This window comes from Microcebus murinus, chromosome 20 (genome assembly GCF_040939455.1).
Source record: "Microcebus murinus isolate Inina chromosome 20, M.murinus_Inina_mat1.0, whole genome shotgun sequence".
Taxonomy (NCBI): domain Eukaryota; kingdom Metazoa; phylum Chordata; class Mammalia; order Primates; family Cheirogaleidae; genus Microcebus; species Microcebus murinus.
The window spans coordinates 32,633,454-32,688,705 of NC_134123.1; the positions used below are offsets into that span (position 1 = coordinate 32,633,454).

Sequence of the window (55,252 nt, forward strand, 5' to 3'; positions counted from 1 at the left end):
TCCGACGACTCGCCCGCCCGTCTCCTTTGGAGGCGCGAACCCCACGGACCACAGACGGGCGGCCTGGAGCCCGGGCTGCGGGCGCGTTCGGGACCGTCGTCTCTGCCTAGAAAGTGTTGATTTAGGTCATTTTCGTTCGTTGACTTGGAGGCCACGTGTTTGCTGTTTGCCGGGCGCTGTTCTGTGCGTTTGGAGCGACCCACGGTGACACGAGGCAGACGTCCCTTGCGCGGTTGCGTTTCAGGGCCGGGCACCAGACCCCAACCGCACAGACACGGCGACCCACGGTGACACAAGGCAGACGTCCCTTGCGCGGTTGCGTTTCAGGGCCGGGCACCAGACCCCAACTGCACAGACACGGAGGACAGGTGGCCGGTGCGACCTCCGCTCAGGAAGAAACAGCACAGGTGGAAGGTCGCTCCCTGGGCTGCTGGTTTCCAGGAAGGCCCCACGGGTGCAAGGACGTGGAACATTCCGGAAGGAGGTGGGGGTGTGAGTCCTGTGGGTGTCCGGGGAAGAGATGTCCAGCAAAGGGAACAGCCAGCGCGGAGGCCCTGAGGTCAGAGCGTGGCGGGGTTTGCCGATCGTCACGGCTGGAGCAGGGGGAGGCGGCAGGAAGACGGCGGGCGCGGTGCAGGCTCATGGGGTAGCAGACGCCCTGGACGCCCTGGACGTGTGGCTGCCGCCGGCCCCTGCGCCCGCAGGCCGTCCGGGGGCTTCCTCCGGCCGGGGCAGGGGAGCGAGCTGTGCATGCACAGGTGCCGGCCAGAGGCTGGGGGCAGGGGTCTGCCGCCCCGTGTGCCGAGGACATTCCTGGTTTTAGCACCGAGAGTCCCGAGTCTCAGATGACCCCTGGCCCCCAGGCATACCTGAGCAGGTGGTCACCTAGGAGGGGTTGACCTGCCCCAGCAGTGAAGACGGGAAGGTTCCCAGGCCTGCGCCGGGTCCCAGCTTCCATTCAGAGCACAGGGCAGCTGGGAGCAGGAGGCACAGGGCTCCCCACATGCTCGGGGTCACCCCGCTGCTCTGCTGTCACCCCCTCCCTCTGACCCCTCCACCTGGCCCTCCCCAGCGGGAGGTGGCCAGGCCGCAGCCCGGGCTGGCGGGCGGGCGGGCTGTGTCCTCGGGCGTACTGCTGGGAAACCTCCCTGCCCTGCCAGCCTCTTCCCTGCCCGGCCGCGTCCCCCCGGCTTGCTGTGGCTTCCTGCGGCTTCCTGCTGGCCCGGGTTTGCTGGGTTTGGAGCCCGGGCTGGCGGTGGCCCGCTGGCCTGGCCTGGCCTGCACTCGCCCTGCCCACCCACACCTGGCCCTGCCCGTGCTGGCCTCAAATTGCTTTTTGGCCTCCTGCCCTGGCCTCCCTCTCCCCGTGGCCAGGAGGTGGCAGATGAGCGGATGAACTGACCCGGGCGGCGTGGGGCCTTCCCTGGGCTCTGACCTGGCAGGGGCTTCGGCCCAGCGTGGCCTCCTCCGGCCAGCCAGGGGCACTGACGGCTCTGTGTCCAGGCCAGGGGGTGCCAGGTGCATCGCGCCTGCAGGAACGGAGGCCGCTGGAGCATAACGCCCAGGACACCATGTGAGCTGGCGCTTGAGGTGGCAGCAGGTGACGCTTCCGTCTGCAGCCCCCTCCCCGGATTCGTGGCAAAATCCAGGCCCCCTTCCAGACCGCCCGGGCCCGGGCACCACTGCTGGGAGCCGGGCGAAGACCTGCCCTTGGTTCTAACACCAACGAGCTTTCCGGAAACGCTTTTCCCAGCACCTGAATTTCATCCTGCCTCGGTGTCCCCTCATGGAAAGTTCTTTGTTTTCCTCCAACTGACTTCATAGAATTGACTACAGATTTTTTTTTTGTCGTGGCCATAAAAGAATGACTGGACTGTGGCTTTTGCGAACCACTTTTTTGTAAAGGAGGACCCCGCTTTCTTTCAGATGAAAACTTTTTTTTTTTCAGAGTCGAAAGACAAGTTTGCCTTCAGTGGCCGCGAGCCCTTGAACAAACGAGTCCCTTGTTCTTTCGTGTCTTTCGTGAGCTGCAGTTGTCTGTGAGAAGCCTCTTTCACGCCCCAGGCTCCAATCTGGGGGTTATCAACTTTCTCCGGAGCCTTGGCAGTGGGATCTAATTTATTAAACATGGCGAAGAAAAACCTTTTACCCTTTAAAAAGTTTCCATTTTATAAGAATGATAATTGCTACCATTTTAAAGTGTTTACGATATGCTATGTCCACTCTCAGCTAATGCCCGTAACATCCCAGTGAGGGGATCTGACCGCTGTCTTCATTTTGTAGAGGAAGAAGCAGGGCTCAGAGAGGTTGAGTCATCTGCCCAAGGGCACACAGCGGGGCTCAAGCCTACATCTGGTAGAGGGCCAGAGGTAGAGCCCCGAGTGACTCATTTCGGAACATCTCAGATTTCTTACGGAATCAGCATTTGTTTTACTCTTCTGTCTTCTTGTGGGTTTTGTTTTTCCAAATCAAAACCAGTTGTTGTTGTTTTGATTTAGCGGGGCCCGTGGCGGGACCTCCCCAGCACGGAGACGGTGCCAGTCCGGGATGAATGGGAACTGTTTACACGGCAGCCGCCAGCTGCCTCCGCGGGGAATAAATCGTTATAGAATAACGCTCGAGAAGCCCAAACGAGTCTGTGCGGGCAACCCCAGCGCTGGTTCCAGGCCTGTTGCAAACACGTAACCCCTCTTTTTGCATGTTTGTTCGTTTCAATATCTTTTTTCTTGTGCAGATTTTTCCTGGCTTTCTGAGAGGCCGGGAATGCGTCGGCACAATTCTGCTCACCCGAGAGCCGAACGAGGGCCACCTCGACTCACGGCGGCCTTTATCCAGGCAGAGTCTCCAGGGTGGGGGTGGGAAGCAGCGCCCCAACGTCCTACAGTTCCAGATTTGGGGTCCTCCCACACAGAGCCCCGAGGCTGAGCTCCTGCCCCCGCTGGGCTCGGAGTTCTGGACACCGATACACCCTCCTGCTGTGTTAAACCCAGGTGACAGGGTCGCGACCCGCGTTCCCTAGCGCACAGGTGGGAGACCGAGGCCTCCCTGTGGGTGAGCCCCAGAGGAAAGAGTCCTTCCCAGGATGTAGGACTCTGGCCAGCCCAGCCCAGCCCCCAGGGTGGGGACGCCTGCCTGGGAGGGCGGAAGCGTGGAGGGCATTCTGGCTGCACGGAGGCCGGGGAGGGGACTCCAGACAAAGGCGCCAGCACGGGGTAGGCCCCAGAGTGGGCCATGGGGTAAGCCGAGGTCTGGTCTCACCCACGCCCGAGGTGGGGGAAGCCTCGGGCACCACATGGAAGGTTCCAGAACACCCTGCAGCGGGGACAGTCTCCACCAGCCTCTCTAGGTCCAGCCTCACGACCGACAGGGCTCAAAGTGGGAGCTGCCTGTCAGATGTCCCTCGGCCACCAAACGTGACATTTGCACTGAGCCCGAGCCCCGTTCCTGATTCGCAGTGGCCGGTGCTGGCCTTGGGGGGCTGCCCCTCTCCCCTCCTCCCCTTCCTCTCCCCTCCTGCTCCTCCTCCCCCTCCCCACCCTCTGGACGGGAGATTGGGAAACAGGGTAACGCTTTCCAGATGTCTGCGGCAAATCCAGGCCCGGCTTCTCAAAGGGACGGTGTGTTCGGCTTCCTGAAGTTTACAAACAGCGGGCGAGGGGCCTCTCCGGGCAGGCCGGCGTGGGGCTGCGTGCACCCCTGTGGGCAGGGGCGGGGTTGGGGGTGCAGCGGGAGGTGGGGAGGTGAGAGGGCACTTATCGCCCCAGTACCCCCAGGGCCCCACGGCCTGTGGACCGAGAGCAGCCACACCCCCATGCCCGCGAGAGTCCCGCAGCTGAGGCCACGGCTGTCTCTTTAAATTCCCCAGCCCCGTGGCCATATTTGGGAGGGAACTTTCTAGAATGACTTTCTGAACCGTACCTACATTGCGAGAGCGTGACATAAAGACAAGGACGCGAGTTTGGAAGTCAGGAGAGTGACCCCCCCCACCCCAGTCCAGTGAACGGGACCTCTCTGAGCCTGCTCCCCCTCCTGGGACGGGACACCCCTGGCGCCCCCAGACCCTGCCAGGGAGGAGCAGGTGTGGCCCGGCTGGCATCCAGGCATGTCCCACAACTGGGCAGGTGATCACTGGCCGGCATGTCACGTGCTATTACTAGGGCAGGTACTGAAATCACCCCATTTTACAGAAGGGGAAACTGAGGCACAGAGTGGCCAGGTGACTTGACCTCAAGCTGCAGCGCTAGTGAGTGAGTGGGCACAGCCAGCCTGGGCCCCAAGTCCGTCTGACCCGGAGTCCCAGCTCACAAGCCCTGGGGCACGCCCAGAAAGCCGCCCGGTCCCGGCGGGAAGCGAACGCGGTTTAATCTCCCGCGGAGACTCAGGTGTGCGGTGGGTGTTGCTTTTGTGAGTGGTGTCCCGGGGGCTCCGTGTTGATTAAGATGCTGCACCCCCAGATCCCAGCGGCTTCCCTGACTCTCGGGCACCTCCCGTACCCTTTCTGCCTCCGGCCGGGCGGCTAGGAATCCCCTTGTCCAGCGCCTGGGCAGCCGGGTTCCGGCCACCAAGAGGGAGGGACAGGCAGGTCCCACAGGCCTGAGGGAGGGCGGCTGCCCTGCCCTTTGCCCTGAGCACATGGGTTCCCAGCTGGGCCAGGGCCACCGCCCCCCAGCCCACCCCCAGCTGGGCCAGGGCCACCTCCCCCCAGCCCACCCCCAGCTGGGCCAGGGCCACCGCCCCCGGCTGGGCCGCACCGGCCACTCCGACTCCCGGCTCCCCCTGAGCGTGCGGCGGGACTGGCTGGCGCGGCCGGGCGCCGTGGCGGCTTTTCCAGATAGATGCTGAACATGCCCGCGGTCTGACTCACTCAGCGGGACACACTCACAGGAACAGACCCCGGCGGGCCCGCAGGCGCCACAAACCCAACACACGAAACAGCTCATCTCTCTTTCCAGAAGCTTCCGGAGGCGTCTGTGCTCCTGCCCACTGGCGAGAGCTCTGCCACCCAGAACGCCAAGGGCGCCCGCGGCTGCTGAGACACACCGCAGTGTCCCCAGGACTCGGGGCGACCCGGACCAGGCCCAGGTGCACTCGTCAGATGCCTTCGGGGGGTCAGGGAGGACCTGAAAGGGACAACCCAGGCCAGGTGACAATAGGGAGCATTGGGGTCTGTGGAGGAACAGGGGGTGCCCTCCCCACTGCAGACCGACTAGTTTAAACCGATAACAATTCAGTGCTCAGGCCAGGCGCGGTGGCTCACGCCTGTAATCCCAGCACTCTGGGAGGCCGAGGCTGGAGGATCGTTTGAGCTCAGGAGTTCGAGACCAGCCTGAGCAAGAGCGAGACCCCGTCTCTATTATAAATAGAAAGAAATTAATTGGCCAACTAAAAATGTATAGAAAAAATCAGCCGGGCATGGTGGCGCATGCCTGTAGTCCCAGCTACTTGGGAGGCTGAGGCAGGAGGATCGCTTGAGCCCAGGAGTCTGAGGTTGCTGTGAGCTAGGCTGGCGCCACGGCACTCACTCTAGCCCAGGCAACAGAGCGAGACTCTGTCTCAAAAAAAAAAAAAATAATAATTCAGTGCTTGTCCACTGCAGGGGACCAGGGAGCCTTGGAGGAGAGGTGGCTCCAGGTGGAGCAGGGAAAGGCGACACCTTACTGCCCCAGAGAGAGAACCTGCTCAGAGGGCGATGGGGCCGTCAGAGGAGCCAGCCCGCCCACAGCCGGAACGGTGAGAGCATCTAAGCAGGTAAAGACAGCAAAGAAGGACAGCACGGTGAGTGAGAGCCTGTGAGCCCGCACGTACAGAAACGAGCGAAGGGATCAGCGAGCACGGCAGGGAGAGCAGAAAGCTCTCTGGAAGAAAGCCGGTTTCCAGCCGTGCGTCGGCCAGCTCACAGGTAGGAAGGACGGCGGCCACCTGGCGAGGGGCAGGAGGTTCACGGTCCCAAAGCATGTCCCCACAGACTGCTTATTGTTTACAGAGGGGAGGCCGCCACTTCGCAGGGGAGAGGCCTGCAGACACACGCTCCGTCCAGGGACCGAAGCCGGAGCAAGCCGACGTCGGGGTCTCCCGCTACGAGGCCCCAGGAGGACACACGAAGTCGCTTCCGTGCCACTAACGTCATATTAGTGTCCCCTATTCCTGAGGGACGAGGGAACCGGCTCACACACTTGGAAGCGTCAGCATCACGGACGACAAGGAGGGCGGGAGGGGCGGAGGACCGCCCGAGTAAAGGGGACCGCAGAGTCCCGAGAGCCGAACGCGGCGCGGGACCCGGACCCGACTGCGGGCAGGACACGCACGCGAAGGGACACGTGGGGACGGGCTGGAGTGGGCGAGGTAGCAGGACGGCGGCGAGTCGCATCTGGAGTCCGGCCGTCACTCTGGCCGTGCAGGAGGAAGTCCTCGTTCTCGGGGGTCACTCGCCGACGTTTCCACGGGGACAGCGACTGCCGGCCGCGGTTACTCTGGGACGGCCAGGAGGAGACACACACACAGGGCACAGCCTAAGCCACGGTGCATCTACGTAAAGAATACACATACGCAGTCCGTGTGCGTCTCTGCGACCTTTCAGTGAGTTTGAAATTATCCCAAAATTACACGCTGCTGAAAAAACAAAAGTTCAGTGTTGGCCAAACCGGACACGGCTTTGGCCAAGGTGAGCCGGCGGCCGGGGTCCGGGCTCCAGCGTCTGCTCCGTGCCGGACGCCGTGTCCTTTCCTCCCACCCAGGTGGCCGCGCCTGGAACGGCATCGGCGGGAGGTGGGCGCTGGCGGCGGGTCCCGCCCGGGAGCGGAGCGGAGGGAGAGGAACTGGAAGCAGGTGGGACAGAGAGAGACGGCCACGCGCCCGCCCAGGAGGGGTGCGGGGTGGGTGTGAGCCCTCCCCCTCCCCTCCCCCAGCACTGGCACCTTCGCACCTGCTGGCCCTCCGCGAGGGACGCCCTCCCCGGCGGGACTTCCTCCCGGCTGTCCTCGCTAAGGCTCCCTCGGCAGCCCCCTCGACCCCCAACATCCCCCTTGCTTATACATTTCTCCCCACGGCACTTTTTTAAAAACTCAGTTTTACTTACTTTATTGTCCGTCCCTGCCCCCACCCCCCACTGAAACGTAAGCTCCACAAAGGCGGGACGTAAAGATTTTTCTGAAATTCTCTGTTGGATGCCCTGTGCCTAGCAGAGTGCCCGGGACATCGTGGGCGTTTGTGACTATCTGGAGAAAGAGAAAAGAGGAGGAGCGCAGCCCGAGGCTGTTGGCCCTGGGCCGTCGAGGAAGCCCTTGCAGGCTTTTTGTCCTACGAGTTTGTCCCTTGGCAGCCGGGCAGGCCCTGCTCCGTGGCCTCGCCTCCTGTCCCCAGGAGCCTGCAGGGGGCTGGCCGCACACCTGGTCTTGATCACACCTTACTCCCACCTGGGCCCACCACGGTCAGAAAGGGATGTGGGTGTTTCGCGCCGTGTTCAGGCCCTAAAGCCAACCGGAAACTAGCTGCACACCAAGGGCGCCTTGTGGCTCCGGAGCTGACATTCGAGCCAGGCCCCCGAATCGCCACGGCTTCACAGAGGGGGAAACTGAGGCTCCCGGGGATTCCTGCACCCGATGCTGTCCCTTCTCCCTCCACGTTCAGGACAAAGTCGTTAGGCTCGGTGAGCTTCTTCCGGGGTCCCCTTGGCCAGCACGCATTCTGCTTAGCAGCAAAATGATGTTTTTTGAGTTTTTTTTTTTTTTTTGAGACACAGTCTCGCTTTGTTGCCCAGGCTAGAGTGAGTGCCGTGGCGTCAGCCTCGCTCACAGCAACCTCAAACTCCTGGGCTCAAGCGATCCTCCTGCCTCAGCCTCCCGAGTAGCTGGGACTACAGGCATGCGCCACCATGCCCGGCTAGTTTTTTCTATATATATTAGTTGGCCAATTAATTTCTTTGTATTTATAATAGAGACGGGGTCTCGCTCTTGCTCAGGCTGGTTTCGAACTCCTGACCTCGAGCAATCCGCCCGCCTCGGCCTCCCAGAGAGCTAGGATTACAGGCGTGAGCCACTGCGCCCGGCTAGTTTGTATTTTTTTATGTTTTTTTTTGTTGTTGTTGTTAGTTTTGAGACAAGAGTCTCACTCTGTTGCCCGGGCTAGAGTGCCGTGGTGTCAGCCTAGTTCACAGAAACCTCCAACTCCTGGGCTCAAGCGATCCTCCTACCTCAGCCTCCCGAGTAGCTGGGACCACAGGCATGCGCCACCATGCCCGGCTAACTTTTTTTTTCTATATAGTGGTCAGCTAATTTCTTTCTATTTTTAGTAGAGACGGGGTCTCCTTGCTCAGGCTGGTGTTGAACTCCTGACCTTGAACGATCCTCCCGCCTCGGCCTCCCAGAGTGCTGGGATTGAAGGCGTGAGCCACCGCGCCCGGCCGAGGGTTTTTTTCTTAAGTCCTTGGTGAGACAGTGGTCTGGAAAGCCAGGCGCTCCCAGCATTCCCAGAGCTGGTCTCCTGAGAGCCAGACCCAGACAGCTGACCTGGCAGGGGGCAGAGGGGGCCGGGGCACGGCAGACAGAGGACAGCCTCCCGCTGCAGAGACGGAGGTGAGGGAAAGGAAACGGGCACCCAGACGCCGGCAGGGAACCTGCCGCGGGATGCCTCTGTCCAAGGAGCCCTGCTAGGTTTTGGATTCCAGGCAGGTTTGTCGGGAAGAGAAGCGCCTGGTCCCATGGAAATTTCCTAGTGGGTTGTTTTTTTGTTTTTTTTTTGAAGCGAAGGTTTGGCAGACGTGCCCCAGTCTCCCTGGCGAGACAGGGCCTCTTTGAAGAGAGTCAAAAACAGCAGAGAGATGGGAAATGGTCCTCGAATGAACTGGCTTTCAGTGGAACCCTCTTCCAGAAAGATCCGCCAGGGCCCAGCCCAGGCGTGCCTTGCGTTGTGGGATCCAACTCAACCCTCTTCCTCCCACTACCCCCCCACCACGAGGGATGCGCCGGGCCACGCTCAGGTGTCCTCACTCCAATTGCCCCGCACCTGTGCGCAGGTTGCCTAACACGGCAGGACGGCTCGGCAGGTGGGACGGAGGTGAGCGGCTTCCGGTGGCCTGGGTCATCCAGGTGGGGCTGATCCAACCGCACGCGGCTTTAAAGCCGGAGAACCTGGCCCGGCTGTCGCCGGAAGGGGCTGTGGTTTGGAAGCGGGGTGAGAGGTGCAGCGTTGCTGGCTTTGAGGTGGAGGGGGGAAGCTTCCAGAAGCTGGACAGGCCCAGGGACCTTCCAGAGGGACCCAGCCCGGCTGGCACCTGACTTCAGCCCCGAGAGCCCTGGGTTGGACTTCGGGCCCCGGAACCGCGAGAGGCGAAGGAGGTCCAGCGAGCCGTGGAGCTCGGGGACTGTTGTCACCGCAGCCCAGGGAGCCTGTGTCACCCAGCACCTCCGACATGCCCGCTCCCCGATGTCACCCCTATGAGGCGGGGCCTGTGGCCCCCACTTTACAGATGAGGAAACAGGCTCTGGGAGACGAACTGACACCCCTCGAGGGCCTGAGCGGGGTGGGGAACACCCCCGGCCGGCTCCAAACCGCCTGCGCTTCCGGCCACCCACAGGTGAGCTGGGCGTGTTGCCGCGTGTCGGGGCCGGCTGCGATGGGATGGGAGCCTGTGCGGGAGGTGGCCGGCGCGTGGCGGGTGTTTGTCACCTCTCCCTCCGCTTCTCCCAAACGCTGGCTGTCCCCGCTCCAGTCTGGCTGCTGAGCGGGCGATGGTATTTTCTTCCCGGCCAGCAGTGTCAAGGCACTGTGAAGTCAACCCTGGGGTCCCGGGGGCAAAAAAAGCCGCCCAGGGGTGCCGCCTTGGTGGGTGGAAAGACTGTCACTGGCGGAGCTGGGTGTCAGGGCCCTGGCCAGCCACATCGGCCCTGGCCGATTGCTGTGTGACCTCAGGCCAGTCGCCGCACCTCTCTGGAAAGTGTGTCGTTTGGCCTGGCGGGGCTCTCAAGGCCCCTGCAGCACCATCGCCTGGGGGTAGACTGTGGTCCCTGCCAGGAGGACTGAGCACGAGGTGGGGCTGGGGGCCGCTGTGCCGCCGTCCACACCTGCAGCCTGGGCAGTCACCCAGGGGCTGTCGCCTCCCAAAGGCAAAGGTTCAGCTCGCTCCCAGCTGTGAGCCCTGCTCCCTCCTCTTGGCTGGGCCCATTTCCTGCACTGGGGCTGGACTCGCTCTGCCTGCCAGCCTGGCTTTGCCCCCGGGCGGGCAGCCGGCCAGCCGCTCCTTGGAAGGGAAACATGCAGAGCCTACAGCTGCCAGGGAAGGTGCAATGGCTTGAGGGTCCCCAGCGGTCCCCCCTACCCCAGGCAAGAGGGACTTGTCCCGGGCTCAGTCTTTCTCGGACGTGGCAGCAAGCTGGGGGCTGCACGAAGTGCCGGCCCACTCGGCCAGGTTGAGCCGCACCCCCTGAGAAGGCACGCTCAAGTCCTTGTCCCTGGAACCTGTGAGTGTGACCTTATTTCTGAAAGCGGGCCCCTTGCAGACGTCATGGGTTAAGACGAGGTCATGCTGCGTGCGGGCGGGCGGGCCTTAATCCAGTGACTGGTGTCCTTAGAAGGGAAAGTCAGACACAGGCGTGCACAGGCGGCGTGGGAGGAGGGGCGGAGATGGACGTGTGCACAAGCCGAGGGGCACGGGGACTGGCAGTGCCATATGCGGGAGAGGAGGTGGCGTCCTCCTCGGAGACCTGGGGGTGAGTGTGGCCCTGTCCACGCCTTGGTTTTGGACGTCTGGTCCCCCGGGTGGCAGAGGACACGTTTCTGCCGTCACACGCCCCAGCCTGGGGTGCTCTGTCACGGAGGCCCCAGGACACTCACACCCGTCCCTGGTTGCCAAAGCCAACACGCCGAGGAAAACACGGGAAAAGTCAGTGGGTGTCCCCAATGCGACATGTCCGAATTCGAGGTCTGGCCCTTGTTCGCAGGTTATGCCCGTCCATCCTTGTTGGGGACTAAGCTGTCCGTCTCTGAAGGGACGGTGGTCAGAGGTCTCCGCCTGCTCATCTTTGGCTGTTTTCAAAAGCTGCTTCTGCTGAGTCTTTATGAAATTCAGAAGCCTGGGGGCATGGGCTCTGGAGTTCGGAGAGCCGGGTCCTGGGTCGGCTTCTGCCTGGGGTCGCTGTATGTGACTTTGGGCCAGGGGTGAAGCCCTCGGGGCCCTCCAGTCACCCCGAGGTTTGGCGTGAGGCCCTTGGCCGGCTGTTGAGTCCCGGTGAACTGGCTCTATTGCGTCAGGCTCCCTCCTCCTGCCTCCCCCTCCCCACCCTTCCAGGCCCTTGTGCACAGGCTGGGCGCCCCAAGCTGCGTCTGGCCCCTCAGGCCAGGGGTGTTGCAGAATAAGTAAACAGAAGGCAGAGTTCTGACACGTGCCCTGCAGAACCCTAAAACTCCCCAGGGGACCTGGCTGCTGAGTAAGCCTCCCCGCCTTCCCCAGTGGTCCCGTCAGGCAGGGCTCCCTTCCTATGGCTGTCAGCGACAGAAACTCAAACCAGCCCCACGGCCACACTGGGGCCCTCTGGGGCTGGCACCAGGGACCTCAGTGCTCTGAGATCTCACACTCACCATCTCTCCCTGTCTCGGCTGCTCGGGGGACCTCAGTTTCTCCTTGAGTGGACAGGGTTTTCTCCCAGGGAGTGGGAAACATGCAGACAGCCTTGGGTTCCTGGCTTAGGTTCTCCCAGTTTGGTTTAAAAAAAGATAAAAATAAGAGCATCTCTCTACTTGTTTCAGCATATAAAAACCCTAGGGAAGGACTTTGATTGGCTAGGTTTGCTCACATGGTGATCCCCTGGACCTATCAGCATCCAGTGGGTGGGAGCCCTGTGATTGGCCAGGCCTGGTCACATGTTCACTCAGGGCGTGGGATCCTGTGATTGGCAGCTCTGCCAGCACCCATGGCCGAGATCGAGGAGAGCAGCTCCCCAAAGGCCGGAGCGGACGCTGGGCAGGCCCAGCCCGCCTCTGCCCTCTGCCCACAGCCCACTGGGGCCCGACTGGACGTCAGCGTCGGAGATCCCGGACGGCTGGGCGGCGTGTGCCTCGCACGTCCGGTAGCCCCAGGACGTGTTTCCACGTGAACGTTTACCTGGAAGATGGACGTGAGCGCATGGCCGAGGCAGGAAGGGACGGGGGTGGGGGCCCAGTGTCCCTCCCTCCAGTCTCCACGGACTGTCCTCGGGGCACGGTCTGAGAGGTGCCGAGCTGTCCCAGCTCCACGTGCGGAAGGGACAGCCCATTTCACAGATGAGAAAACCGACGGCTACGTGCCCTGCCCCCGGTCCCCAGCGAGGGAAGGGACGAGCCCAGTCGGTGGCCACGCCCTGTGCCACCCAGGGCCGCGGAGGCGGGTCAGACTCCCCCTTGCCCAGGCACTGGACCACGTCATTTGAATTCCCGGCAAGAGGGAGAGGCCCACAAGAAACTTTAGAGCTCAAATTAGGACGGTTCGCGCTGGCTCTGCACCCCGCCGTGTGGCCAGCTTGGGAAGGGACGCCACGGCCCGGTGGGCTGGCGTGCGACTCCAGCCTGGGCTACACGGCTCTTTTTCGTGGGCATGAACCGTCCTGCCGAAACACACAAGGGCTGCAGCCCAGCCCGGGACGCGAAGCCACCGGGAGCCACAGAAGCGTCCCCGCCCCGGGACGCCTGCTCCCCACACAGACCACACTCGGGCACTGCTGTCTGCTGGCGGCGACCCGTCCCAGGAAGGGGCCAGAGCAGACATCCACCCTGCCCCTCCCCAGGACGCCCCCGGCACACGCCCGCTGCCGGGAAGGCCCCGAGGGGGGTGGGGGAGACGACGCGGCGTCTGCAGAGCTCCCAGGGGCCAGGAGGGCACCCACTAACCACGGCCATCGGGCTCACCGCCCGGGAGCCCTGAACCCCGTGTTCCGGAAGAGGACGCCTGGGCTCCGAGGGGAGCAACGGCCTGCTGAAGGCCCTGGTGTGTCCAGACGCCCGTGAGGACAGCAGGGTCCGTCCTGCGGGAGGGCCGGTCCCCGGGGCGGGAGTCCCGGGGGGCGGCTCAGAGGGGGCCTTGAGGCCAGGCAGGAAGGGTCCTGGGCCATCCTGGGAAGCAGAACTTTCTTCCCGAGAGGACCGCAGCAGGACTGTGCCCGTGTCTGTGTCTGGGCTGCCCCAGAGGAGCCACTGCTGCCCTGGGGTCCCCACCGGGCTCCCCCAGTCATGCCTGGCGACTGGCCGGCTCTTGCCACCCACGGGCCTCCCAGAGGGAGATCGCCTGGAAGTTGCCCCTGAGGCCTCTTTCCCTTGACTCTCCCGTCCCAACGCTGGGGACACCGTTGCTCCACCTTCAAGACGCAGCCCGAGGCCCGACCTCACCGCCACCACCTCCCCGGCCGGCCCAAGCCACCCGGATGGCCGCAGGGGCCCCTCACTGCTCCCGGGACACCCCCCCACCCCCGGTCCACCTGCACATGGCTGGCAGAGGGACGCGGCGGCCGTCAGCCCTGTGCCTGCTGGGACGCCTCCGGGCCCTTGCCCCTGTGCTGGGGTGAGTGGGGTCGCCCCAGATTCACACCCAACCAGAACCTGTGGACGTGACCGGATTTGCAAACGAGGTCTCGGCAGGTGTGATCAAGTCAAGGCGAGGTCACGCCAGAGCAGGGCGGGCCGTAGTCAGTGGCCGGCGCCCTCACGAGGACAGGAGGGGACCGGAGACAAGGGGGCCGCGTGGAGGCACCATGGAGCGATCCAGGCCCCCCCCCATGGAGCCCCGAGCATGCCGGTGGCCACCCTCAGCCGGGGAGAGGCCGGAAGGGTCCTGCCCCGGAGCCCCGAGGGAGCACAGCGCCGTGGGCGCTTGCCAGGGCTTTGGGCAGGCGCTTGACCACTCCCAGCCTCAGTTTCCTTATCTGTCAGGGGTAAGTGACGGCTGGGGGAGGGCAGAGTGACCTCTGCCCACCTATGGGACGACAAGGGTGCCTGGCCGAGAAGAGACGTCCAAATCCATCCCTGCTATCCCTCCAGCAGGACCACGTGGGGGACTGGAGCACGCCACGCAGGGCCACGTGTGATCCTGTGCAGGACCAGCTAGGAGGCCGTGTGGCCGCTGCGCGGAGGGCTGGCCGCCTCCGACACCCACCGACTCTGGGACCCCGCACAGGTCCCGTCCCTGCTCCCGGCCCTGCTCTTCCATCTGTAAGGTGAGTCGGGCTGGACCAGCGCGGTTTCTCGTGTGTTCCTTGGGGCACCATCGTGTGGAGGTCAGTGGCTGCAGGGGCGCGTGGCAGCTCCGACGATGTGCCCCCCTTCTAATCCCCAGGACCTGAGACATGGCAAAAGTTGTGACTGATTTAAACATCTCCAGAGGAGGGGATAGGCCCGTATCTGCCAGGTGGGTTCTAAATGCAATCACGGTGGCTCACGCCTGTCATCCTGGCACTCTGGGAGGCCGAGGCAGGTGGATCGTTTGAGCTCAGGAGTTCGAGACCAGCCTGAGCAAGAGCGAGACCCCGTCTCTACTAGAAATAGAAAGAAATTAATTGGCCAGCTAAAAATATACAGAAAAAATTAGCCGGGCGTGGTGGCGCATGCCTGTAGTCCCAGCTACTTGGGAGGCTGAGGCAGGAGGATCGCTTGAGCACAGGAGTCTGAGGTTGCTGTGATCCAGGCTGACGCCACGGCACTCTAGCCCCTCGTAGGAGTGAGGCAGAGGGAGTTTTGAGAGGGGGAGAAAGAGCAACTGATGTGGAGGCAGAGGCTGACTTTGGACGGGTGCAGCTGCAATCAGGGTCGGCAGCCGCCACCGGCAGCCAGGACCGTCTCTCTGCCCAGAGCCCCATGCGGAGCACAGCCCACCGACACCTTGGTGTCAGACTTTGGCCTCTGGGATGGGAGAGGGTGGACTTCTGCTGTTTTAAGCCTCCTGGTTTGTGGCCTGTGGTCGCAGCAGCTGCAGGAAACCAAGACGGTGGCCAAACATGGTGCAAAAACACGGCATCTGCTATCTGCAAAGGCTCTGAGAAGTCCTGCAGGGAGGCAATGTTGCGTTTTCCCAAGCCTAATCATGGAAACATCTATTCCCACACACCCATGAACCTGCCACGGGATATGCTCTGGGAGGCGTTGGAGGAGGAAATCCCTGGGGTCTTCTCCAGCCTGGAGATTCTGTGGCTTTTTAGGAGCTGGCAGCGAAGTGGTGACGTCAGTGGAAATTTGCATGTGTGATTAGCCGCTGTTCTGAAAAACAGTCACAGTGCTCTCCCGTTCTGTGGGAAGCGAAAGCTGTCCAGGGAAGGACCGCTGCTCTAGTTAATCAGACAAGAACGCCGGTCTGAGGTCGAGGGACGTGTGGATGAGGGCAGTTGTCACACATCTCGGGATTATGTCCTTGGGTTGTTTTTCAAAAGGGGAGCTGCTGAGTCAAAGGCTTTGCATTTTTAAGACATTGTGGCGGGGCGCGCGGGGGCTCACGCCTGCAATCCTAGCACTCTGGGAGGCTGAGGTGGGAGGATCGCTCGAGGTCAGGAGTTCGAAACCAGCCTGAGCAAGAGCGAGACGCCGTCTCTACTATAAATAGAAAGAAATTAATTGGCCAACTGATATATATAGAAAAAATTAGCCGGGCAGAGTGGCACATGCCTGTAGTCCCAGCTACTCGGGAGGCTGAGGCAGGAGGATCGCTTGAGCCCAGGAGTCTGAGGTTGCTGTGAGCGAGGCTGACGCCACGGCACTCACTCTAGCCCGGACAACAAGAGTGAGACTCCGTCTCCCAAAAAAAAAAAAAAAAAAGAATACTCGTAACCCACGATTACGTTTCTCTGAATCCTGCGTCCTCTCCTTCTGCTTGTCCCGTGTCCCGCTCTGACCCCAGGACCCTCGTCCCCCAGGGCCCCCGTCCCCCAGGACCCCCCGTCCCCCAGGACCCCCCGTCCCCCAGGACCCCCCGTCCCCCAGGACCCCCCGTCCCCCAGGACCCCCCGTCCCCCAGGACCCCCGTCCCCCAGGACCCCCCGTCCCCCAGGACCCCCGTCCCCCAGGACCCTCGTCCCCCAGGACCCTCGTCCCCCAGGACCCCCGTCCCCCAGGACCCCTCGTCCCCCAGGACCCCCGTCCCCCAGGACCCCCGTCCCCCAGGACCCCTCGTCCCCCAGGACCCTCGTCCCCCAGGACCCCCGTCCCCCAGGACCCCCGTCCCCCAGGACCCCTCGTCCCCCAGGACCCCCCGTCCCCCAGGACCCTCGTCCCCCAGGACCCTCGTCCCCCAGGACCCCCGTCCCCCAGGACCCCTCGTCCCCCAGGACCCTCGTCCCCCAGGACCCCCGTCCCCCAGGACCCCTCGTCCCCCAGGACCCCCGTCCCCCAGGACCCTCGTCCCCCAGGACCCCCGTCCCCCAGGACCCCTCGTCCCCCAGGACCCCCGTCCCCCAGGACCCCCGTCCCCCAGGACCCCCGTCCCCCAGGACCCCCGTCCCCCAGGACCCCCGTCCCCCAGGACCCCCGTCCCCCAGGACCCCCCGTCCCCCAGGACCCCTCGTCCCCCAGGACCCCCCGTCCCCCAGGACCCCCGTCCCCCAGGACCCTCGTCCCCCAGGACCCCTCGTCCCCCAGGACCCTCGTCCCCCAGGACCCCCGTCCCCCAGGACCCTCACCCCCCAGGACCCCTCGTCCCCCAGGACCCTCGTCCCCCAGGACCCCCGTCCCCCAGGACCCTCGTCCCCCAGGACCCCCCGTCCCCCAGGACCCCTCGTCCCCCAGGACCCCCCGTCCCCCAGGACCCCCCGTCCCCCAGGACCCCCCGTCCCCCAGGACCCCCCGTCCCCCAGGACCCCCCGTCCCCCAGGACCCCCCGTCCCCCAGGACCCCCCGTCCCCCAGGACCCCCCGTCCCCCAGGACCCCCCGTCCCCCAGGACCCCCGTCCCCCAGGACCCCCGTCCCCCAGGACCCCCGTCCCCCAGGACCTTGGCCAGTACCCGGCCCCTGTTTCTGCCTCTCGGCTGCCCTGCCCCGCTCTAGCCTCTGCCTGTGTTAGGAGAGGCGCTTCCCCTCTCTCCTCCTGCTGGTTCCTTTCCGGCCTCGCCTGGATCCCCACCACGGGTGGAGGCCGCCTCGCCTGGCCCTCCTGCCTCTGCCCCGTCCCAGCTCTGCCTGGAGCTGGAGCCAGCCCGGGAGAAGCAGGGCATCACTGGGCCCCGTGGGCACAGACACGATCTTCTGATCTTCTCCAGCTGCTCGCGTGTGGGTGTCGCTGTCTAGCGGGCCGGCTGGGCCCTTGGCCGCCTCCTCTAGCTGAAGACCTGCAGGGCGCTCCCCTTGGCGAGCACGTCCCTCCCTCCCTCCCGCTCTGCCCAGAGAGCCGAGCAGGGCCGCTGCTAGCCTGGCTGTGTGGCCCGGCCCCGGCCCGGCCCCGGCCCTGGGTGCAGCAGGCGGGGCGGGGTCTGAGCAGCCCCTGCCTCTCCAGCCTCCTTCCTCGTCGCTAAGGAGCTCGGTTGGTCTCCAGCCTCCGCCTTAACACGGCGTGTGCTCAGATAGGGCCGCACCGATGGTCACCTCCTTCCCCCGCACTGGCCCTCAGCCTCCACGCCAGCACCCGAGACCCCAGGCCCCTCCTTTCCTGACCCGCACCTGGTCCCTCGCATCTTTTTTTGAGACAGAGTCTCGCTTTGTTGCCCAGGCTAGAGTGAGTGTTGTGGCGTCAGCCTCGCTCACAGCAACCTCAGACTCCTGGGCTCAAGCGATCCTCCTGCCTCAGCCTCCCCAGTAGCTGGGACTACAGGCAGGCGCCACCATGCCCGGCTCATTTTTTCTATATATTTTTAGCTGGCCAATTAATTTCTATTTATAGTAGAGACGGGGTCTCGCTCTTGCTCAGGCTGGTTTTGAACTCCTGACCTTGAGCGATCCTCCTGCCTCGGCCTCCCAGAGTGCTAGGATGACAGGCGTGAGCCACCGCGCCCGGCCTGGTCCCTTGCATCTTTGCACTCGTGTGTCACCTTCCAGCCCTGCACACGGCGGGGGACCAAGACTGTGGTGGGGCTGCCGCCTGCTCCCCCGCACGGGGGCCGTGTGGCCTCAGGGGAGATGCGGACCCTCGCAGAGGCCTCCCCACCCGCTGTCACAGGTGAGCACCAGCATAGCTGGTGACGTGGCCACCCACGTTCCCTCTCGCGTGCTGGGCAAGTGTTCGTTATTATTCACTCACCAACTGTGCTGGCGGCAATGCCAGGGGGGTTGGAGGCCAGTCTGGGGACAGAGAGTGACACAGCCCCCGTCAGTCACACGCAGGGGCATGGGCGCTGCGGTGAGGGTGCAGGGCCTTCAGAGACTAAGGAGGGGACCTAACCCTGCCTGGGGTGACCATGGAAGGCTCCCTGGAGGAGGTAGTCTCTGAGCCAGGCCTTAAACGTTGAGTGAGAAGTAGGCATTTCTTTTATCTTTCCTTCAATTAATAAGCATCTACTCCAAGTCTACAAAGTACAAGTGTTGGGAAAAGTGTTGGGAAAACAAAGAAGGCCCCAGCCAGGTGCAGTGGTGCATGCCTAGAGCCCCAGCTACTCAGGAGGCTGAGGCTGGAGGATTGCTTGAGCCCAGGAGTTGGAAGCATCTAGCCGGCATAATGAGATCCTGTGTCTAAATTAAAAAAAAAAAAAAACCTGCAAGGTGCTGGCCCTGGGAAGTTTGAGCCGGAGAACAGAGGACAGTTCTTTTTTTTAAGAGACACTCTGTTGCCTGGGCTAGCATGAGTGCCGTGGCGTCAACCTCCTCACAGCAACCTCCAACTCTTGGGCTCAAGTGATCCTCCTGCCTCAGCCTCCCCAGTAGCTGGGACTACAGGCATGCGCCACCATGCCTAGCTAATTTTTTCTATATGTTTGTAGTTGGCCAATTAATTTCTTTCTATTTTTAGTGGAGACGGGGTCTCGCTGTTGCTCAGGCTGGTCTCGAACTCCTGACCTTGAGCAATCATTCTGCCTCGGCCTCCCAGAGTGCTAGGATGACAGGCGTGAGCCACCGCGCCCGGCCCAGAGGACAGTTCTGAGCTTTGGCCAGCCCGGGTGTGGGGGTGGGCGGGGCTGGCCCGTCTCATTAGGTATGGCTCGGCCACACGGCAGAGCGGCAGGCCGCGGTGCAGGGGGAGGGCCTCGTCCTCTGATGTGTTGATGTGAGGAGTACAACAGCAGTGGGCTACGTTTCTGTGACACACACAAACACGCCTGACATACCCGTGGGCATGGGTGCACGTGTGCATGTGCACACACGGGCCTGTCGGCGTGGCTGTGCTTGGACCGTGCACCTGTGGGACGTTTGGCACTCCGGGCCCTGCGTATGTACTGCCCGCTCAAAATGTACGCTGGTCATTTCTAAATTGAAAAGTTTAAGAAAGAAAAAAAAAAGGCAGTGGCTCCAGAGGGTCCTGGGTCTGGACCGAGCCTGGCGTCCCCGCACCGTGCCCGCCTGGCCTCAGCACCGGAGCCGGCGGGCGGGCGTGGGCGTGGTGTGGCTGAGGGTTTGACCACCGGTTCACGAGGAGCTGGCGCCGGGGAAGCCGTGGGTGTGAACTTCTAGGGGACCTCCCGACTTGCAGATCTCAGCAGCTGGCTGGGGGCATTGCATCAGCCCCATCGGGGCAGATCTGGGCCACGGCCACCAGCCTGCGGCCTCAGCCCAGGATGACCTGGGGCGGCGAGTCCGCGTCTGGTCCCCGCCCCCGGGAGCCAGCTGCCCCTCGTCCTCCGGCCTTACTGGGGAAAAGGAGGCCGGTGGAAAAGTACCTCCACGCAGAGAGAGAGGCGCAGGGCAAACACGAGGACGTTGGTGGTTTTAAAAAGCAAGAGCCGCAGCCTGTTACAGCCCGCGGGCGCCGGGCCGTGGCTGCAGCGCTTGCTGGCGACCGTAAATGTTCGCCCTGGCGGGCTTTGTTGTAAGTGGACTCGGCTTTGTTTAGTTGGTTAAGTTTTTATTTGGTTTGAAGAAACACACGCATACACAAACGGCAAGACCATCTCAACCCTGAACACGGCGTGAAGACACAAGCGCGGGGTGGACAGGGCGGGCGGGGACCCTGCCGCTGGCATCCCGTAATAGCGCTTTTCGGGCGCCTGCCTCTCGCCACCACCCCCCGGCCTTCCCGGTCCCTGTTTCTGCCGCGGTGGTTTCCGCTCCCCACTCCCGGAGCCCCGCCCTCCAACCCTGCGACCCGGGGTGGCGGTTCTCCACCTGGAGCGCGCCCTTAGAACGCAGGTCGCCGGCTGATTTAGGAGGTCAGGGCAGGGCCCCGAGAATTTCCATTTCTAGCAAATTCCTGGTGATGCTGAGGCTGCTGGTCCCGAAGGGGACACACTTGGAGAACCGGCGTCCTGGGGGAAGTCACAAGGAGTTCTCACCGAGGTGCGCGGGTGACTGCCGAGGCTTGCGGAGACGCGGCACTTAACTGGGCTGGAGCTCGGGGCAGGGAGGGAGGGTGCGTGGGGTGGGGGCCAGTCCCAGCCCCCACTCATCACACCGGACGGGCAGGGGAGGAGGGGCAGAGGGAGCCCCGGCTGCTCCACCCGCTGGAGTCGGGCCGCCTCACCCCTGCACGTGTGGCTGCCCTTTGCCCCCAGGCCCGGCCCCTCCTCCAGGCCTTGCTGGGGGGGGGCCCTGGCCTGTCAGAGCAGGGGCTGAACAGCGGGGACAGCAGTGAGGGTGGGGGCGTCCCCAGAGCTCCGTGGGGCGGGGCCACAGCCAGCCTTCCAGGCCACCCAGAGGGCGGCTGTCCCCTCTGGTGCTGCAGATGGCCCGGCGGCACCCAGGCGGAGACCAGAGGCGGGCCGTGTGCAGACCCCTCCTGTCCTCAGCACCCCCGCCTGAGAACCCCTCCCCCGCCCCAGAGGGACACGCCTCGGAAGTCGCTGTCTTGGGGAGCCTGTCTGCTTTGCTCCCGGGCTTTGGGTCAACGGCCAGCCCATGCTTCGAGAGACCAGGGTTAGACGAGTCTCCGCCCCACTGAGCCCAGGGACCCTTCGTACCTTCGCCCCTCAGCACCTTCCTGAGCTCGGTGGGCCCAGCGGGACGGATCCTGCAGCTCTCAGCGCCCAGCGTTCTGTGGCGTTAACCGGCTCTAGCCCCACACCAACGTCAAACAGACCAGAACTCGCTGCCCCAGGGCCTTTGCACGTCCTGTTGCGCAGACCATACCTCCCTCGGGGGCCCTGTCCTGACTGCTGCTCCTCTAGGATGTCCACCCCGGTCCGTCCGTCCTCCCCCTGCGGCTCTTTGCCGTCGTAGCACACATCACTACGTAGGGTCACGCATTTCACTTCTGTGCTGGTGTCTACTGCAGGCAGCAGCCTTGCTGACACGTGCGGGGAAGAGCTGGGGGTGGAGGAATGTCCTTGCGGCCTGAGCAGCGTGTGGGCATGTGCTGTCCCGTGGCGCCCTCTGGTGGCCACCGTGCTGACGCACGCTCAGCAGCCGACCTTTCTTGTCCTGCAGGATTTGTCTCCAGGGCCTGCACGAAGCCTGGCCAAGGGTGACTGACGGGCGTGACCCCGCGGGGGCGGCGCCTGGTCCTCCTGGGCTCGTGCCTCCGGGTGCTCAGGTGAGTGGGAGGGAAGCCCCCTCCGTTAGCTTCTCGAATGACTAATATCGCCCTTGTTATCAAATAGCTAGCGCTGGTAACGGTAAACATAACCGTGGTTTGCTGCCTGTGGGTCCCTGGGCACCTCTCTGAGCCTGGCTTCCCCACCTAGGAAACAGTGACAAAGAGTTGAGGGAGTCGCGCACCTTAAATCCCAGCACAGTGCCGGGCGAGGTGGCTCACGCCTGTAATCCTAGCATTCTGGGAGGCTAATGCGGGCGGATTGCTCGAGGTCAAGAGTTCGAATCCAGCCTGAGCAAGAGCGAGATCCCTTCAATAGAAAGAAATTAATTGGCCAACTAATATATATAGAAAAAAGTAGCCAGGCACGGTGGCTCGTGCCTGTAGTCCCAGCTACTCGGGAGGCTGAGGCAGGAGGATCGCTTGAGCCCAGGAGTTTGAGGTTGCTGTGAGCTAGGGTGACCCCACGGCACTCACTCTGGCCTAGGCAACAAAGCGAGACTCTGTCTCAAAAAAAAAAAAAAAAAAAAAAAATCCCAGCACGGGACAGACTCGAGAGGTTTTCAGTAAACAAGGGCGGTCACGGGTGTCTGAGGACAGGCTGATAGGCTGTAGGGAAATGCAGCCCGGTCTCCAACCTCTCGGGCATTGTCGGGGAATCACGGCCTCCATCTTCCCTCCTGTGGAATGGGCGCACAGGCCACCCTGCCTCCCAGGGGCGCGGGGAGAGCCGAAGACCCAAGGCAGTTCTGGACACGAAGTGCGTTGGAAAGAGGTCTCTGGAGAGCAGGCCGGACTCCTAGGAGGGCAGTTTACTCCCGGAACGTTCTGGACTCAAGGAACCGGGCACAGGCCAGTCTGCTCTCTGGCCGGCGAGGCCTCTGGGCCCTTTCTCTGCCAGCCCCAAGAAAGCCAGAGCCCGCCCGCCGCCCCTGCCGCGGCGCCCCCAGGGCCTCCTCGTGGGAAAGCCGCTCCCCGCGGCCCTGCCACCAGCTGCCGGTGTCTCCGTCAGGACGTCCAGGGCAGCCTCAGATGGGACGGCCAGAGAGCACGGAGGAGGACGAGGTGGGTCAGAGGCCGGGAGGCGGGAGTCAAAGGGAGACGCGACAGAACCCCAGCGTGCCGAGACGGGACATGCTGCCGAGGGGAGAGAGCCAGGGTGCCGTCTCCGCAGACGACAAGGGGCCAATGAGAAGCTCTCGAAAATTACAACGACACCATCATGGCTTGAAAACACACCCAGTAGGAGAGCTACAAGACGACGGTGGAGAGCAAACAGACAAGGGAGGAAACCGGAGGACGGGTCCAGGCGGTCCAACGTGGACTCGGAAAGACAGGCAGCGGGGAGGAGGAGGTTCCCAAAGACGGGAAGGAAAGGACCGCCAGGCCCTGGCCCCGGGACGGGGAACCAAGGCACCAAGTCCCATCCCTGCTAACGCTGAGAAACTGAGCATGAAAAAGAAGACAGTAAAGGCTGCTTGAGATTTAGAAGAAAAAAAAAAGCTCTGTCCCATACCACAGGAGCGGGAAGAGCGTGCAGCGCCTCCCAGTGGCTGCTCTGGGGGTGGCGGGCAGTGGGGCGGTGGCGCCCGCATGCCACGGGCAGGCAGGACATGGCGTGTTTCAGACAGACCCAAACCCGGCAACCCTAAGCACTGAGGGGCCCTCCTCCAGCACCTGCCAGGGTGTGCTGCGCCGGGAGAAGAATCCAGAAGGTGCAGACTGACCCAGTGCCCTGGAGAAGCCAGGCCTGCGTGGCAGGCGCGGGGAGAAGAATCCAGAGGGTGCAGACTGACCCAGTGCCCTGGAGAAGCCAGGCCGGTGTGGCAGGCACTGGGCCGTTGGTGCGGGAGCCGCCCACTCGGAGGCTGGCAGGAAGGAGGCTCCCGCGGGGGCTGTGACAGGCACCCACCAGGCCGTGTCCCCTCTGCCTGGGAAAAGTGGAAAGCTGTACAACAACTTACAGGACCCTCCTTGGTTTAGCAGAGCAGCCAGCCGAGACAGCCTAAGCCGTGCAGTGACCCAAAGGCATGGCGTGTGTATGCTGGTGAGAAGAGGCAGTGAATCCCACAGCTAACAGGAACTTGGGGAAACTGGCGTTCTCTGGATTGCAGACATGTTGTGTCTCTAGAACCTTCTTCCGAAACTTCCTGGACCTTTCTGGGAGCTGCCTGGCGGCCGAGCCCTTCGTCCCCTCCCGGCTCAGAGACACTCAGCTTCCGGCCGAGTGACCCAGCTGCGCGTCACCACCGCCTACCTTCCCTTGGTATCTCGGGTTGTCTTTGCCTCAGTTAGCAGCTAGGTGAGGAACGGCAAGGCCCGGCTCTGCAGGCAGCGTGGGGAGTGCGCCCCGCCACCGGGAACACCAGATGTTACGGCATCCGGCTTCGTAGGTGCTGTTTCCAGGCTGTCCTTCCAGCTAATTTCCGGACCAAACTCACATAGGACAGAAGACAGAATTTAGTCACTGGCTATTTGGGTGACAGTTTCATCGTACATTTAAAGGCAAACATCATCATCATCATCACGACTCGACATAACACCCCAATAAGAGGGGTGTAAGTAACATCTCGGCAAAATTCTGCAGACACAGGCCTGGCACTGCCGCCTGCCGCGACCCGGCTCGGGCACACCCCTCCAGGCTGCGGGGTCCTTTGCTTTCGTGGCTGGGATGCCGAGCGCCCCCTGGCACAGCGTGCGTGGCGTGCCTGACCTGCCCATCTGGCCCGAGTCTCGCCAGGAAGGCACGCAGGGGCCCTCACAGCACGAATACTGGACAGGTTTGTTGAATAAATAAATTAGAATCAAGCTATAGGTACCTGACATTCTGGACTCTGCAGAGATTTTTAAGATTGTTATTTCAACATGCACTAAAAAAAAAAACAATGATGACAGGACTCTTTAGGATAAAGCTAAGCAGAACGACGCGAGTCGGCTTAGAGTAGAGCGTTGAAGGAGCGGTGGGAAGTGGGAGGGGAGCAGTCCTGAGCAGCCCGCGCGCCCCGTCTCTCATCACGGGCGTGGAAGGGGCTGGAGGTGCTGGACGCTGCAGAGGAGTGACTGGGACGGCCCGGGCTGGGCCACACGCCACAGAAGAACCACCACCGAAAACACACGACACGCAGGAAGAACCACCGGGGGCCCAGGAGACTGTTTGAGAACTGTCAATTATTGGTTACTTTATTTCATATAAAAGTTACATTGAAAGAAGAGGTTGAAAAGTCAAGTATACTTGATTTCACACACTTGCCAAGTCTCACAGGATTCAACCACTTCAATAATTTGTTTTTTATTGATAAACAGGATATACATATTAAAAGCCTCAAACGCCCAACCCAGACAACAGATGTGCAAATGAGTATGCAAAACAGTCTCTGGAAACTCCGTCCTGCATCACCTGCGATGTGTTCTGCCCCTCTGGCTGCAACAGTCCGTCCCCTGCGCGACCGAGTCCCCGTCAGAGCATCCTGCGGGCCCCTTCCCTCAGCCAGGCTCGCGTCTGAGCGGGTCCCTTGCGGTTGTGCGTGAGCGGTGGCAGGGCAGAGTGACCGGACACAGAGCAGGACAGCTCGCAGGCGAACAGAAGGCAAGAAGCTCGCAGGAGGGAGACACCCACTTTCTTCAAGGAAGACCCTCAGATTTCGTCACAGATTGTTTCTTGGTGCGACCGGCAAAAAATGTACAAACCAGGCAAGTTTAAGGCAAGTCCCCGAGGAGGGGAGCTGTTTGCTTTCTGGCATAATTTTAAGCTCCGCACCAAGGAGCCTATTTTACCACTCGAGCTGTGGGGTGGAGACACACAACCGCGACAGGCTGCGGCCATCCTGACTGCGTGGTGTCAGCGCTGCCTGCGACCAGGCGTGTGGAGTCACTCCTGCTGGGGGCCGGCTGCCTGGTGGTCCCCCCACCTTCCCAGCCAACGCCCGCCTCTCCTGCCCCGCCCCGCCAGCACCCCGCGCTGTGCAGCACGCCAGGCCACCGTGACACTCTGCTCTCCTCTCGCCGAGGAGCCATTTACACACTGCTCACTGGGCTGGAACAACAACAAAAATCAGTTCCAAGGCCCTAACGCACCCAAGATCTTTAAAACAAAACTAAAACAGGAGGGCCACAAAGGCGCGCACAGGAATGATTGTTCTTTGGATCGAGATATTCCCAGTATGCGATACATTCATGGTGACCCCGCGGGCAGCCCCGCGGCAGCTCTCCCTCTTCCCTGAAACTCGGCTTCTAAAAAATAGCTTGTTTGCTGTACACAGCCGACACGTGTCACATCGTCTACACAACACTGCCAGTTCAACACACATGCACACAGCCCACACACGCACAGACACGCGCACAAACACACTCGCTGGAAGGGCGGGGAGGGTCCCGGAAGCCGCCCCGCTGGTCAGCGCGCGGCTCTCCTGCGACTTCAGTGCACAGCGTCAGAGCTGGTCGAGGCCAAACGTCCTTCCACGTGACGCCCTGCAGGGACCGCGGGCGGCACTCATGCCCCGGGGCGGCAGGAACTCCCTGGAGTGACCGGTCTGAGAGTTCTTGTTCACTGGATTGACTTTGTTTTCTTCGTGATTGAAAAAAAGCAGCTTATAACATAGGATTTTAATAACCCATGTAACATCCCAAACAGCTTCTTCGAAAATGCAAAGTACTCTTTAACAAAAATCCTAACGGTGCAGGAAGGTGATGACATTTGGCTTGGTCACGTGGCCACACACCTTCCGTTAGTGGTGCGGGTGAACACTGAGGACAGCCTCGTCCAGTCTGGAAACCTGCCGGCTGTGACTGTGAGTGCAGAAGACTCTGCTTGCTGCCAGCAACTGGCTCGCGCGGGTTCCACGTGCCTGCTGGTCAGAGGTGAGCTCTGGATACCCGTTCAGACCCCGGGTAAACAACTCAAGTCCGCCAGAAGTTCAGCCTGATGGGGCTCACACAGAGAACTCCGGGCCTCCTTTCCTGGGTCTCATTGGCAGGCGCCTGAATCGGAAGCCGACGAAGGGGTTCATCCAGAGGAGCGAAGGGGGCCCCCCGAAGACAGACTTCATCCCTTCCCACCGAAGCCTCCGCTCCCACGTGGGCTTCTCACTCTTCAGCCTCTCAATCTCCTGGAAGCAGAAAGAACAGCAAGTGGCGGCAGCTCTAGGAACCTCGGCAGACACAGGTCGCGCCAGGTGGCTAAAACAAGGGACACCACCCAACCTCAGAAGCCCACTGCGTTCCAGAGCAGCGTGGGCTCCCGGTGACTGTAGGGTGGGCTCTCCCTCCCGGCTCCCCACCTGCCCGGGTCCTCCGTGCACACGCGAGGCTGCAGAGACGGCCGGGCTGCGGCCCCCTCCGGGCAGCCCACCAGACAGCCCACAGGCCTCCAAGCCCGGGCGCCAACGTTTCTATTTAGTTGTTACTGGGTGCCTGCTCTGGCGCCACAGTGCCAGGGCACGAAGGCGTTCAGTTCCCCGAGCTGCTCCGGGGGCCTGCCTGGCCCTGCAGACCCCGCGGTCAAACCGACCCTTGAAATGCGCACCGTGGGCATGCAAGGAGCGGCCAACGCGGGCCTGCCTGCGCTCATCAGGGCCGTCGGGCTAGTCTCCCCCGTTCACACGCAAGCACCTGTTGCTGACGTTAGGGTTCCCGTGCACTCAAGCTTTGGCCACACAACAGGCAAACGCGCGCACGCGGCCTACCGTCTCGTCGTTGCATATGGAGTGGATCTGGGTGCCGAACATGACTGCGGTGAAAGTGAAAAACAGAACACCCTCAAGGCACAGGAAGATCAACAGGATCACAGTTATTGGAGGTGAAAAGTCACTGCATTCTGCGAACAAGGAAAAGCCGGTTAGAACCGGACGTCAGGGCGTAATGAGCATCCCAAACCGCGGGGCGCCTAGCGCAGAGGGACCCCCGTGCCAGCCCTCCGCCGGCTTCCGTGGAGGAACGGGCGCGTGTGCTCGGGATAGGGCACGCCCACTGCTCTGCAAGCAGCAGAGGAGGGCGGCCCTTCCGTCAGAAATCCACACCGCCGTGTCCTGCCAGCAGTTTCGAAAGGTTCTGTGTCGCCTGAGGGTCCTGCTGACGCCGTGTCTGTGTATTAAGTAAGTTGCTTATCATAGCGCAACTCCGGCCGGATGAGAAGAGTCAGGTGTATCTACACTGTGAGTAGTCCTCACGGGAGGCCACTCCCTCTGTCCCCTGGGGTGGCACGGACCTATCGGCACCCAACTGCGTATCTGTGGCTTAGACAATGCCTGCTTTTATACGTGCTTGAACTCACTCATAGGAAGTAATGCCAGGGACTGCTTTGAACAGCGGTGAGTTAGCTAACCAGAAAGCAAACGCGAGGTTTGGTGGAAACAATACTAACTCTCCTCTAGTCTCAAATATCTGCATAATATTGGGAATGGTGATGCAAGGCATTAAAGAAAAACAAAGAGAGAAAATAAAATATATATATTAAAAATGCACATAATAGATATTAAACTAGCAAAATGGCGGTGTTAGAACTTCATCACCATGCTCACGCCTGTCATCCTAGCACTCTGGGAGGCCGAGGCGGGCAGATTGCTCGAAGTCAGGAGTTCGAAACCAGCCTGAGCAAGAGCGAGACCCCGTCTCTACTATAAATAGAAAAATTAATTGGCCAACTAATATATATAGAAAAAATTAGCTGGGCGTGGTGGCGCATGCCTGTAGCCCCAGCTACTCGGGAGGCCGAGGCAGGAGGATCGCGTGAGCCCAGGAGTCTGAGGTTGCTGTGAGCGAGGCTGACGCCACGGCACTCACTATAGCCTGGGCAACAAAGCGAGACTCTGTCTCAAAAAAATAATAAAAATAAAAATAACTTCATCACCATATTCTTTTCTTTAAAAACTCAATTCCTGAATTAACTGCAAAGATTTCCTTCAAAAGTGGAAAATAAATTCTTCCTTTAACCTTCTCCCCTTTTAACCCGACAGCACGCGCTTCCGGGAATGACAGACAAAACCGGAGCTCACCGGTCCACTGCCCTCGGACACAGGAAATGAACTGAAATCCACAGAGGATCAGAGCATGGACTGAAGACAGAGCTATGTACATCTAGAATGAGAGGAAACTGGTTAGTGCCTTTTAAACAATTAAATCTTTCTAGGAGCAATAGCTGAGGAAACATTACGTTTACACTTCCATTTTATTTTTCAGGGAAAAAATGAGGGAAGCAATAAATTGCAGTAGTTGACATTTGCCTACCTGAGACCATATGGGACCAAGTAAAATAATTTTATAGAAGTATATGCAATAGAGAAACAAGCTCTAACATAGTTTAGGAAGACCCCACTGACGATGGTGATTTAAGGCATCTGACAGAGAATTAAACCACAGTGAACATCTGACATAATACAAGCGACACGTGTTAATCTGCTGGGGCTCTTTCCTACTTATGGTAGCACAGTACTATAATTCGAATCCTGGAGAAACAGCTGGAAAGACACTGGTCTGGTGCTAGAAATTCTTTAACTAGAATCTTATCTGAAGCAGGGAAATTTATTCTAACTCAATATAAGTCACTACAAAAATACTTTTTACTTACAGTGAAGAGCACAAAAAACCTCTGATTCTTTTCTCCTACACAATTGTTCACCCAGGGGCAGTGATGATCCATTTTCCGAATACATCTTTTGCAAATACTGAAAAGGAGAGTTTGATTTTGAAACCAGAGTAACAACCAAGGTGGAGGAAAATTAGAATGAATGTTCTGTAATAATACATACTCGCTATACCCTTTAAAGTTTATCATTTTCATCAATTGGAATATCTCATTTCCTAAGTAAAATGGACTAACAGGTTCGGGGCAAAGGTTACAAGTTATATTTCACAAGTTTCAGAGGCTCCCAGAAGAACTGGAGCGCGCAAACCTATCAATAATGTTCCGATTTGGCAATCTTACAAATTCTATTTAGAAAAAAAAATTTGAACTTTTGCCTTCAAAGAAAGAAATTCTTGGCATCTTCAAATTATTCATCTCAAATCATCCAACTATCTATATATACACCCGCGCATAAAATCATGTTTTTATAGTTTTATTTTATTTTTTCCCCAAACATACCACATATCCAACTTTTTTTTTTGACAGTCTCACTCTGTCACCCTGGATCGAGTGCTGTGGCATCATTGTAGCTCACTGCAACCTCAAACTCCTGGGCTCCAGCGATCTGCTTGTCTCAACCTTCTGTGTAGATGGGACTACAGGTGTGCACTACCACGCCCAGTTAATTTTTCTGTTTTTAGTAGGGAGTCTTGATCTTACTCAACTGGTCTCAAACTGAGCTCAAGTGATCCTCCCACCTTGGCCTCCCACAGTACTGGGATTACAGATGTGAGACACCACGCTTGGCCTGTCTAATTTTAAATAACTAATTTGCCGTCAATTATTCTTTTAGAAATAGCTTGCACCATTTAATTACATCAAGCGAAACATCCATGGCTGCAGATTTCTTCACTCCAGGTAGACCTTCTATAATAGTATCACCTTCTGTTCCCTGACTCAGGTTCTCTGCCTGACTTCTGCTGCACCCAACTTCCAAAACATTCCCATTTCATCTTTTTAAACAGATCTACTGAAGTATAATTTACGTACCATAAAAGTTCACCCACTTTAAATGTACTGCTCAATGATTTTTATTATAATTGTAGAGTTGAGAGACCATCACCATCTAATTGTAGAACATTCCATCGTCCACAAAGAAACCTTATGCCCACAGGCAGTAGTCACTCCCCTGGCCAAGACAACCGCCAATCTGCTATCCTATACCATTTCCTGCTTTTTTTACTTTCTGGCAAGATTGTGGGGATATGAACCTTTTAATACTTTCACGATAGTCATAAAGTACTCAGAGCCCCCTCGACAGCTGCTTCCTCCTGTTGGAGTCTGTCTCCAGCTCATCCTCATTCATGTGTCTTGGCAAGTGTGTCTGTGTATTAAGTAAGTTGCTTATCACAGCGCAACTCCGCAGGAAAAAGGCACTGTCTAGGCACAACCATGCCCTATCAGTTTGACAGTGCAGAGATGGGTGACAACCATTCAAGGAGTGGAGACATATACCCAGACTGTCCAAGTTTGACACCTACAAGCAAACACACTGGTCTCTAACTCCTAAGCTTGAGCGATCCTCCTGCCTCGGCCTCCCAGAGGGCTAGGATCCCAGGCGTGAGCTGCGCGCCCAGCCCAGGAGCAAACACACAGTCTGAAAGTCAGGAGTCAGCAGAGCTGGGGGAGTGGACAAAAGACCAGCGGGGGAGTGTGAGAGCCTGAAATTCTATTAATAAATGAGCCAGATAGTCAAAGGATATATGAATATTCTATTTTTTAAAAAACGTAGTCTAACTGGTGTCTGGGAGCATGTCCAAAAGAAGCTAGCGTCTACACTGCAACACCACACCTGGTAAGGACAAAGGCTAACACACAACAACCCCGCTGTTTATCGGGCTGGAAGGAACCAGGAGCAGGAGTGAGGGGAAGGTTCTAAGCCATCCTCCTAGCTGTGCCCAAGAGATGCTGAGCACACATGTGCCGGCCTGTGGCAGCCAGGCCACGGAAACAGAAGCAGGTGCCCCGTCACTTCCTCTGGCTGTCACCTACGAGCCTCCGCGGGTAGGAAGGGATCCCAAATTCTGTCCTGTTTCCCAACTCTGGGCAAGACTCCAGGGCACTCAGCTGGCACTGGCCCTTGGCCTCAGCTCTCTACCCGGGAAGGAGAATGACACCCTCCGGCCACTCGACACTGCCTGGACGGGGCCGCGGTACCTGCAGTGGTGGGCGCGCTCGGGCTTGATGCAGCAGCACTTGGGACACTTGTAGATCACCTCCCCCGGCTTCAGCTGCAGGCTCTCCATGTACTCCTTCGTCGCGTTCCCTTTGGGCACTGCCCCCTACGGTACAGTGAGAATGGATTTTAGTTGGAGAGAAGGAAAAGTCAAGAATTCATCCTAGCTTTTATAGGTCATCGAATAACTTATAATGCTATAGCTACCACTTAAAGCATATGAAAAATAACTATTAATTGGGTAGGACCGTAAGTTTTATTTTCCACAAAAAATATATGTATTAAACAAAAAATAAATACCTTATCATCCTTTCATAAATTGCTGAACTGCCTGTTTCCCAGCTTACTGCAGAACCCGCCAGAGGCGAGGTGTGTCCGCACACAAGGGCACTGGCCCCAGCAGGCAGGGCGTTACTGTCAACACCGTTTCCCACAGTTTCCCCCTCGCCCTTCCAAAGGGGAGGGTCTAACTGATAAGTCCCGCCAGGGTTTCCTTATCAGAGGCAGGAGGGGAACCACAAACAGAGCAATCTCAAAAAGGACTTTATCTCCTGCTGCTGAAGTTTTGCAATACATCGGTGTCTCTGCCAGCCTTCTCAGAAGTGTTCACAAACCTGGCACCCGTGGCCCTGCCTGGGGCCTACCTGACCCAATCTGTGTCTGGCACGAGGCAGCCCCTCCGGAGCCCTGTCCGAAGGTGTGACCTTGCCCGCACCCCAAGCTAGAGGAGCCGGAGAGGACAATCGGAGAGGACAATCGACAGGGAAGCAGCAGAGAGAGACGCCTTAGGGGGCCGTGAGCTGGAGGCCCAGGGAGAGCACGGAGGCCCGTGCAGTGCCGTGTTGACTGGGGACAGGCACAGGGCGCAAGGCTGCTCGGCGGGCAGCTGGGGCCCGAGGTGGCAGCAACAGGGAAGGCTAAGGCTCTTCTTTGCGCAGTGGAGATACGTGATGGGACCCGTGCCAGTGGGAGATTATTCTGGAAGCTCTGGCAGGGTGGAGTAAGGCAGGCAGACCTGCCTGGGGTTGCTAATGCCTCTAGGAAGGGAACAAGAACTTCCAGCCTGTTCCTCAGCCCAGGGCCTGTACTGCATGCAGAAATGCTCGCGTCTGGAGTCCACGGTGCAGTGATTCTGCGGCCACCGGGAGATGGGGGTGGGGGCAAAGGAAGCCCTGGGAGATCCTGCAGGTGGAGGCAGAAGCTCCACTGGAGCTCCCTAAAGCCACAGGCCTGAACCTCTGTGACATCCACCTTTCAGGAAGCGCAGCGGCGAGCATGCCGCAGAGACACAGCCAGAGGGACTCGAGGCCCCCCAGAGGCAGAGCTGGCCGCAGGCAGGGAGGCCCTGAGATGACGGGAGAGTGGGGGTGGGAGGGGCTGCAGGGCAGACCTGAGTGTTTCCTCCCAGACCCCAGCACAGTCGACTTCCTCCAAACAAGGATGAGATCCCGGTGTTTCCCAACACTAAAAACTGCCTTCTTAAAGTTCAAAGTGTTAAGGGCTTAAATTTTGTCTTTGAAAATTTAAATCAGAACAAGGAGAGCATTTTACTTAACTTACATACCACAATTGGAGTCTTTAACCGACTCTCCTCCGTGAAGCCAGCAGTCTTAATGCCGATTACGGTTTTATAAAATCCCATCATGTTACATGTACACCGCAGGTGTTGAGTGTTACAAATTTCCTCAGTGAGAGGAAATGGGCCAAATTTTAAAACTCCGAACACCTTAATTTTTGAGATGTGCACGTACTTTTCCGAAGTAAAAGCCAATGTGACGTGACATGGCATGACACATTTCTGGATAGCAGACACTCCAATGCTATCCATTTTTCTGATCACTTATGATCTGTTAACTGAAGAAAGATGTTTCCAAGGGGTAGCCAAGCACTCACTAGGACTTGAGATCCTGCATGGGATTTCTGGTACTTTCTGGTTCCAGGAGTTCCTCGGTTCTGCTCAGAACCCTGGGCAGACAACACGGCTCTTCAAGGCCACGGCCTCCTCGGGCTTCCAGCCCATGCACCTGAGGCCTGCCGCCTGTCACCTACACTTGCAAGCCAAGCCTTGCCAGGCGTGGTTCAGCAGAAGCAGAAACACCAAGCAGGAGGGGCTGCCCCTGCACTTGGTCACACCAGCACGGGGGCCTTGCCAGGAAACGCACAGGGCCACCCGTTTCCTCTGTGTCCGTGGGGGCCGTGCGTCCTTCCACCAAAACCAACCTTCCAAGTAACCGAGCACATTCCTCAAGTTCATGTTTTAACCATTTTCAGGGGGAGGTTTTTTTTAAACGTATCTTGAATGTTCTTGCCCTGTCGTCTCCCATGGGACCGGCTGCAGGGGCGTCCCGTGGAAGTGCCCTGGTCACTGCCTACAGCTGCCCTGCACACAGCCCGCCTCCCTGCCACCTCCCCTGCGAGGCGGGGAGCCTGCCGACTAGGCAGGGAAAGCGCGCTCCACCGCCTGAGACTCCAGGGCAGTCAGGCCCGCACAGCAAGCTTGCTCTACTCTGTTTCCATCTCTTTCCTCGCTGCCCGCACCACTCACAGCAGCCAAGAAGGGGAAACGGCGCAAATGCCCAACTGGTGATGGCCACAAACGAAATGTGGTCTGTCCACACCCGGACGCCACTCAGCCAAGACAGGAATAAGTGCTGCTGCGTGCATGGTATGAACCTGGAAAACACGACGCTCGGTCACAGCAGCCAGCCACAAACGGCCACGTGTTATACAATTCCATCCACACGAAATGTCCAGGACAGGCAAATCCCTAGAGAAGAAAAGCAGACTAGGGCTGTGGGCACTGGGGGTGACGGCTAAGGGTGTGAGGTTTCTTTCTGAGGTGATAAGAATGTCCTGAAACGCACTGTGGTGACGGTTGCACAGCTGTGTGAACGTACTAAAACCACCGAAAACAAGGACGGAGTCTGCGGCATGTGCGTTAAACCTCAGTGAAAACGCCCCTGACGTCCAAGAGGCCAAGCTGCCCTGTGCCCCTCCCTCGAGACCCTGCTTGGACAAGCCACAGAAACCCCATCTCCGGGCCTCCCTCCGCTCTCCGGGCCTCCTGGAAGTCCCCAGGCCTTTCCCCAGGAGGAGGAAAGGGGTGGGGACGGCGGCCGGTCTGCTGAGAGGCCGAGAGCCCCAATGCAGAGGGGGAGGGACACGTGCGCTTACTAGCCCCCGCCCGCACTCACACGCGAGCAGCCTGGCACAGGCGCCGTCTCACCACGGCTGCCCGTGGAGGGCGGATCGGCCCAGCCCTCGCTGTCCAGGCAGCGGTCAGCAGCGACCGGGCTTTCAAACAGTGAGATATTCTAGTAGAGATCACTGATGTGGACCCTGTCCCTGTCCCTCTGCGTGATCCAAGCTCCCAGCTGTGAGGTGTTTCTGCGGTAGGCAAGGAGAGACAGAGGACGGAGACGCCCGGGGATCAGGAGCAGGCCTTGGCAGGAGGGGGATCCTTTTGCTGCGTAAAAGGAAATGAGGAGATGACCCTTAAAAAATCTCTGACGCCACAAACCCATTGGGGAAGAGGCTTGGCTGTGGTCAGAGACTCCACGATCAGGTCGGACTACAGAACCAACGACAGACTTTGCTTCCAAGTCTGTCCCTAAGGTACCGCTCCCCAACTGCCCACTGGGTGGGGTCCACAAGACTGTCCCATTCCCAGGGACAGACTGCCCAAGACCCCTACTAGTCAAATAGGAGACAGAGTAAATGACGTGTGTCAAAACCCCATGTAATGAATTCAGACATCACAAAAGTTAGATAAGTCCACGGATAAACCACGTTACATGAGGCTGATCAGTATCAGGTATTCTCAAAAAAGAGTCCTAATCTTACATATAAAGCTATGGTTGGAGTTTTTGTGTTTTTTTAAAAAATTATATTATAACTTCTTTTCTTTTTTTTTCTTTTCTCAGGTCCTGAATTTCAGTGGAACAACTATGGTTGGAGTTTAAATTCATACATCAGAAATCAGAAGCCCCTGTACCAGAGGTTTAAAACCATTGTTTTAAAGGAGTAAAAAGAACTTTTCTCCAATAAAACCCCATATGGACCACTAACACCTGGCTGCGCACACCTGCGGCCCCTGGGCATCTCCTCGGAGCTCTGGGGGGCCTGGTCTGGAGGTGGCTGGCGGCTGAGCTGCAAGGAGCCATGCAACTGGCCCCAATGCCCTTCCCGAACCAGGAGATGTCTCAGAATTCAGAGAAGCAGCCTCAAACCCACTATGGAGGCTGGACCACGTGGCCCTCGATACCCGGGAACTAAGAGCAGTGCACTGTGGTGGGTCTGACCTACCTTCGCTCTCGGCCTAAAGGCAATCTGCTCCTGCCACTTCCCTCCCTGTGCACTGTGCCTACACTCTAAGCTGCCTCGCTTCCACCGCAGCGACAGCCCACACCTGGTGACAGCAGCAATTATGGTCCTCCCTCTCTGCCTTGCAGGCGGGCTGGGCCTTTACCTTTACCTGCCAACTGAGCGCAATGTTTGCTCCACACCTTAGCAGAGACATAACAATGAGAGGACTAGACAGTGAGAAAAACATCTAACCTTTACCCCAAAGAAGTTAAATTAGGGTCAAAACACAACTGAAAAGATTTAGTAAAGTGGTGAAATCTAGAACCCAGGCCTCTCGGCTTTCAGTCCATCCTTTAAAGAAACGAAATATCTGAACTGGAAGGGATTTTAGAAATTACCTAGCACAATCTCTTCATGTGAAAGAACAGCCCAACGGGATGATATTTTCCATCCGTATACACGAGATCACTGCTATTTAAGCAATGCTTATTCTCCAGTTAAGACACGAAAAATGCTACCAGCCTGAATCTAGGAATTAACAGAAACTTGAGGTTACACAGACAAGAGGCCCGTGGCCAGAGTGTGTGGGGCGCGGGGAGCACGCGTGGGGAGCACTCACGGGGTCGGTGAGCATGGTCCGCAGGTGGGACGACAGGGCGAGCACGGCCAGGCAGTTGAAGATGACCCCGTTGACCACGGAGTACCAGAAGTCTTTGGAAGGCAGCAGCATGACAAACGTCACCACGAAGTCTGCATAGACGACCAGAAGCCACGTCATGACGGCGCAGATCATGCCACAGCCGTCACGGATGAACCAGACCCTGTCGGCCACGTCGGCCTCGGAGGAAGAGGAGGACGACGAAGAGTCATAGTTGTCGTTTTCAGTGAGGAGAGGATGATGCTCAACGTCGCGGAGCCTGTGTCCTGATGGCTGCATGATTTCCCCGGCACGCCCTGGAGAGGGGTCGACACAGGGCTGGTGAGGCTCACGGAGAACACACACACTCACACGCGTGCACACGAGACACCTCAAATGTAAGGCTGCAGTTTGCCCTTGGGCATTTTACGTTAGTCTAAATATACCTGGCAGAAAAGAACCCGAAAACTTAACTAGTTAAGATTTGAATTTTTAAGCCTTTCACCCGACGACTGTTTAAACCACTGTCTACTACACGGTGAGTCCCACAGCACTGGCTATGCCTACGTATATCTTGTCACCTGCAGCCAGCCACATGCAAGGACAGCGAGACGCGCAGCTGGACGCAAAGTCCCAGCACCCAGGCTCCTGCAGGGACAGGGACCCTGCTGTGCCGCTGCCGCGCCCACTCCACCGAGCCCCGGCCCGGGCCCGTCTGGGCCCCGGCCAGCAGCTCACCTCACAGTGCTCCCGAGCACCGAGCGGCACAAGGAGGAAGAGTGAGTGGATGGGTGGTCTCCACTCCTTTCTCCACCGGCTCTCACACACTGGGCTCTGAGCTCCTGTCCGCACTTCTCTGTGGCCATGTTTTTGCAGCAGGCTCCTGCTTTTATCTGTTTCTTGACTCTACACTCTTTCTAGAATGCCCCTTCACCTCAATTTTAATCTTTTTAAAGTCTCCTTTATTAATCCATTCTTCTTTAACCTCTTCTTTTGATACCTTTCCCTTATTTCCTAGACCATCTGCCTTCCGAGAACATGCGGGGTCCAAAGAAACTAAATAAAAAGTTGTATTTTTCCTGGTAACTGTTTTGACAGCTTTTTAAAATGCACCACCTTCTCTTCTCGGTGTCTGATGCACGAGTTGTGATGCTCGTGACAACAGAGAGCAGGGAGAGGGGTCACGGTTGACTGTGTCTCAGCTTTCTCACAGGGGAGAGAACACAGACGAGCATTTCTACAACTGACCAGAAGCTCTGCTCGTCTCTCAGACAGACGGTGGGAGAAGGTGGCTTTTCGAGTGCGAAAAAGGTGTGATAAGAATGCTCTCAGCTGATCAACTGCAGTCTTTCATACTTGGGCGTGACGTTTTTCTTCCTTAAATGCAACTGGAACGTGGCAAGTATGAAAACATTTAATAAATGAACTTGCTGATGAGAGCTCATACCCTAGGTACTCTGCAGAAGTCCCTCTCGATATAAAAATACTGACAGGCACAAGAGAAAAATGAAATTGTTTTCCAGAGTCAGTAAAATATCCCTACTCTTGAATCAGATAAAATTGGCCTTAAAAAAATGTTTAATTGAAATAGAAGACATTAAAGCGCAAAAGACTTTGGACAGGCCTTAACCCACTGTTCTTCCAGCTAGCGTTTACCGAACTCTTCCAGATCCGTGTGTCAGCTCCTGCAAACCCTGTGCGGAGTCGACCGCCGCTGCACAAGCCCCACGGAAAGGGGAGTTCTTCCTCCGAGCAGCACTTGGAAAAGGGGTCTCTAAACGTCACATGTATCAAACTATCTACAGACTAAGACTCAAACTGCTTCTGCCTGTAACACTTGGAAAGCCGGGTTCTGTCGGGAGGCTGAGAAAGTATCTGGATGTTGCTCCGCCTCCCCTGAACTCTCGGGCACACTCACCAGCTCTCCGTCCAGTTACCACTTTCCACCTGGGAGAACTTTCGCACATCTGCCTGCCCGGGGTCAGCCCTGCTAGGGAGGCTCTGGGTCTCCGCCTGTGCTCCGGCTCTGTGCCTGCTTGCTGCCTGGCACACAGCAAGGACGTGCTTGTTTAAAGGCAGACGCAACAAAAAGTGGTCCTTCACTCAGATTCAAATACCCTCCTAGTAAATTCCCTGTAAGTTTCTCAGTGAATCACGACTGTGGGCTTAAATACATCAAGGCCTTAAGCTGGAAAATTCCTCTGACCAGAGCCACTTCACTCACGGCCACTTCTCAAGCAGGACGTGCTCTATGAGAAAGGGGAGCTGGCTTGCTAGGCAGCGAGCCAGCAAGCGGCGCCTGTGGCAGCGCGCTTGCGCAGTCCCAGTTCCGCACAGAAAGCAAGGGCCTGCGGGTTTTCTAGAGCCACCGTGCCAACACCTGGGCCAGTTCCGCTCGGCCTTCCTGGTGCAGGCCGTGGTGGGAGCTGCCGTGGAGAGCAGGACGCAGCCCACGGTGACGTGCCTTCACCCGGGGGTGCAGACGGCAGGTACGTTTGTGTAAGGAGAGTGGCCACAGAGACGCCAAACCCTGGTCATGGCAGGACATTCCTAGAAGTGCACACTAGTGATGTACAATGCTCGAGTGCTGTAGTGACAAATCTGGGAGACCCACTAGAAGTCAATAGGAAAATAATCCGAGAGCCAGAAATCACTTGTTCTCAAGAAAGCAGTCAACAGACACAGCAAGGTCAGCCGGGACAGACTGAGTCCCCTGCGGTGAAGTGCAGGGGCATCTGCACTGTGTTTACACTTCATTAACGCAACAGGAAGGAGGGAGGAAATGAAGAAACCACCCCTTCACTTGCGCCTAATCTAAAAATACCGGGAACAGGAGAGCAAACGGCACGGCCATCTGAGCTGCCACAGTGTCCGCGCTCGTCGGGAGGAGGGTGCAGCCTTACCCTGCACCGCACACAAATCACTACTGATCTCTCACTCGCCAAGCCCGCTGCTGCGAGGATCTGAAAGCAGTAAGCAGCGACTGTCGCTCTTCTCCTTTAATGGCCGATGTAAGTCTGTCTACATTTTTGAGCCCGACCTCTTTATCTGCGTGTTACATAGAGTCCTGTTTCCCAGAACCCTAAAAGCAACACTACAGATCTTCATTATTTAAGGGGACAAGCACACGAGAAAAAACTTTCCATTTCCGTGAGTGTTCCCCTCATCTTACAACGCTGGCCATGGGACACTCCCCCAAAGACACCGTGCTTTCAAAGGCAGACGACAAGCCAAGCACACACATCAGGTGAAAAGATTCACTTGTCACCGTCGGCCTTTCTGCGGCTGCTTCCTGGTTTGCCGCACACACGCTGTATTTTCAAAAATACCCAAGTCAGTGTCAGCCATGGGGACGGAAACACTGATCAAACACCTGATGAAAGGTTATACACGCTTACCTCACAGATTATTTCTAAGCATCACTTGGACATTTTGTGCCTTTTCTTCAGGACCTTAAGATGCATACTTGTCCTATGTGATGGGATCTGAAAGATAACAAAATCTCATTAGAGAAGTTACGTATGACAGAAAAGCATACAACACCTCTTAGCGTATGATTAATTTCTGGAGTATATATAAGCAACAGACATTGCACACATAAAGTTCTGTCATTCAGAACTATATCCTTAACTACGAAATTACTGCCCTACTAAGTTTGCTCTTCTGAGACTGACAATCCTGGAAAGTAATTTGTTTTACATGTGTCCCTTCTGCCCTTCTGCTCTTTTAGCCACAGTGTTAATACAAATCCATAAGCCGAAGCCCCCCCCGGAAGATCCCCGGGGATAATCCACCCAAATCTGGCTGGCCTGCAGCTCCACCATCAATAAACTGGCTTACTAGCCACAGAAAAGGAATCCCAGACACGTCGGGGGAGAGGCCCAGCGAGGCAGGAGGTGCGGGATGGAACTGCAGGCCCTGCTGCGAGAGGGAGCCAAGGGAGGGCTGGCTCCCGCTGAGAGCACAGACGCCCGGCTCTTCTCCCACGTGGCTTCCAGAACCGGGCAGGTGGGAGAGCAGAGAAATCCTCTCCTGAAGCACTAACATGGCCCACAAGTAAAGGTCTGAAGGCATCAAGATGCAGGGGAACTGCAACAAAAAGGTCAGATTCGCTGCCACACTTCCCCATGGCCAGGGCCACCAAGGGACACGCTACCAGAGGTTCTAAATGCTTGTCACAGCTCTGCCATAAAAACGAAGAAAGCCCAACACGTCTCATGAAAGACAGGGCCCAAAAAAGAAACGGGGGAAGAGGAGTCCAGAAGAGGCACGACGCATGGAGAAACTTCAACCAGGCACACAGCTCTAATAAATATCTTGAAAAATAAGAGAAAAGACTCTGTCTGTAAAACAAAAGGAGGAACCTTCTGAGAACTTCCTATTAAAAAAATAAAAACACGATGGTAGAATTTTAAAGACAGTACTGGACGAGTGAGTGTAGAAATCTGCCCGAAAGGAGAACTGCAGGACAAAGAGGAAGCCCTAAGGAGAGAACACAAAATAAAACGAGAGGGCCAGGCCAGGGCGCCCGCCCTCCACACAGCGGAGCGCCGGGAGGGGCTCCGGGAGGGCGAGGCAAGCTCCGCGACCTCCCGACCACCACCGGCTGCCTGGCTCCGCGGCACCCGGTGGCCTGGCCGGCCGTTTGTATGTGATATACTTCCAGTGTTTTCCTGCTCACGTAAACCCTCCGTTGCCGTGTGTGGTGTCAAACCGAGAGCCTGGCTATTCACCAGCAGGCTGGAGTTGGAGGGCACAGGGGACGGGGCCTGGGGGCACCCTGAGGTGGGCAGGGAGAGTTTCCCTGGCTTCTGCTGTCGAACACACGCTGGGTGCCTCCCCACATGCTGGGTGCTTCCCCACATGCTGGGTGCCTCCCCACATGCTGGGTGCCTCCCCACATGCTGGGTGCCTCCCCACGACCCACAGGCCCTCACTGTCTGCCGCCTCAAGTGTGCCGTGCGGCCACCGTGAGATCCCTCTGGGCTCCCTGGGCAATCTTCTGTCCCAGGCCCTCAGCACACACGGACACACCAGTGGTTCCCTCACCTATTCCCTGCTCTGAGCGCCTTCTGAGCTTTTTAGTAGCAGGTGTGGCCAGCAAGCCCAAGCTGCTTAAACTAATGGAGGTGACTTTTTCAGTACAGTATTTATAAATAATAACTTTATTCAAATATCTATGCGATTGCTAACAACTTTAAATGCTTAATAATATTTTGAACTATTTTCCAATGAGCTTATCTTAGCAAAATTATAGAAAATCTAAAACTGGTTTGCAAAATACAGGACTGCCAACTACAGGTCTACGGCAGAATTTCTAGAATGACATCAAAGTCCTACTACTTTTATAATATAAATTTTAAAAAGTAACCAATACAACCACCACTTTGGAAAGCGGTCTGGCACTTTCTCAAAGTTAAACAAACACCTGCCCCATGACTCAAGGATTCTACTTCTAGATATTTAACCAAGAAAAAAAAAAATACGAACACAAAAACTTGTACAAAACTGTTCATAGCAGCTTTATTCATAATATCCCCAAACTAGAAACAACTCAGATATCCACCCACAGGAGATAAATAGTGGTATATTCATACAATGGCATGCCTCTGCACAAAGGGGAAAATATTACTGATACAAGCACGAACATGGATAAATCTCAAACATACACTAAGTGAAAGAAGCCAGACAGACTATATACAGTGTGGTTCCACACGTACGACACTCTAAACCAGGCACACTAACTTATTTTGAAAGACATGGAAGAAGGGTTCGAGCACAAGGGAAAATGACTGAGGAGAGGCCCAAGGTTACGTTCTGACTTGATGGGCATGCCCAGATCTTGAGAGGGAAGTAGGTTACACAGGCATATGCATTTGTCAAAACAAAATTCAAGGAGCTGTTTTTGAAAATCCAATGAACTATATACTTAAAATTGTACATTTCATTGTATATCAATTATGCCTCAATAAAAACATGAGTAGAAAAAAAAAATACCCAGCACAGGCACACACAGGTGTGAAAGTGGAAGGATGCAGCAAAAGGCAAGTCCAAGCTAGCTGCCAGGACAGTTTTCCTCCTATATAAACTGCATTCGTTGAGTCAAGACCCTGTCTTGGATTTACTTTTATCTGTAACTTCAAGTTTCATAAGCTCTTCTCCTGATTTTTCCTTGACAATAAACAGAAGATGTATTTCTCATAAACACACTGAAAACAAATAAGTAAACAAAAAGTATAGGCCGGGCGCGGTGGCTCACGCCTGTAATCCTAGCACTCTGGGAGGCCGAGGCGGGAGGATTGCTTGAGGTCAGGAGTCCGAAACCAGCCTGAGCAAGAGCGAGACCCCGTCTCTACTATAAATAGAAACAAATTAATTGGCCAACTGATATATATACAAAAAAATTAGCCGGGCATGGTGGTGCATGCCTGTAGTCCCAGCTACTCGGGAGGCTGAGGCAGGAGGATCGCTTGAGCCCAGGAGTTTGAGGTTGCTGTGAGCTAGGCTGACGCCACGGCACTCACTCTAGCCTGGGCAACAAATTGAGACTCTGTCTCAAAAAAAAAAAAAAAACACAACACAACACAACAAAACAAAACAAAAAGTGTAGTATTCCTTGGTGATCAGTTACTACAAAAAAGAATCAAGATGTATTTAATAATGATTTTTATTATTGCAGTACTAAAAATGTCTACGCTAGCGTCTGATATTCATGTTTATAAACTGTTTAAAGTCATCACTGCTTTACTACTCATACACCCACTGAGGACCTATAACAAACAGAAGCAAGCAAATCTCTGTTGCAAGCACAGAAGAATTATGCAAAGCAGAATCAAACCCTGCTGGGAGAGATCTACGGATTCAGACGCAGGCAGGGCGAGGTGTGTCCAGCACTCTCTCTCTGCAAGGCCCCCAGGCCGGGCTTCAGCCATTTGAGCTCACTGAGCCCACAAAACAGCCAAGCAGGAGTCAGGCCTTGTGAATAATGTGCTAAATGCTGTCCCCAAATCAGAAGCAAAGTGTGATAAGGGAGAGGGATGACAACAGCTAATTGTGTTTGGAGGAACCAATGAAGTGTCAATAAAGATGACAGCAGGGGCCCTGGCGGAGCAGCAAGGTGTGGGCAATGAGGGAGAACAATAGTGTGAGACAGTGCCCAGGGGCAGGAGAAGAGATACAGCATGCCAGTGGGAAGTGACCAAAAGGACGAGACTGGGGTCCTCTAAAACAGTACTCTGACTGCCACTACAAGGAGTCTGGAATTCTGGACTTCCTCTGCTAGAATGGGAAGCACCAAACCTTAGGTAAATGGGCAGATGGTTTAAAAGGTAACTGGTGGCACAAGCCCCGCATGGTGGCTTGTGCCTACAATCCCAGCTATGCAGGAGGCCAAGGCAAAAGGATTGCCTGAAGCCAGGAGTTCGAGACCAGCCTGGGCAACATGGTGAGACTCTCTCTCTCTAAAGAAGCAAAAAAAATTTAGCCGGGATACTTAAACCTGGCAGGGGAGATACCATGATCACAAAGGTGGTTTTCCCAGGGTGAGGCTTATCCATTGCACTCTGGGTGTGCTGACCCCCTTTCAATCAATTAATTAATTAATAAAAATTAAATTAAATTTAAACATAAAAAATAAAGCTTAGCTGGGAGCAGTGGCACATGCCTGGGCTTGAGCCCAGGAGTTGGAGGCTGCAGTGAGCTACAATCATGTCACTGCACTCCAGCCTGGGTGACTGAGCTCTGGCTCAAAATAAAAGGTAAATGGTAACTAGCAACAACATGAGACGAGGCTGGCAGGAGGAGGACTGGCACCCAGGAGCTGACTGCCTCCCATCACACAGTGCAGAGCTGACAGGGCCGGGGATACAAGGGCAGCAGGGCCTGAAGAGGCCGGGGCGGCTAAGAGAAGCAATGCGGTGACAAGCAGGAACCCTGGGAAGCATGTCTGCCCCGGGTTAACACTCTTCGAGAACGTGGTGAGATTGAGACTCACCAAGTATTGAGGTATCTGCAGGTTAAGCAGAGCTGACCCAGGACGAGAGGCCCCAGTGCAGAGCTGACAGGCGAAGAGGGAAGGGATAAGCGCCCACCCAAGGGAGCAGAGACCCTGGGGGACAGACATTAAAGGAAGGAAGCTGGCCAGGGCATTAAGGGAAGGCGAGGGTGGGGGCGAGTGAGCCAGGAAGGCTGGAGCTGTCAACCACCCAGACGAAGCCAATCGGATCACCTCAGACCTTCACTGGCAGTTTCAGTAAAGAGCCACAAGCCTGGGAGACTGAGTGCTGAGAACATTAGAGAAGCACATTTTTTAAACTGCAGTTAAATGATGGACATCTGTAGCTAAAGGGAAAAGTGGAGGAGAATACTTTGTTTAATTTCCCCTCTCATGTATTATCTCATTTAACATTTATGACAATCCTTAAGAAGTTCTTGGTCTCTCCGTTTTACAGATGCACTCCTTTGGACCCATGGGATTTAAGTGCCACCCAAGGTGACAGTGAGTCAGCCCTGTGACTTCATGCCAGTCCCACCAGGCTGGATGCATTTTGGTATGACCATGAGACACTGAAAAAGCCTAGGATAGGGCCAGGAGCTGTGGCTCACACCTGTAATCCTAGCACTCTGGGAGGCTGAGGTGGGAGGATAGCTCAAGCTCAGGAGTTCGAGACCAGCCTGAGCAAGAGCAAGACACCGTCTCTACTATAAGTAGAAAGAAATTAATTGGCCAACTAATAAATATAGAAAAAATTAGCCGGGCATGGTGGCGCATGCCTATAGTCCCAGCTACTCTTGGGAGGCTAAGGCAGGAGGATTGCCAGGAGTTTGAGGTTGCTGTGAGCTAGACTGACGCCAGGGCACTTTAGCCCGGGCAACAGAGCAAGGATCTGTTTCCAAAAAAATAAATAAATAAAATAAAAGCCTAGGATAGCCCCCAAAATGGATTTAATAGAAACAGAATGAAGACTAATATGCCAAGTTAAGCCAATTAAGCTATTAGACTAACAGCATGTAAACTAAGAGGCCCCAAACAAACCAGGTTCACCGCAGGTTTCTGCTTTTAAAGAATGAAGGTCCAAGCTTGCACACCCAGGGAATGAAGCCACAGAGAAGGCAAGGCAAAAGGTGAAAGAGAAAGAAAACTGTTAAGAGATGAAGAGATGAAAGACAAGCCACAGACTGGGAGAAAATATTTGTAAATCATATCTCTGATATAAAACTCATAACTAGAATAAAGAACTTTTAAAACTCAACAATAAGAAAACAAAAACAATTCTAAAAATAGGCAAAAGATCTGAACAGAAACCTCACTAGCAAGGTTATACAGATGGAAAATAGATCAATGGAAAGACACTCAGCATCATATGTCATTAGGAATGCTACCTGGGAGGCTGAGGTGGGAGGATTTCTTGAGCCCAGGAGTTTGGGGCCAGCTTGGGCGACACAGTGAGACCCCCATCTCTTTAAAAACGAACAAACGAACAAACGAACAAACTGACCAGCATCAACTGCTGGCAAAGACACTGAGCCAAAACTCTCGCTCATTTTGGTGGGAATGCAAAATGGTACAGCCACTTTGGCAGCTTTACAAAGCTAAACACAGTCCTACCACACAATCCAGCAGCCACACTCGTACCCTACACCAGAATGTTCAAAGCAGCTTCATTCATATGCACTGAAAACCCATCCTTCAATAGGTAAATGGGTGCACCGTGGTTCGTGCCTACAATCTGGCAATAAAGAGAAATGAGCTATTAACACACAACACGGATGAATCCTAAAAGCATATTGTTAAGTAAAAGAAGCCAGTGATGAAGCTACATACTGCATGATCCCTATTACGTGACATTTTGAAGAGGGCAAACTACAGAGACGGGACACAGATGAGTGGCTGCCCCAGGAATGGAGGGCGGTAGAGCTCAGGGGACTGGTTCCAGGGCAGAGCGCCTATTCTGCTCCGTGCTACTGTGACGGTGCACACATGGCATGGTGAACGTGCCCAAACTCTTAGAACCTTGTAACACAGTGAACTTTAATGTATGCAGTAATCACTGGGGAGGTCAAGGATCTCGGGATGAAATGCGGACTGTGACAAAAGACTAACTGTTTGAGAAACATGAGAAAACTCCCTGCAGAGGGCAGGGAAAGGTGCTGAGCAGAGAACTTGGGCAGTGAGCGGGACCTCCCAGCACAAAGGCAGAAGGAGCCATGAGCACGGCATTTTAGTTGCGTTGTTCCCACGGGGCGTGATAAACTGATAAACAGTTCCACACCCTGGAACGGGACAGTTAAGCCCCCCGGTGGGGCGGGAGCGTCCAGATAAGCAGGGAGGAGGCTGCAGCGCTGCGCGGGCACACGCTGGAGGTGGAGACGTGAGCATGAACTCACACTTGGCTTAACGTAAACACAGTCGCGCAACACTTGCGGCTGCCGTGTACACACGGGTGAGCACACACACGCACATTTACCTGCTCTGTCGGCGGAGAGGGCCCAGGAGCCACACCCGACGGCCACCAGCACGCCTGACACCCAGAGCTTGGTTTTTAATACCGTCCTTCACTAAAATAAAAGGAACCAGGGCTGAGGCAGGAAACACACAAGACGAGCCTGGAGCATCTTGTACTGCCAGAAAGTAAGGAAGCGTTCAACACACACACACACACACACACACACACACACACACACACACACACACACACACACAGATGGGGCGTGTCAAAAGGACATAGGAACCAACCGCAAGAGCTCTCAATGGCCAAAGCTGGAACGATTTGAACAAAGTAAAACAGTATTGCATTATAACCCAGAGTAAAACTAAATATCCAAGAGTCCACACTGATATAAATAAGAGAGAACATACAAATCCCCTGTGCCAAAGAATTCCAAGTCATTTGTGCAGACCTGCCACAGGGTGGTGGCGCATAGCCGCCCTCCTTAGTGTGGCCGTGCAGGGACGTCCTTCGGAAGAGTATGGAAGGGGGGCTAGCTTTACTGTGGAGAAACCCGACGAGCACAGCCTCAGCCAGGTGACCAGGGCAGGTGATCAAGGAGGCTGCCAGCGCGAGAGGGGTCTGTGACAGTTGACAAAGCTTCTGACCCTTCTTCCTGAGGAAAAAGGGGCAGCTACAGAGGAACGTGGAGATGAACAGAAGCTACGGCCCTTCATACTCCACGAGACTGTTTCTCAGCAAAGACGAGGTGGGGCGGGGGCGTGAGAAGCAAAGGAAGGTGCAAGGACAGCTGCTGGGAGCCGGAACAGGGAGCGGAGGAGGGGAGCCCAGGTAAGGGAGGGCGGAACAGAGACCCTGCAGCCCAGACAACGTGGAACCTCGTGTCTAACAAAGCGGTGGGAATGGTGAGCGCTCTTGTCCAGAAGCCCCGCTGCCCCCGAAGGCTGGCACAGGCCGGAGCTCAGCAGAGGCGACCCACGCTGCAATGGCTGACTCTGAGTCCACAAGGAAAGGGGGAAGAGAAGGTGGGCAGGGCAGGCGAAGGACATGTCCGGGCACCCCAACAGGCTTGGAGGACTGAAAAGGCGGGACTGAGGCTGGGGGCCCATAAGACTTCAGAGGTGGCACCATTCGGTTACAGTGAGATCCTGTGTGTGGCCGTGCGGAACAGGTTGCTATACTCCAAAGCAGGTTGGAAGGAGAAGGTGTGTCTCCAGCTGGTGGCAGAGGGAGCCTGGATCAGCCTGGATCACTGCAGGGCACCCACGCCCTCGCTCCACAGGTAACCAAACGCGGCCACTCAGACCCTGCGCCGCAGTCTGCCGTGATTATGTTCCTGGCCTTCCCTCCCTCTGCTTGCCTTCGTGAAATATTTGGCACACTGTATGAAACCAAGATTTTCTTCTCAAATCACTGAATCTAAAGAACAGAATATTAACTTTTAACGGAGAAAAAAAAAAATACCAGAACATTAACCCAACTGAAGTCGAGTCTCAATGGTATGCTACCACATTATCCATACTGTGAATAGTAACCTTACTTAACCTTTCTAGAAAGCCTTTTATATTAAAATATTTAATCATGGGCCAGTCTCGGTGGCTCATGTCTGTAATCCTAGCACGCTGGGAGGCTGGGTGGGAGGATAGCTTGAGTTTAAGAGTTCGAGACCAGCCTGAGCAAGAGCTAGACCCCATCTCTACTAAAAATAGAAAAATTTCCCATAATACTCTGAAATAAAATTTTAAAAAACAAAATTAAAATATTAGCCAGGAATGGTGGCACACACCTATAGTCCCAGCTATTTGGGAGGCTGAGGCAGGAGGATCACTTGAGCCCAGGAGTTTAAGGTTGCTGTGAGGTATGATGACGACACTGCACTCTAGCCCAGGTGACAGAGTGAGACTTTGTCAGTCAATCACTCAATCACTCACTCAAGTAGCACTTGGGCACTGCAGATCAAAAAGATGGCAAACTGAGAGAACACACACAGCAAACAAGGAACCAGGGACGCAGCGGAGGGAAGGCCCCTCTCTCGAGTATGAGTGGTGGTGGCAGCAGGGACACACAACGCTGCACCTCTCTTTCTCCCTGGCCACACCTCAGTCTCCTACTGGATACTTCTCCCCCAGAGACATCTAAGCGCTGGGAGTAGCCAGGCCTAGTCCTGGGTCTCCCTCCATCTGCATGCCCTGCAGAAACCAGCTTATGGGATCTCAGTCCCAGGAAGGTTAGGGGGAAAAAATTTTTTAAAAACCTGTATCTGGAAAACTCCCAACTGCTGATGCACCAGTGAGTACGTACATCTAACCAGCTACTCAACAACTCCAATGCAGACGAGTCAAAGCAGAACCTGCCCCCAACGCTGTTATGACCCAACTCTCCCCCGTTTCAATAAGCAATACCACACCATCTCATTGCTGAGGTCAAAAAACAAGGACCTGCCCTCCATTTATCTCTCTCCCCCACCTCCCCACACCCAACCCCTCAGCCAGTCCTGTGGCTGGACCTCCAAAACCCATCCCAAATCTGACCGTTTCTTTACCTCCCCACCCTGCCCAGACCTTCCTACCCTCATGCCTTTACTCACCCAACAATCCTGTTCCCCATTCAGCACCCAGCACGGCCTTTTACAGATAGGAATCAGAACGTGTCACTCCCCGGCCTGCAGCCATCAACGACTGCCTTTCAGTTAGACTAAAATCCAACACCCTCCCGACCCTGCTGGCCACACTTCGTACCTTCTCTGGCTGGGTGTCTTGTTCTTTTGTTATCGCCTCAAGGGGATATTCTGGAAATATCCCCAGCACCCCAGCACACTACGCACCCCACAGACATTTGTTGAGTGAATGAGTGAGAGAAGCAGGGAGGATGCTCGAGGGACACCAGAAAAAGTGGAAATGAAGCCCACGGCACAGGAAAGGAAGCATGAGAGGACCACAGGGTAGCAACATCTGCCATGGGAGGGGTCACAAGGTCCTGCGGAGCCCTGGAGAAAAGGGGTGGAAGAGAAACGTAAAAGGGTTAAGGGGAGAAAGGGAGCAGGGGATGGACAGAGAGAAGTCCCCACTCACAGGGAAGCTGGGACCGCAGGTCCGGGAAGCACACGCGTGGCATCTCCCCTACAGCGCAGGCGCTGGCTGAGGCTGTCGCCAAGCAATGTCTACATGCACACCAAAGATTCCACTTGTATCCCTGTACTAGAGTCACAACCAGACGAGTCAAATGGGGTAAATATTTTTAAAAATCCCAGCACGGTAACTAAACCCTCAAGAATTCTAAATCCAGAAATAAAAAGAACCCTGGGGTTACAAACCTTTCTTTAAATGTCCTGTCCCAGGGAATAGCTGACCCTGAGCTCAACTTCTTTCTCTATCTTCCTAAAAGGCTTTCTCTGTTTAGCATGAAATGAACTTTTCTAACATCAGATTCACCAGTATTCAAAATACTATAAAACTTTGACATGCTAATAATATATTTAGCTCTCGGTTACAAGTTAATGACAGTGCAACATATCTGAGGGTGAAAGGAAAGACAATTTACTGAACGTCTACAGAGCACCAGGAGCTTTGTACACACGATCACAGTAATCCCACCGCCACCCTAAGAGCTAGGCACTGTTACTAGCTCACATTCAGAATTGCGTCCTCAGAGAGGTTAAGCAACTTGGTCAAATCCACAGCCAGTAAGGCTGGAGTCAGGGCTGCTTTGCCTCCAAAGCCCATGTTCTTCCATTAACATACACTGGCTCCCAGAGCACTCAGCTTCAGACAGTGCATCCTGTAATGAATAAACTGAATGTGGGAATTATGGAATCTAAGAAGTCAAAACATTTCAATGAACTGTAAAAGTCTGTCTCAAGAGAGACTGGAAGCTTCTCTAGCTGCCTGCCCCTCCTCACTGGGTGCTGCCAATGCACTGCGCCACTTCCCAGCGAACCAAACCTCCAGCTTGACACAGAGCTAGCCTCTGTTTCTAAATCAAACATTCCTCATGCAACCGAGATTTACTGAGCAGCTTTAAGCCTCTAGACACAGAACTCCTCCTTCACTCATGTATGCTGATCACACGTCTCCCTTACAGCTGTGACTGTTCTCCTCTCTCCTTTCCCACAACCCAAGTTCAGCCAGCCTTCATCTCTAGCCTGTACCTCTGCAGAACTCTAACCCCAAGGGTTACCAGTTCCCAAGTCCCTCTCCATGGCTGCAGGAGTTATCATCCACAATCACAGCACAGGTCACAAATCAACCTGGTCCCAAACCTTCTAGGGTTGCCCACGGGATTCCATGCTCAATTCTCACCATTGTCTTCCATGCAGTGCTCATTTCCATTCCCCTAACCTCCTCGCCTTTCACACCTCTGTGCTTTTGCTCCTGCTGTTTCTTCCAAGTAGAAGAATTCTCTTTCTCTCTCTCTCTCTGCCTGGCCAAATTATTCATTCATCAGTTTTCCAGCACTAGGACCTACCAAGCACTGGAGAATACAAGGTTTTCAAAACCATAAGGTGCTGTACCAAAATAAGGCATTACCTGGGCCCCATAAGGAGGCTGGATTTTATTAGAGGATTAATAGGATTCTACTGAAATATTTTTCAAGAATTGAATGGAACTTAGAAGCAAGCAGGGCTAAAATTAGCAAGAAAAGAAAATGTTTATAGATAGAGGCAAAGAAGCCAGCAAAAGAAAAAACAGTCAAGGAGGCAAGATATAGTAAATGATAATTCACAGTCCCCTAACAGAAAGACCAAAGCAGACACAAGAGTTAACATCAGGAAGGAGGGGGTTCCTTCCTCCAAGGCAAGGAGAAGAACGCTCAGAGACATTTTAGTCAGAAGGAAACTGAGGTTGAGAGAGCTCTCCCTGTGGCCTCTGTATCTTCCATGATCTAGAAGCAATATTCATTCATCAATGGCAAAGCAAACACGAATAAAGTATTTTCGAGTAGGAAGGGGAATGGGAAAGAAGGAAGGATGCTATGTAAAGAATTTAACCTTATCCAGAAAGAAGTCTGGCCTTTGTCCTCGGCTAACAATATGATTTAGGGTGGGGTCTGGCCACATGAGAAAGGCCAACAATGTGATTTTAGAGTGGAGGCTTTGGGTCACACAGCATCAGTCTACCTGGAAACTGAGACCACCCACGTGGGCAATCAGTCAAGAAATCAATCAAGCCTAAGTAATGAAGACCCAATAAAAACTGGACACCAAGGCTCAGGTGAGCTTCCCTGGCTGGCAATGCTCCGTGCACACTGTCACGCATCAGTGCCAGGAAAGCACCGTGTTCTGACTCCACAGGGAGAGGACAACAGAAGCTTCCCCATTTGGTACTTCCCTGGACTCCACCCTATGAGCTTCTTCCCTTGGCCAATTTTAATCTGTGGCCTTTCTCTGTAATAAACCACAGCTGTGAAGTAACAGCTTTCAGTGATGGCCGGGCGCGGTGGCTCACGCCTGTAATCCTAGCACTCTGGGAGGCCGAGGCGGGCGGATTGCTCGAGGTCAGGAGTTCAAAACCAGCCTGAGCAAGACCCCATCTCTACTAAATAATAGAAAAAGAAATTAATTGGCCAACTAAAAGTATAGAAAAAATGAGCCGGGCATGGTGGTGGCGCATGCCTGTAGTCCCAGCTACTTGGGAGGCTGAGGCAGGAGGATCGCCTGAGCCCAGGAGTTTGAGGTTGCTGTGAGCTAGGCTGATGCCATGGCACTCACTCTAGCCTGGACAACAGAGTGAGACTCTGTCTCAAAAAAAAAAAAAAAGAGCTTTCAGTGAGTTCTGTGAGTCCTTCTGGTGAAGTACTGAACAGAGGATGGTTTCAGTAACTCTGCCCCACCTTAGCCCCCCAAAAACCTTTGCAGTTGGTGTCAAAAGTGAGGGCAGTCAATGTCTTGTGTGCCCTGGGGCCTGCACTCTCTAAACTTTATAGCTGGCTTAGTCCCACAGCCAGCCTAAACTCTCCACGGATGTTACAACTGAAGAGTCACTCAGCAAACAGTTAACACTGGCCCTGGAGACTAGCTTTGAGAACAACCATTTCCAAAGAAAAAGAGAGTTTGGGCTTTACACTTTACGCTCTGCTCTAGCGTTGATTTTTTTACAAAACAAACATGTAGTCTTTTGCAATTAAAACATTATTTTAAAGAAACATACCCCAAAAAGCTGCTTTAGGAAAATTATCTTGTACAGTCATTAGGTCAGGAAAACTACTTCTCAATGCATCCCAAACATTAACTTTGTACGTGAACTTATTTCTAGTCCCAATTTCTCAAACTAACAAAGATTACTTACATCACCGAAGAGTCCCAGCCAGCAGGCAGACAACAGTTTCAGTAAGAAAGTAAAAGTATGTTCATACTTTTGACTGACTCAAGATTGTTCTTGCTTGAGCTAGAGTTCCATGGCATCACTATAGCTCACAACCTCAGCGATCCTCCTGCTTCAACCTCCCAAGTAGCTGAGACTACAAGTGCCAGCCACTACACTGAGGCAAGACTGTTCTTATATAAAGTACATTTTGATACTTTCTCACTGACAGAGCCATTCTATTCATAATATTTTTCCATTCTTGAAGAGGATTTGTTTTTACAGTACATTGATTAGCAGAGCTGTAAAGTTCCAATTCATTAATTTGTCAAGGAAGGTAGGCTCTGAGCCATTGGTAACAGTTCAACTGTTTAATGGAGGCTTTAGGAAACTACCTTGTCAAATAGTCTTGTTTTCCTTCAACTCAACTCAGAAGCCAATGTCAACCTACCGGTCTAATTCCAAAGGACAAAATCCGAAAAACTTCAATAACCATAACTAACCTTCCTATTTTCCAAAATGTTCAAGAAATGCAGGTTAGTCAATATCTCTGTTCCAGTCCACATTTCAAATATCCCGAAGGCCTTTCACTTTAACCAAGTTCTGACTTCCTAACGAGCAAATTTTAACAAGGTGACTTTTTAAAAGGTGACTTTGGGTAAGTAAAAGCTGTAAAGCAACATCAAAAAGCTGAGATTCTTCATCTGAGGTGAAGAGTTTATGGAGAAATAGATGATGACCTAAATCTCTAGACCACTTGAGACAGTCACAGTGGCATAGACAATAAATGCACGTGCTTTTAAGTACATACACTAAGCAGACTGCAAACGCAACACCATAACATCGATTTGGACAGCACTGTACACAGCCTAGACACTGAAAGAAGCTACCAGGCAGGCAGCAGCATCAACAGTTCTTCTTACACTCCAAATTTAACTGCCACGATAAACGGGTTATTCATAAGCTAATAAAGTGAATCTACCCAACAGCAAAAATGGACTTAGTCCTGGAAGCAACCACACCTGAGGAGACAAGAGCTTTACTGCCCTAAAGGCTAACCTGATCGTCCCAGATGCCCTTTCAGGCAAGTGCCTCCCAAAGATCACTGAGGTGGGGCAGGCGGGACCATAACGAGGAAGACCGGCAAGGAATAAAAAAGTTGAAAACTTACAGGGGAGGGAAAAACAAGAGCATTCGGGAAGCCACAACGCGACGTGCAAGAAAAGAAAGCTCATTTGTAATACACGCCCATAAAAACACACTTTACAGCTCACAGAAGGGTTTATAGCCGCTCCATAACCACCACCCCATCATTAGCCACAGAGGGGAAGACGGTGTCTCGAAGAGCTGGGTGTCACGACCAAGGTCAGGCAAATGCCAGAGCTGCAGTTAGGGCCCTACCCTCAGAGATCAAGTAAGGAGCGACAGGGAGACACCTGGGAGGGAAGTCAGGTGCGGGCACCGAGGTGCCCCGGGGAACTCCAGAAGGTCGCAGGCGCGCGGGGAGGGTGGAGGAGAGGGAGCGGCGGGGCCGGGGGAAGAGCAAGCCAGGGGGCTGGGAGTGGCCGGGAGACCCGCGCGTGGGCAGCCCGCCCGGCCCAGTCCGCTGCACTCACCCGAGGCCCGGGCGGGGTCGCCCGGCGCTGCGGCTCCTCCCGGGCGGCGGCGGCGGCGGCGGCGACTGCAGCAGCCGAGGCAGGGAAGCATCATGCGGCCGCGCTCATGGCCGGGCCGGAGCGGGCCCCGTGGCTCGGCTCTGTCCCCTCGGTCCCGCCGAGCCGGTAGCAGGGAGGCAGGCGGCCGCGGAGCTGACGGCGGAGCCCAGAGCCCTGGAAGAAGAGCGGGGCGTGCGACCCCCGGAAGTGAACCCGGCGAGGTCAGCGGGGCCGCGCCTGCGCAGTTCCGGCCGCGCCGCTCCCTGCCTCCGAGAGGGGCGCTCGGGGCGGTGTGAGGGGACGCGGTGGGGGGGCCGAATTCCTCTGGACGGAGGCTCTTTCAGACCGGTAGTTCCTTGAGAAAAGGCAGCTCGTAGTCACAAGCCACCCTGGGTAAAATAAAGAGATCCATCCTGCTGAGCTCCGGAAGCGAAAGAATGGGGCCTACGGACTGCCGCAGGGTCCAAGCCGCGCCGTCAGGCTGTCGAACCCGGTCGAGAGTTCTGCAGGCGGCGTGGACCGGGCCTGCGGCGGCCTCTCGGAACCAGCCTCCGCGTGGCCTC

At 56.0% G+C, this 55,252-nt stretch overlaps 1 protein-coding gene across 2 annotated transcripts; it reads right to left on the minus strand.

The window, feature by feature from the left end:
- Positions 1 to 24,699: 24,699 nt before the first annotated feature.
- On the minus strand, positions 24,700 to 54,891 carry ZDHHC7 (zDHHC palmitoyltransferase 7). Of its 2 annotated transcripts, none has more exons than XM_075995836.1 (8): positions 54,651 to 54,891; positions 39,686 to 39,772; positions 36,270 to 36,604; positions 31,327 to 31,451; positions 29,113 to 29,209; positions 28,541 to 28,622; positions 27,233 to 27,363; positions 24,700 to 26,656 (listed from the first exon to the last, which is right to left on the minus strand). In XM_075995836.1, exons 3-8 carry the CDS (start codon positions 36,585 to 36,587, stop codon positions 26,480 to 26,482), a joined length of 930 nt encoding a protein of 309 aa, XP_075851951.1. In that variant the 5' UTR covers positions 36,588 to 36,604; positions 39,686 to 39,772; positions 54,651 to 54,891; the 3' UTR covers positions 24,700 to 26,479. The 2 variants fall into 2 exon arrangements, with proteins under 2 accessions (XP_075851951.1, XP_075851952.1); XM_075995837.1 differs by lacking the exon at positions 54,651 to 54,891 and adding an exon at positions 46,754 to 46,819.
- Between the last annotated feature and the right edge of the window lie 361 nt (positions 54,892 to 55,252).

Bases quoted from the DNA above. Each gene is read 5' to 3' on its own strand.
- ZDHHC7 (XM_075995836.1), bottom strand. From the start codon at position 36,587: ATGCAGCCATCAGGACACAGGCTCCGCGACGTTGAGCATCATCCTCTC. The intron at 27,364-28,540 runs GTGAGCTCCGGT...CCTTGTTCGCAG, and splicing joins TGTCCGAGGGCAGTGGACCG to AATGCAGTGACTTTTCACCT. The intron at 26,657-27,232 runs GTAGGCCGCGTG...TTCTGCTTCCAG, and splicing joins CCATATGCAACGACGAGACG to GAGATTGAGAGGCTGAAGAG.